This window comes from Neovison vison, chromosome 3 (assembly GCF_020171115.1).
Source record: "Neovison vison isolate M4711 chromosome 3, ASM_NN_V1, whole genome shotgun sequence".
Lineage (NCBI taxonomy): Eukaryota > Metazoa > Chordata > Mammalia > Carnivora > Mustelidae > Neogale > Neogale vison.
Window position 1 is genome coordinate 39853357 of NC_058093.1, and position 69048 is coordinate 39922404.

Below are 69048 nucleotides of genomic sequence, written 5' to 3' on the forward strand. Positions count from 1 at the left end.
CAGATTGGACACAACCACCCTCATTTCCTGTTCACACTTTAAAAAAAAAAATTACTCATTTATTTTAGAGAGAGCATGTGAGTGAGTGCAGCTGGGGGTGGGGGGCAGAGAGAGAGAATCCCAAGCAGACTCCACCCTCAGTGTGGAGCCCGATGTGGGGCTCGAACCCACGAACTAAGATCATGACCTGAGCTGAAACCAAAAGTTGGACGCTTAACCACTAGGCACCCCTGTTCACATGGATTTTTCAGGGGTACTTGTTTATCGCCAAAATGTGCAAAAATTCAGCTTTGTGAAGATAACTCACCAAAAAGAACGTAGTGTGGTGCAGTATAATGTTGAAACTAAACTATCTTGAGCTAATAGTGAGCACGGTACAACAGACATCCCCAATGGCTGCATTTCCTTTGAAAATTAAAATATCCTTTGGAACCCTTGTGAATTTGCTGCAGTGCCCTGGGGTGCCTTGGTGCACAGTTTGGGAACCAAATGTATCCACCAAATTTCTGCTTCTCTCTCCATTCAACTTCACCCCCCCGTCTATTCAAAACTATGGACAAAGCTGCTTAGTTTCGAACCAAATAAAAGTGCACCAAAAAACTGCTAAGCCAGGTTTGGTCTTCTTCACTTTGAGGACTATTTTAACAGTATTTTGAGAGCTGCAAAACAATTACCAGGTCACTAGCAGCAAGTTCTGAAAATAAACTGTTCAATACAGAGGGACTGGTGACCAGGTGCACATTTCGGCGCTCTTTTTGGCGGAGACCTGGAGGATAAATCAGAAGGGAAGAAGATGCCTTTGGCCCGACAGGCCCCAGGTAGTTCTAGGAACTGTGGCAGGAGGAGTCAGGGTGAAGATGTTTGTAAGGCTAGTCAACAGGCCTTGGTCTGGATTGTGGGGCAGCCCTGCTAACCTCCAGGAAGCAGTTGTCAACCCTGAAATTCTCTTTCTTCCCCTGAACCCAGTTTTTATCTGCCAGTTCCACCCCAGCCTGGGAGGGAGGGGGCGGGGAAGGAAAGCAGAGACATCTGCAGCTGACCTCTGTGGCCTTCTTCCTCATTTCTCCTCTCCATCCTATACCAGGGCGGGAAGTGGCAGGTTCACTCTTCCCACAAGGAGGAGCTCTTTGTAGTAAATGAGACAATCCTGTGTGTCCCCTCCCTTCTACCACCCAGTTCTTGCTTTGTTGATAGTTTAAGAGACTTAAAAATCTTTTTGAGTAAAGCCTGGCTTTCCATGGCTCTTGGTTTGCTGGGAACTTGTCCCTCCTGGGTTGGTAGTCAAAATCTGAACGCTGACTTCTTTCCATTGCTTCTCACATCAGACTGATGCTGGCACTGGATAGTCCTGTTTAATTCGAGCATTGATTGCTACCTAAAATTATTCGCTTCCTGTCTCCTCTCATTGGAATGGGATGGTAGGGACTTCACTGGTTGAACAAGTATGTCCATCACGTAATATAGCGTCTGGTACATAAACAGTGCTCAGTAAATGTGTGGACTGAATGCATAATGCTTAAAGACGTTGCACATAGAATGTTCTCGATATACAACAACTAGGAAAAGAAAGAAAGAAAACAGAAAAAAATCCAGAAATCCACTAACAAAGATTTTAGGGACAAGGTGGTTGGAAGCAAATGAACAGCCTGCAAGGAGCAGAACTCCCAGGAAAGGGGCTCCCAGAATCCACAAGAATTTCCAGGAGGTGTTAGAAGATCCAATGCAGCAGACAAAGCAGGAACGACCAGCAGGGGGCAGTGGGTCAGTGGAGTTCACAGACATACTGGCGGAAAGGAGGCCCGGTCAGGGCCAGCCCGACAGCGACTGTTGAGGAGTAAATGAGAGGTAGGGAGGTGGAAAGAGTGAGTGGAGACAATCCCAAGAATTTTGATCTGCAGAGAAAGAGGATGGAGCAGGAGCTGTAGGCGTCGCAGGACTGAAGGAAAGCCTTATTTTTAAAAATTTTTTAAAAAGTTACTTGAGAGTGAGAGAGAGTAAGTATGAGCCAGGGGAGGGGCAGAGTGGGGAGAGAGAGGGAGAGAAGCAGATTCCCCACTGAGTGCAGAGCTCAACACCGGGCCTCCATCCTGGGACCCTGAGATCATGACCTGAGCTGAAGTCCAACGCTTAACCAGCTGGTCCACACAGGCACCCCACAAGCCTTAGTTTTTTTAAATTTATATTTTTAGGGTCACTTGAACAGGTTTCATAGGCTAAGAGTTTTAGGATTCAGAGAAGAGAGGGCTTTCCGGATTTTGCTGAAGTATGTGTAATCTCTTCTCATTTATTTCATTTTCACTTTTTAAAAAATCTCTTCTTCCTTTCATTCACCTTGCACTTCCCTTATCGCAGGAGTTACCATCACCTGTCATCTCCCTCTACTAGAGACAAATCCCTGAGAGCCAGGCCTGTGCCTCCCACGTATGCATATGGGAAGAGCGTAAGTGTGGCCTTCGGTGGACTGGACTCCCTCCAACCCCTTCCCGCCCAACTGAGGCCAGACTCGGTGCTTCACCACACCCCCATCACAGAAGTCCGCAAGCCTGCATGCGACTTTAGCTTACTTTATAGCCGCCCGTGTACATCTATCTGTTTCTGACACTTACTGCCTCTACCAGCATTTCTCAAGGTCTGGTCCACAGACCGCTTGTGTCAGAACCACCTGGGCTGCTGCAGCAGGTAGATTTCTGGGCCCTGCACCTACTGAAGCCCAATCTCTGGAGTGTGGGGCAGGTACCCGTACACGTGCTGGGCCTGGGCTGCATGCCTCTCCTTTGTTTTTTTTTTTTTTAATTTTATTTTTTATTATTTTTTAAAGATTTTATTTATTTATTTGAGAGAGAGAGACAGTGAGAGAGAGCATGAGCGAGGAGAAGGTCAGAGAACGAAGCAGACTCCCCATGGAGCTGGGAGCCCGATGTGGGACTCGATCCCGGGACTCCAGGATCACGCCCTGAGCCGAAGGCAGTAGTCCAACCAACTGCGCCACCCAGGCATCCCCATGCCTCTCCTTTGTAACATTCTGTGGCCTTTGATGTATCCGCAAAACCCCCAGCTCTGCAGGCACTTAGACCTGCACCTATCCTACCGGAGCTGACTCTGACCCACAAGGGCCCGAGTCTCTATAGCTCTTGTGTCCTCTCCTTTCGCTTGTGCTCACCCCGGCCCGCACCCCTTCCCTCTTCCTCCTCCCATCATAGCTGCAGCCATCCTCCTGGCCAGCCCCAGTCCCTCCTGCACAGCTCAGAACCTGTCAATCGCACTGTCCCCGGAGCACACTTTTTGGGCCTTGTTTCATGATAAAATGATCAGCGCTGCCTGAACACACACACTGTTGCCTGGAGAGATGGTGAATGTCTAAGAATGACTAGGCTATAGTTCTTTTTTTTTTCTCAGAGCAGCTGACAAAGAAGTGTGTCCCTGACAGTTCTGGCTGGGTAAGTGAGTGGAAAGGGGCAGTGAAGGATGCTCTGAGCAAGGGGGGAAGCTTCCCTGGGATGACTTCTCTCCACTGGGAGGTGTCCAGTTCCCTAAGCACCTTCCCCGCTGGAATTCTGGGGAGCAGATGTAGTTCAGGAAAGGAGATGAGCTTACTCTGAGGGAAGAGATGGCATTTCCAGAAAGCAAAAGGAAATCTGGATTCATTTTAACTTTGTTTTCTCATCCAATCTTGGTATTTAAAAATAAGCTTTTGAAGACGAGCCCTCATGTGAGGAATGGAATTATCACTGAAAGATGGTGACAGTCCACTAAAAATGTCCTTCTCCTCCCCATCCACAGAGGCAAACAGACCCTTTGGTAAGAAAAAGAGGAGGGGGCGCCTGGGTGGCTCAGTGGGTTAAATCAGCCTCTGCCTTCGGCTCGGGTCATGATCCCAGGGTCCTGGGATCGAGCCCCACATCGGGCTCTCTGCTCAGCGGGGAGCCTGCTTCCTCCTCTCTCTCTCTGCCTGCCTCTCTGCCTCCTTGTAATTTCTGTCTGTCAAATACATAAATCTTTAAAAAAAAAAAAAAGAGGAGGAATATGTGAGCAGGGGCTATGCCAGAGGGTCCATCTCTGGCGATATTCTCCTTCCCTCTGGTCTCAGTCTTACTACTGTGCAAATTGGAAACCCATTAATTGCTGATATTGTATAAAGAACAGTGAAGGCTGCTGGTAGCTCAGAGGTAAGCTTCTAAAAAAGAACCCTTCTCTGTCACATCAGACTTGCAGGCACCCAGCTGCCATCACTCTCTCCCACGCTGGCTTCCTCTGCCTGGGTTTTAAGGCCTCCCAGCACACCACCCCATCCCAGATGTGTTCCCACCATTCTCCACATGACTTCAGGGAGATCTTTTCTCCATTCTGGAACTTCTGTCCTCTCACAGAAGAACAGAAGGGTTTCTACTCTGTCAGCTTGGACTTCTACCCTTTTCTGAAACCTCTTGAGTAAAGGTACATCATAAAGGTATGAGAAAAGTTAAAAGCAACACCAAACAAAGGGGACATCCATGTTGTGGAAAAGAACCACTGCATATCATGTCTCAAAGACAAATGTTAAGGTCATGGGTCTTGTTTGGGTACGTTGTACATTCTTGGAAAGCAGCAACTGAAGCATCGGGAATGCAAAATCTATTAGCTGATTTCTGGAGTAAAATACAGTTGTGGTCCTATGGTCTGATAAATGTCTTTCTTCACGTCATGGGGCTGGGTTCATGTTCCAGAAAAAGCAGAGATGAAAGCAGTGCCATGCTAAAGACTGTAGGAATATTTTAATTCATATGTTTTAATTCATTATGTAATAATAATATCACAGTCTATTTTACAAGTTAAATGTATGAGAATGTATGAAATAGAAATGGTAGGAAAAAAACTAAACATAGGTCAGGAATATGAATTTTTCCAAAACCAGGGGCCAAAGGAAGATGCATTGCCTGTAGGGCCCAAGGAGGAAGCAGAGGGGGTGGGAACAGCATTGGCTCTTGTGGTAAGCATCTGTCCCTGTGTCACCCTGGGAAGGAGTCAAGGCTCACCCTCTGCCCTGGTCTGGGGTTGGGAGTTGAGTCTGGTCAGTGGAAGATGGCGGCTTGGGAGGAAAGAGCCGTCTGGTTACCTACACAGAACTGGTCCCCTGGTGGCCGCAGGTGGGTTGCCGTACAGGGAATTAGGGGTGGAAATGTCAAAAATCAAATGCGTGGAGGAAAAAAGTCAACAGTTTCCTCCTTTCCCCCCCCAAAACCCAAATTCTTGAAATGCACACACATTCTTCTCTCAAACGTAGAAAAGTCTCACTCTGGATGTGCTTACAAGAAGATCGTCGTCAAAAAACTTTGTCTCTATGATAACATTCCCACTATAAGTAAGAAGAGAGGGCAAAAGAGTGAGTGTGTTAGGCAACAGATTTCATTTCCACAAAGTGGCTTCAGTTTGGGTCTGCTGGGCCTGGGGACACGCACCTACCTAGAACTTTGGCTTGGGGACACTTAAATCTACGTCCAAATGGGGTTAGAAGTCTAATGTGACATTTAACTTTGTGATTAGATTTTTTTCTCCTCAAGTTCAGAAAACAAGAAGAAAGAGCATGTTTTAATCCTTGATATATGTAAACCCCTTAGCAGAGTGCTCTGCAAACGGGGGTGCTTATACATAAGACTTTTTTTTAAAAATATGAATGACTTTTTGATATACATGGAAACCTGCAGGTCTCTGGTAGGCAGTTATGGGTTGGTCTTTCCTGCATCTATTTCCATCACTTTGGGTAATAGCACTCTGCCCTTCTTCTGGGGGCCCACCACATCTCTAGTCCATGGGTCAGTCCAGTAGCCTCTCCTTCACCTGGCAGAGGGCTGGGCACAGGATATAATATGGGCTAATCAGACTCTTCCCCTGCTCCCCTTTGGAGCAGGATCCTTCCTATGGCTGCTCCTGAAGGAGATCATTGATGGATTCCTGCCACCTGCATCTTTGAAGCTGCCCGGGTCTCAGTGCCATCTGCCACCCCCACCCCTCTTCAGGTCTGTCCAATCAGCTGGAGTCATTTCTATGGCTTGCAGCCAAAGAACCCCAAATGACACACCTGTATTGTACAGGGGAGAATTTCATTTTTCTTGGTGGGTATCTTAGTGCTTCCAAACCAAACCACTCTCGAACCAAGTTAAGGACAATAGAGGTACTGTTTTTGGGTTCCAGAAAGTAAAATATGAGTTAAAGAACCTAAATAAGTCATCACAGACTTATTGGACCTGGCCAAGAAGGAGTCAATGAAGGTTAATAAAATACAAAAAATGCCCTTCTATATACTACCCTGTACTTTCCCAGGGTAATTAATAGCCAGCAGATACATTTTTGTTGGCAATTAATTATAAAATAGGTACATAAGAAACTCAAGATTTAATTGGCTATTAGAATATAAAAATACCTACCATTGTAATTAAAAATCTATTAAACTTCTTATAAAGCAAAATCTTATAAAGCAAACAACCTCTATTTACATTCAGTGTGGCTTTCACCAAGGATCTGTTTAAGGGGACAATCCAATATTACACAAATATCTGTGGGAATAACTCATTACTAGACACTATTATTAAGACCTCTGAAAGTCTAATACCTTTTCCGAAGAGAAAATGTCAGCTGGGCCCTTACTGACAGTGTTTTTGGATAAAGGACAAACAAATTATTCTTTGAGCAGGAAGCATAACTATGAAAATGGTAAGCTAGTCTCTGAAAAACCATAACCAAACATTATCCTCTAAAACAAACTTAGAACTTTGCCAGATTCCATTAAAGGCCATTCAAGAAAAGTACAGAGTATCAGAAGTTTGGTTGTCAGGAAAGTGAGCAAATTAGCCTAGGTTTAACATAGAGTACAGGCTAGTTTCCTCCCATATCATCTTCTTTCATCCTCACTACACCTCTGAGAGATAGAATTATTAATTCTATGTGTAGAGAGGAGAAAAATAAGGCCAGGGAGGTAAACATTGTCCAAGATTGCACGGCAAGTCAGGGTTAATCAGGAATTTAGTCTAAAGGTCTAATCTAAAGTTTTTTTATTTTTTTTCCATTTGATCACACTGTCTTTTTCCTATGACCATGTCAGTAACCTGTAAACTCAAATACCCCTGAATACTCTCTCCCTTTATTTTCACCCAGGGCTGCCCGCTGAGCAGCACCGTCAGCCCCCCTGCTTGGAACCCACTCCCCAGCGCCTGTGGTCTGCTCACTCACGTTAGCACGCTGGCGGGCATCATCTGGGATTCGGGCGCGGCCTCTATCAGGGACTGCCAGGTGTTTGTGGAGTTTGGGATCACAAAGCCAAACTCGAAGAACCATTCTAAAGGAAGAACAAAAAGCTGGTGAGTGGGCACAACAAAAAGCTGGTGAGTGGGCACCCCAGAGTGTCTCGGGGCTCTGCACCCCCCCCCCCACTTAGAGTGAGCCTCTTCTTATCCCAAGAACCACAAATGAAGCCATCAGAAATCTCTGGGGCCAGAGGCATGTGAAAGAGGCATGACAACCCCTCAGGCTGTCCCCCGACCACACCAGAGGCTTACTCCCTCTGCTCTAGGGCCTAAAGGGTGAGGACTAGTGGGCAGATACAGTATAAGCAATGCTTTCTTAGCAATAGGCTATGTGTATATGATAAACAGAAGAACAGACTAGGCCTTTCACTTGCAATTCCAGCTGTAAGACACGGACATGCACTCTTACAGTTCATGGTAGAAACTCGGTGCAGGGTCGCCTTGGTGGCCAGATCTGTGGGAGACTGAGAGCTCTGTACCAGGCCCTTGTTGGCAGCTTCCTCGTGACCACATTATAATTCACCAGTGATAAAGCAGGCATCAACCCAGGCCCACTAGTGTCAGAAACCCTTTTGTTGGGCTCAAAGCCCCTTGTCATTGCCAGCTTTGTTTTTGCTGGGGCCCCCAGTCTCGCAAGGTGTAGAATCCCATCACAAACTGAGTTGCAAAATGAATGTTACCAAAGCAGTGTTTTAAGTTCACTGGGTCCTGCCTTTTTACTCTGTCATCCTAAGTGGGGCTTCCAGGCACTAGGCCACAGAATACCTTCTAGGCATTGCCCTTTGAAGTAAACTTTTTGTTCCAGGCGGAATTTTTCCATTTGCTCTGCTGAAGAGAAGTTCAACTCTCGAGACACTGCCTTGCACTTGAGGATTTTCTTGGGAACACGGGCTGGTAAATAAAAAGAAATATTGAAGCCATTCTCAATGAAAATCACATACTATAATTCCTTAAGTTTCTGGGAGCTTCTCAGAGCTGATTTAGAGAACACATTATCTATGTTAAATTTCAGAGAAAAGCCTTGGTAATACAATTAAAGACAGAGGTCCCCAATTGGTAAAGTGCATCTGACTGAAATACCTTTATTATTATTTTTTAAAGATTTTATTTATTTATTTGAGAGAGCGCGAAAGAGAGAGGGAGAGCACAGAGGGAGAGGGTGAAACAGATTCCCCACTGAGCAGAGAGCCTGATGCAGGGATGCAGGGCAAGATCCCACCACCCAAAGATCACGACCCAAGCGGAAGGCATTTGCTTAACCAACTGAGCCACCCAGGTATCCCCCTGAAAGATCTTTAAGAAACACCAGATATAGTGCATCTAAGGGCCTTCCCTAGCTGTTTTCATTAGGAAAAGGGCCGAATGCACACCTTCTTTACTCTGTTCTGTTGGTTTTAACTCCTTAGTTTTTCTTTTATTTCAGGGAGATAAAAATGGAAATTTTCTTTTAAAAAAAAGTTGAGGGCGCCTGGGTGGCTCAGTGGATTAAGCTGCTGCCTTCAGCTCAGGTCATGATCTCAGGGTCCTGGGATGAGTCCTGCATCGGGCTCTCTGCTCAGTGGGGAGCCTGCTTCCTCTTCTCTCTCTCTGCCTGCCTCTCTGCCTACTTGTGATCTCTCTCTGTCAAATAAATAAATAAAATCTTAAAAAAAAAAGTTAAGAGCTTAGTTTATATCTTTTGGCATGTTTTAATGTTAAAATTTCAGCACAGAATGAGTTTTGGGAAGTGAGAGGGAAAAAAGGTAGGAAAGGAACTGAGAATCTCAGTAACACATGCTGTGCCTGCAGCGGTTTACCCATCAGGATCTGCATTAATTTAGCTCCCTGATGCTTAGGCCCTGCTCCTGAAACATCAGAGCCCTGTGCAGGGCAAGGGGTTGGGGAGTACCTTCATGCTCCACTCCAGGGACTGACAGGTCTTCTGTTCCTTGCCACAGTATCTTCCCTGTCTCAGCATCCCGGAGGTTCATCCAATTTCTGATCAAATGTATTAAGGAAAACAATGCACTGAAAGCGACTCTAACTTTGCACTCAAGGTGTGTTCTAGCTCTCAGATTTGCTACCAACTCCTGTTTACTTTTTAGCAAGTCGGCCTATCTACCAAGTGCCGTGAAAGCAAATGAAGAGGTGTAGGAGGGTCCAAAGGACATCTAAAGGAAGATCGTAGCACAGACCCAACAGAGATTTTTTTTTAAAGATTTTATTTCTTTATTTGACAGAGAGAGAGCACAGCAGGGGAAGTGGCAGGCAGAGGGAGGAGAAGGGCTCCCCTGCTGGGCGGGGAGTCCAATGTGGGGCCAGATCCCAGCAGGCTGGGATCGATCAGAACGGACAGAGGGCAGATGCTTAATGACTGAGCCACCTAGGCGCCCCCCACAGTGGAGATATTTTTATGTACAACATGAGAACCAAAGACTACATATCTAGAAACTGCAAGGAGAGAGAAAATGAATAGTACAAAATTAAAAATTTTCCAACAGAATCAGACCAGCCAAGATAAAAGACTTAAAGAAACAGATAAGAGAGGTATCCCAAGAAGTGACTCATGCAGACCACCCCCACAGCCCATAAATTTTGCTCACAAGTCCATAGATCTCAAGTACCCATTTAACTGCCTGTTCTTAGATATAAAAAACTAGCCAAGGATCACCAGAAACCGAAATGAAAGACAAACCAAAACAAAGAGAAAAAAGCAACTTAAGAGGAAAAAAGAGACTACAGAGGAAGATAGAAAATTTTCTCTTAAAGATTTTGTTTATTTAGGGCGCCTGGGTGGCTCAGTGGGTTAAGCCGCTGCCTTCGGCTCAGGTCATGATCTCAGGGTCCTGGGATCGAGTCCCGCATCGGGCTCTCTGCTCAGCAGGGAGCCTGCTTCCTCCTCTCTCTCTGCCTGCCTCTCTGCCTACTTGTGATCTGTCTCTGTCAAATAAATAAATAAAATCTTAAAAAAAAAAAAGATTTTGTTTATTTATTTGAGAATGAGATGAGAGAGCACAAGCAGGGGGAGCAGCCTGATCCCAGGAGGCTGAGATCATGACCTAAGTGGGAGGTAGATGCTTAACCAACTGAGTCACCCAGGCATCCCAGAAGATACAAACTTTTGAAAAGAAGTATTAAGAACTAACAAAACTGGGTTACCTGGGTGGCTCAGTTGTTAAGCATCTGTCTTTGTCTTGGGCCCTGATTGCAGGGTCCTGGGATTAAGCCCCACAGGGAGCCTGCTTCTCCCTCTCCCATTCCCCTGCTGTGTTCCCTCTCTTGCTCTCTCTCTCTCTGTCAAATAAATAAACAAATAAATAAAATATATGAACAAACAAACAAAACAAAACAGCCAGAGATAATATAACCCTTATACACTAAAAATCATATACAATTAAGTTTTGCATATTTTAGGTGATCTTCTCTGGCTCAAGTTTACAAATTTTGAGGCTAGTCAATTGATAATCTCATTTAATCATAAAATGCCTTCTAACTTAAGCAGTTATATTTTCTAGTTTCTGTATTGTTCATCATACAATAAATGAATCACTAATAGCAATGAAAAAAGGAACATTCAGAGAACAAAAAAGAATGCTAGAAAAATACACATTTTGATAGCAGAACCAAACAACTCAGTGCAAGGGTTGGAAGACAAACCTGAGGAACTCTTTCAGAAAGAAAAATAAAAAAGGACAAGGACAGAAAACAGGAGAGTAAAGATAAAAGAACTGGGTATCAATCTAAGAGATCCAAAAATCTAACAGGAGTTCAAGAAAGACAGAACCGAAAAACCATGGAGAGAAGTGATCAATGAATTAATTCGAGAAAATGTCCCAGACTGAAGATCTAGCAAGTGACCAAGTCACATCATTGTGAACTTGCAAGACGTCAAGGTTAAAGCAAAGCTTCCAGAGGAAAAACTAGTCACATAAAGGTCAGAATCAGAATGGGAAAAAAAAAATCAGAATGAATCACACTTTTCAACAGGGACTCTGGAGGGTAGAAAAAAATGAAGCAGTGCCTTTATGAATCTCAGGGAAATTCCTAAAACTAAAAAAAGATTTACTTTCTCAAGAAACTAATGATAATATGCTATTTCAAAATGACAGGGAAGACTAAGGAAAAAGACGATACTGAATCCATGAGCAAGGGACTAAAATAAGATACAGGTGAAAAAGTCCTCTTTAGAGGACTGAAGGGTGACAGGCCGAGGTCCAGACAAGAGCAGGTCAGAAGGTTTAGAAAGAGATCTTAAGAAGATGAAATTCATAGAATATCTGATGGGTTTAAATGGGAAAGATTTATACAGTTAGGGGGTATTTGGGGGTTCATTAGTAAGAAGCACAGAAAGCCTAAGTAAATGAATAAAAAACTAAGATAATAATTAACATCAGGGAAAAATCAAAGGTTGGTATTGGGAGAAAAATCAGTTACACTATACTACATGGCATCATTGCAAATAGGGCTGACATAGTCATAATAATAAAACCACAGACTATGGATCCAATACCATTATCCTGAGAGGATGGGGGAAGGAGAAGAGCATGTATGTGTGGTCAGGCAGAAAGTGCTGGGAAAGAACAAAATTCATTTTCCACAGTGAGAAGTCAATAAACAATGCCTAAAATAGAGACATTAAGGCATAGCCACAGTGTACAATTCCAAAATATGAAGATAAATAGTAAATAAATCAGCTAGAAACTGAAAATGGTTTTCTCCAGGGAGTAGAAAATAGGAATGAAAGGATATAGAACGCAGCTCATCATTCAAAACCAGGTAGAACTAGAACTCTGAACAATATACACACACAACTTTGATAAATATGAACACGAAATTTAAAAAGACCGTCCTGAGTTTTTTTAAACAATGGACAAATAATTTTAAAAACATTCGTATTTCTATACATAGAGGTTAAGTCTGAGAAAGACAGCTAATATTCACAAAGAGATGGACCTTCAGATAAACAGTTGATAAAGTTTACAGGTCTTTTTTTTTTTTTTTTTTCCGTTTTTGCTGTCTAGCAACCAACCCCTCTTTCCAATAGCACCATGTTGCCCCTGTGGGAGGCAGCGACTGCAAGGCATTACTGTAACTAGAAGATCCAAATCCTTCCCTCCAGAGCCTGGTGCAGCTGGGGGCAAGCACATGACCCAGGCTTAGAAGCCTGGGTACTAGGAGTTGAGGAAAAATCAGCAGTTCTGCAAGATGGGGGCAGGAGCTGTGCTAACCCAAACTTCCCTGCTTTGTGACCACTGAAATCCCAGGGAGCCCTCAGCCTTTCTGACTGGGTAGCTTGCAGTGTTGAACCCAGAGCAACATGGCTGATTAGCATCACTATGCATGAAATGGTACAGTTAACCCTCTGGAGACATTCTTTCTAGGTTTTGCTGTTACTGAAGTCACAAAAGATAACCAAGGGTTACCCTGGCTTCTTGTGCTCTCAACCTGCTGGTGTATTGCATCCCCACCCCACTCCCCTATGAACCTACCATTGCTTTCAAGTTGGGTTGGTTGTGCTTCTCTCTTCTCCTTGTGTATAATCCTAACAGTCTCCTCATATGCTCATTATATCCCCAGATACTACTGCTCTTATATATACCTTTGCAATTTTCTTCTTCTCTGCTTCATATTTTGAAATTCCACTTTTTTAAAAACTAAATTCAAAAGCAAGTCAGTAGTATACACACTTGCTTAGATCACCTTTTTAAAATGTGTGTGTGTATATGTGTGTGTGTGTGTGTGTGTGTTTTGTTTGTTTGTTTTAAAGTAAGCTCTTTGTCCAGTGTGGGTCATGAACTCAGGAGCTCAAAATCAAGAGTTGCAAGTTCTATCAACAGAGCCAGCCATGCGCCCCCAGATCACGTATTAAAATTCCAATGACTATAAATACGCTTAGCTATTCTGGGGTCTCTGTATATGAAGACAAAGCTTCCCCAGCTGGAGAAATGAAACAGTAGCTACTTCTGCTCCAGCAAGTCCACTCAGAACTCAGATCTAACAGAATTGCCTTAGACATTTAAGCCCAAGGTTTTCAGAAGACACAGCACTCATTTAACCTGCTCCGTATATGCTTTTCATTCTTTCTCTTCGGATACTCTCTTAGGTACCAATGTAGCCACACTGGACACCAGATTTTCTTAAATAACAAAACTAAAATTACTCTTAAAATTTCAGGCTCACATACAAGTGGGGCATTCCAGCAAAACTACTGCGAGAAAAGCCTGGGAAAGGGGGCTCCCTTTGTAAAGCAACAGCTAGATCAGAACTAGCAGTTTCCAAAAAAAACCATTACTGTTGCTGGCCTGGGTCAGCAAAGAAAAGTCTGGCACCAGAATTTACTCTTCAATCTATTAGAGGATAGAAAGAAAGAAGTCTTAAATGAGAGTGTGCTCTCTGATGATTAGTGGATGGTGAATTGAAGATTCCTCCATTTTACAGCAAGGGAGAGAAGGTGCTAAAAATATATGGCTTATCTTCCTAACATAAACGCCTCCTGTCTTTATAAATTATCAGTTTAAGGACTTAATTATCTCTTTAGGAAATTTATTATTGTTTTTTTTTGAAATATACTTAAAAACATATTTTGGCCAGTTCAACTATTAGGCATTTCTTGCATGTACCTTAATCCAGAAACCTATCAGTCTGTATCATGGACTTCATTGTATAATCCTACCAAAACCTGTAAGATTTCACCCTCAATAAATACTACAAAATTAGAGAAATACACACTGAGCTCCATCCAATGATGTTGGGATGGAGGCTACTGAGAGTCCCTCCAAGTTCTCTAAGGTAGGGGTGAAAAGGAACACTCTTAATTCATGGCAAAGATGCTGCCATTTGGGAACAGCTTTTTAAATCGTAAAAATACAAATCCATGACAGCTCAATAGCAAAAAGAAATAAAAATTATTGAGGTAGGTATTTTTTGGTTAAGTTTTATTTTTTACTTGATGGAGAGAGTAAGAGTGCGAGCACATGCATAAGAAGGGGGAGGAGGAGAGGGAGAAGCAGTCTTCCCCTTGAGCAGGGGGCCTGATGCGGGGCTAAACCGCAGGACCCTGGGATCATGACTGGAGCCGAAGGCAGGTGCTTAACCGACTGAGCCACTCAGGTGTCCCTGAGGTAGGTATCTTAAAATAACCACAAGAAAAGATGGTCCTCAAAAGAGGAAGTGTATTTCACTAAAAATGTTGGAAATGAGGGTGCCTGGGTGGCTTAGTTGGTTAAGCAACTGCCTTCGGCTCAGGTCCTGACCCCAGGGTCCTGGAATAGAGACCCACATCAGGCTCCTTGCTCAGCGGGGAGTCTGCTTCTCCCTCTCCCTCTCCCTGCTACTCCACCTGCTTGTGCTCTCTCTCTCTGTGTCAAGTAAATAAAACTTATTAAAAAAAAATGTTGGAAATGAAAGGCAAGCTTTAATGGCTTCTTCATCATCTGGTTAGAAACATTTTTTTTGTTTTAGCAGCTTTTTGTTAACTAGATTTTTCAGAGAGAAAGAGCCTGAGGTTTAAGACTCAAAGGTCAAGTCACTTCCAATCTTGAGAGAGGAGAGGATTAGGTAGAAGCTTTAAAGGGGTGGGGGAGGTTAGAGGACTATTTATAAATACCACCTTCTGGGTCAGCCAGGTCTTTTCTCATTTAAAAGCTCCCAGGTGATTTATACCCAGGGTGAACACAAAGGAAAACTCCTTTACTATGGGAAACCTCTGCTGGGAGAGCTGTTCCTGGTACCTTCTTATTTGGAACCAGGCAGACAAAAGCGGCACACTCTCGTATGTAAAAGTAAGAGCATGTTAAAAATAGGCTTCAGCCTGGAAACAATAAGTTCCAGGAAAAAAAAAAATCAATAGTCTGTAGAATGTCAAGCCTTAGGAAAGGTAAAAAAGGAAGTAAACTAAGATGCAGGGAAGAATGAGAGTCACTTGGCGCCACACAGAAGGTTACATAAGTCTTGTGTTTTAAATAGCTGTGACCTGGTATGATTTTGGTCCAGTGTGGGGCTGGGGACAGACCTAAGGTAGAGAAGGCCATCAGGGAGTGGTGGTGGAGTGGGAAGTAAAGGCTTGGGGAGAAAAAAAGAAAGCAGTCTGATGAATGGCATATGAGGTAAATTTCCTTAAGATGTGAATGCAGGCACTGGGATAAAAGAATTTAAAATATTTAGTGACAATCATCTAGAAGCATTTTGACACAAGTACAACTATACCTTCATTTTTATATATTAAACAGAACGGATCCACTGTACATGGCAGGAACTCACCAGCCAATTGAGAAGAGACCAGAAGGAGATTAGGGGAGAGGAAGAAACTGGAGTAGAGAGGAGGAATGGGGAAGGAAAAGAGAGGGAAGAGGAAAGAAAAAAAAAAAAAAAGATACTGAGAAAGAGACAAATAAAAATGCCCACATGGGGCGCCTGGGTGGCTCAGTGGGTTAAGCCGCTGCCTTCGGCTCAGGTCATGATCTCAGGGTCCTGGGATCGAGTCCCACATTGGGCTCTCTGCTCAGCAGGGAGCCTGCTTCCTCCTCTCTCTCTGCCTGCCTCTCTGCCTACTTGTGATCTCTCTCTGTCAAATAAATGAATAAAATCTTTTTTTTTTAAATTTTTTTTAAAAGATTTTTATTTATTTGGCAGAGAGAGATCACAAGTAGACAGAGAGACAGGCAGAGAGAGAGAGAGAGAGAGAGAGGGAAGCAGGCTCCCTGCTGAGCAGAGAGCCCAATGCGGGACTTGATCCCAAGACCCTGAGATCATGACCTGAGCCGAAGGCAGCGGCTCAACCCAGTGAGCCACCCAGACGCCCCTGAACAAAATCTTAAAAAAAAAAAAAAATGCCCACATGTAACTGAGAACCAGGCCCAAACAGAAGGGAACAAGAAGGAAGGGGCTCAGGATGTTCAGAGATGAGATTCCAGTTTTTCCTGCTTGAATCTTATATTACAGAGTTGTCATGGTTAGTGGCTTTCATAGAATGGTTTGAAATTGATGGGTAGGAAGAATATCCCCCTGAAAATGTTAATTGGCTGATTCATAGTTTCCTGTAATTTATCACCCAAACTAGTACTTTTGAGAATGAAAGAGGGTGCTAACGGGACAGCACACTTAAATGAGTTGGCTCATGTAAGGTGCTAAGAATCTTAGAAGCAGAGTGGTGTTGTTATGAATCCATTATCATCTCCTGTCTAGGCTCCTGATGGCTGTCCTTGCCAAAATCAAGAGTCAGACGCTTAACCAACTGGGCTACCTAAAGTGCCCCTCCTCGCTTCCATTCTTGCTCCCTCTTTCAATCCATTCTCTTCACAGAAGGTAATTTTATAAAAACTGTGAATTAGATGTTAACCCCCGGTTTTCCTTTGCACTTAAAAACAAAACTCAAGTCCTTTGCATAGTTTACAAGGTGCCCAGTCACCATGTTCCACCCTTAATAGCTTCCTGTCTCTCTCTTCAGCACACTAGTGTCTCTTCTGCCCGTGATGCTGCCTGAGTGTTCTTGCCCTTACTCTTCACACCCCCAAATCCTGGCTTCAGGGGTACCTCCTCAGGGAGGCTCTTGGGACCACATCTCCAAGTCCAGATCTGCCTGACTCCGAAGTTTGGGCTCCTTTTGTGTACCCATGCCAACCCTGGCTATGTCCTGACCTCTCCTAAGCAGAAAGTTTGTGCCATCTCCATCACCTCTGAGGAGAGGCTAAATACCACTTCACTTTTGCTGATACTTTCCTGGTCAAAGACCTTCAAAGGGTCCTCCCAGACTGATCCAGGTCTCTCCATATACCTGATCTCAAATTATCATTCAGTAAGTGCTTATTGACAAACTACTATGTGCCAGGTATGGACATCAAAGCAGCATGTAAAAAATCTGGGCAAAATTGTTTCATAGAAAGTAACAGACAAGTGGAAAGGGATATTTCTAAATTTTATATTATTTTATAAATTTATGGTCTTAACTATGTTGGTAAAATACACATTTGTCTATTCTGCCCATACCCCCTCTCCTTTTTTAAAAAATATTTTTATTTGACAGAGAGAGGGAGAGAGAGAGTGAGTGAATCCAGGCAGGGGGAACAGGAAGGAGAGGGAGAAACAGGATCCTGGTGAGTAGGGAGCCTAATAGAGGGCTCAATCCCTGGCATCATGACCCGAGCCGAAGGCAGACGCCCAACTGACTGAGCCACCCAGGCGCCCCACACCCAAATCCCTTTTTAAAAATATATATATTTTTCATTGGAATGTTAAGAGATTGCCTTATATTCAGGGTCAACTTATATTTGGGCATTATTCTGATGATTCTGTGGATTTCCTCTACATAAAACCAAATAACTTATTTATTCATGTCCCTCAAAACAGTTCATACTGAAGCTGGATAATTCTCAGTGATACTGAGATAATTCTCTAATGATATTAACTCAGATCCTGATTACTAATCTAGGGATGGAAGAGCTATATTATTTCAATTCCTAACAATTTACCAAGAAGGGTATTGGTTTATTAATTGTTTTTCTGTTCTAGCCCTTTCTGAAAAGTAAGCTTTTTAAAATTTACAAAAAAACTTATTATAGTGTCTATATATTCTGTAGAAAATAGATTATAGACATCTTATATTTGTCACAACAAATGAACTAATGCTAACACATTATTAGTAACTAAAGTCTACAGTTTGTTCACACTTTATTAGTTTTAATTTAATGTCCTTTTTTTGTTCCAGGATCCCACATAACATTTAGTAATCATGTCTCCTAAAGCTCCTGTGGGTTGTGAGAGTTTCTTAGATTTTCCTTTTTTTTTTTTTTTAAAGATTTTGTTTATTTATTTGTCAGAGAGAGAGAGAGAGCGAGCAAGTGCACAGGCAGACAGAGTAGCAGAGGAAGAAGCAGGCTCCCGGCTGAGCAAGGAGCCCGATGTGGGACTCGATCCGAGGACGCTGGGATCATGACCCAACCAACTGAGCCACCCAGGCATCCTGACAAGTCAAGTATTTTCTGGGTGTCTGTCAATTGGGGTTTGTCTGATGTTTTTCTCATGATTTGGCTGGGGCTGTGAGTTTTAAGGCGGAAGACCATTGAGGTAAAGTGCCATTTTCATCCCACCATGTCAAGGCTATGTACTATCGGCATGATTTATCATTACTGATGCTGATCTTGATCACCTGGCTGAGGGAATGCCTGTCAGGTTTCTCCACTGCAAATATGTTGTTTCCCCCTTCTTTCTGTATTGTATTCTTGGAAGGAAGTCACTGTATACAGCCCAAACAGGTGGGGAGTTATGCTCCATCTTCTTGAGGGAAGAATGTGAATTATTTGGAATTTTGCAGTGGAGATTTGTTTCTTCTCCCAGTGATTTTTATTCAATTATTTATATGAGGCCAGTTGGTTTTTATCATCAAATGATTTTGCTCTGATACCCAAATTTTTATCTCCAACATGAAAATATTTCAACACTAAACAATCTGCTTAAAAATATCTAGTTAAGATGTTCACCTTTAAGTTTCAGGGTGACTGAGCCAGCTAGGTGCCTTAGGAATGCTCATTTCATTTTATTTTTTTAAAGATTTTATTTATTCATTTGACAGAGATCACAAGAAGGCAGAGAAGCAGGTAGAGAAAGGAGGAAGGAGACAGAGAGAGAGGAGGAAGCAGGCTCCCTGATGAGCTCCTGAGAGCCAGATGTGGGGCTTGATCCCAGGACCCTGGGATCATGACCTGAGCCAAAGGCAGAGGCTTAACCCACTGAACCACCCAGGTGCCCTGAGGAATGCTCATTTTATTTTATTTTTTTAAAGATTTTATTTATTTGACAGAGAGAGAGAGAGAGATTACAAGGCGGCAGAGAGGCAGGCAGAGAGAGAGGAGGAAGCAGGCTCCCTGCTGAGCAGAGAGCCCCATGTGGGGCTCGATGCCAGGACCCTGAGATCATGACCTGAGCCGAAGGCAGAGGCTTAACCCACTGAGCCACCCAGGCAGCCCAGAATGCTCATTTTAAAAAGCAATTCTTCAGGGCGCCTGGGTGGCTCAATGGGTTAAAGCCTTTGCCTTCGGCTCAGGTCATGATCCCAGGGTCCTGGGATGGAGCCCCACATCGGGCTCTCTGCTCAGCGGGGAGTCTGCTTCCTCCTCTCTCTCTCTGCCTGCCTCTCTGCTGACTTGTAATCTCTGTCAAATAAATAAATAAAATTCTTAAAAAAAAAAAGCAATTCTTCTGTGCAATAAAGTTGAGGTCCCACTCATGTAGCCTTTATAAGTTAATCCACAGTGACTTGAGCAACATTCTTAAAACACAAGCTGGGTCATATCATTACTTCCCCTTCAAAAACTTCAAAAAAAGAAAAAGATCTTTTCTTCTTTTTTAAGATTTATTTAGAGAGAAAGAGAGAAACCACACACATGAGTGGGAGGGGCAGAGGGAGAGGGTCAGAGATCTCAAGCAGACTCAGTGGTGAGCACAGAGCCCGACATGGGGCTCTATCTCACAGCCCTGAAATTCACAAGCCAAAAGCCAGAGTCGGATGCTTCACCAACTGTGCCATCCAGTTGCCCCATCAAAAGATTTTCACTGAGGAAAGTCCTAACTTCTTAGCTTAGCATTTTAAGTTCTTTACCTTGTGGCCCCAATATGTCTCTGGCCACCCCTTCTGCTATGCACTCCTCCCTACTCTCTATTCTCATCTAGACTCAGGTGAGATACTATACTCTCATACACCCCTGTGCTCTCTGCTCAGCTTGGGCATTGGACACTCATCTGAAGTCTCCCATAAAAGCATCCAGCAAAATAAAAAAAGAGCTGAATTGCTTTCTGGGGATCCAACCAAGTGTTATGATCGTCAAAGGCCACACCAGACAAACTGATAAAAGGAGGTGGGAAGAAACCTTTCTTCAGCTTAGAGGACCCTGAGGGAGGCAACCATGACAGAAGGAAATGGGAGTAACAAAGACAAAGAAATTATCACTGGCAAAAGTGGATTACAACTACCCCAGAGGTACTAACTGTATAGCAAAGCCATCCAAGCAAATTTCTCTAAAATATATCAAGTCTGACTAGTCTTCACTATTCATAATAATACCATAATTATTCAGGATTAGACAAAGCAAAAACAAAACAAAACCAAAACACCTTATAGAAGTAACTTATGAGCTACTTCACATTCTCTAATAAAAACATGTATTACCTTAAACTCTCTTATTCTTTTCAGTAAGGGAAAAGGCACCAAAAACTTAGTTGTGTTAGTTAATGTTTTGCTTTGGTTTTATTGACTCAAAATCTTTTTTTTTTTTTTTTTAAGATTTTATTTATTTGAGAGAGAGTGAGAGAGAGAAGAGCCCAGAGGGAGAGTGAGAGGGAGAAGCAGGCTCCTCACGGAGAAGGGAGCCCCACGTGGGGGTTGATCCCAGGGTCCTCAGGTCATGACCTGAGCCAAAAGCAAGAGTCAGAAGCCTAACCGACTGAGCCAGCAGGCGCCCTGATTATGGGCTTCTTGAGGGCAGAGGTGTTTCCTCTCCTTGAGTTGACAGCAAAAGCAGAGTAATCTTTGGCTATGACTTCCTAGAATTTAGCCACATCAATCAGGAAACTTCTACTGTATGAAAGTACTTAAAAAAGATTTTATTTTTCTTTTGGATAATATCACTAGGAAGGACAAATGATAGGAAACTGTTTATAGATAATTAGGTTTGGGACACTCAGTATAAGGATAGTCAGTGTTGGGACGTCTGGGTGGCTGAGTCGGTTGGGTGTCTGCCTTCAGCTCAGGTTGTGATCCCAGGGTCCTGGGACAGAGCCCCAAGTCGGGGGTCCCTTCTCAGTGGGGGGTATCTGCTTCTCCCTCTGCCCCTCCCCCTGCTCATGTGCTCTCTCTCAAATAAATAAAATCTTATAAATAAATAAATAATCAGATTCTAGAAATAATCTTTCTTGACAGTTTAGGACTATAAACTTCAGAAAATTAAATCTCTTAAAGATGTTACCAAAGTCAAAACAGGGGTACATTCCTAAAGCTATGACAGAAAAACAAAGATCATTATTAGTGCTATTAGTATGAAACTTGACCAAGCATAAATAATTTTGTCTTAGTTTTTTTTAATGAATACATCTCATTTGGAATGATTTTTCCAATTAAGTGCAAAAATCACAAGTACATAATTCTTATCTTATAAAAATATTCAATTCACTTACAATTTTTTAAAATTTATTTATCTGAGAAAGAGAGAGAGAGAGAAGGGAGGAGGGACAGAGAGAGAAGCAGACTCCCTGTTGAGAAGAGAGCCCAACACAGGGTTCAATCCCAGGATGGGGAGATCATGACCTGAGCGAAGGCAGACACTTAACTGACTCAGCCACCCAGGTGGCCCTTCAATTCACTTTCAAATATTAGGCATGCCCATTTGGAAGTCCTTGAATTTTGCTGACATATATATTCTATGGGATTTTAAGCTTAAAATTTTTTTTTGTATTCTTATTTATTTAAAATTTTTTATTATTGAAGGGCACTGGGGTGGCTCAGTTTGTTGAGCATCTGATTCTAGGTTTTGGCTCTGGTTGTGATCTTAGGGTTGTGAGACTGAGCCCCATGTTGGGCTCCGTGTGGAGTCTACTTGAGATTCTCTTTCTCTCTCCCTCTGCCCCTCTGAATGCTGGTGTGTATGTACACTTTCTCTCTAAATAAATAAATAAATAAATAAAGCCTTTAAAAAATTTATTACTGAAGTATAGCTGATATATGATGAAGGACTCTTTTATAAATGGGTATTATCCTAAATAAATAGCAAAGTCTCTTTATATTTTCATACAATTTTTGGAGATTTGTTAGCTTTTCAAAATAAATGAGTATATTTGCTTGTTGGTCATGTGAGTGTACACATTTAACTAGAGAAATGTATCACATCTAAGAGTCTGTGAAATGTTGGGGCACCTGGGTGGCTCAGATGGTTAACTGTCTGCCTTTGGCTCAGGTCATGATCGCAGGGTCATGTGTCAAGCCCCACACCAGGCTTTCTGCTCACTGGGGAGTCTGCTTCTCCCTCTGCCTGTTGCCCCCCTTGCTTGTACTGTCAAATAAATAAATAAAATCTTTAAAAAAAAGTCTGTGAGATGCCTTAATACAAGAACACAAAAATAATGCTTTTTAAAAATTTTTTTAAAAAGATTTTATTTATTTATTTGACAGAGATCACAAGTAGGCAGAGAGGCAGGCAGAGTGAGAGGGAGAAGCAGGCTTCCCTGCTGAGCAGAGAGCCAGATGCAGGACTTGATCCCAGAACTCTGGGATCATGACCTGAGGCGAAGGCAGATGCTTAACCCACTGAGCCACCCAGACACCTCAAAGAATGCTTTTTTATACAGGCGAATTTTAGCAATTTAAAACAGTTGGGGAAAAGAGAAATAAAAAAGCTGGGATCAAGCCCCGCATCCAGCTCCCTGCTCAGCGGGGAGCCTGCTTCCTCCTCTCTCTCTCTGCCTGCCTCTCCGCCTACTTGTGATTTCTGTCTGTCAAATAAATGAATAAAATCTTTAAAAAAAAAAAAAGAAAACAGTGAAAATGATTTGACAGAGAGAGAGATCTTAAGTAGGCAGAGAGGCAGGCAGAAGAGCGGGGAAGCAGGCTCCCTGCTGAGCAGAGAGCCCAGTGTGGGGCTTGATCCCAGGACCCCAAGATCATGACCTGAGCTGAAGGCTGAGGCTTAATCCATTGAGCCACCCAGGCGCCCTACATGACCTGAACTTAAAGCAAGAAATCAGTTCAACCCTGGGGCGCCTGGGTGGCTCAGTGGGTTAAAAGCCTCTGCCTCGGGGCGCCTGGGTGGCTCAGTGGATTAGGCCGCTGCCTTCAGCTCAGGTCATGATCTCAGTGTTCTGGGATAGAGCCCAGCATCGGGGGTCTCTGCTCAGCAGGGAGCCTGCTTCCCCCCTCTCTCTCTGACTGACTCTCTGCCTACTTGTTATCTCTCTCTCTGTCAAAAAAAAAAAAAGCCTCTGCCTCCAGCTCAGGTCATGATCCCGGGGTCCTGGGATTGAGCCCCACATCGGGCTCTCTGCTCGGTGGAGAGCCTGCTTCCTCCTCTCTCTCTCCCTGCCTCTCCGCCTACTTGTGATCTCTGTCAAATAAATAAATAAAATCTTAAAAAAAAAAAAAGAAAGAGAATCAGTTCAAGCCTGAGCCACGCAGGTACCCTGCCCCAATTTAAGACTTGTATGTAAGTGAATTTGTTTATGGTGATTTCTTAAGGCAGGGTATATCCTGAGAGAGAAGTCTTTGCTGTGATAAGGAAGAATTCCAGTCATTATGAGATGGTAACAACTTCTAAAGATTATACTCCACTTGGATGTAATCACACTTCAGATCCTGAGTCCCCTAAAAAGTCAGACCTTAGTTTGTCACACCACTGTAATACACCTTTCTCTGCCACAAACAACTGCTCAAAATAAAGAAATAGACAAAAATTTTATAAAAATCCCTTGATGTCATCAACTTATATTTGTTCCTTTTTTTTTCCTTTGCCAAAGAACCTGAAAACAGCACTGTTTTATATATCAATGACACTCTATGACAAGCATACACTTCCAATGGTGTCTCAAGCAAGCATTATGACCAAACTATGGGAAACAACTGCTAGGGCAGCAACAACTCTGTTTGACCAGAGAACTTGACATTCTGTGCTATATTAGTGCTGGCAGATGTGGCCACTGTCAATTTGTTCCTGTCACATCATTTTCCTTTGTCTCAGTCCAAAGTCACAGGGGAGGGCCACGGGGTTTGCTTTTGACTTGTAACAACAGCAGAGGCTATGGAGTCCCTCCCCTGCCTAACTTGACTCCTGGCTCCTCCCCTGGAAACGGTAAAACTGGAGACAACATACCAAACAGGAGAATAATCTGCTGTTCCATGAAACTTCTGGTTGGCTACTTGGGGAACACGGAAATGTCTATCAGAGGAGGAACAAAAGGACATTTTGCAGAACTGGCTTTGACAAGGAAGTCCACTGTCCTTTGTTTCTTTGCTCAACCTCTCATTTCTTTTAATATGTATCACTGAGCCCCCATATAAATAAGATAGCTGAAAAGCTGCTGGTTCCATGACTATTCCATGCATGGTTCCATGCATGGCCAAGTGAACTCTCAACGTAATTCTAGAATGTATGTTATCCATACAACATATTTTTATTTATTTATTTGAGAGACAAAGAATGAGAGAGAGACAGAGAAAGAGAGGGAGAGCATGAGAGGCAGGAGGGTCAGAGGGAGAAGCAGACTCCCTACGGGGGAGGGAGCCTGATGTGGGACTCCAGGATCATGACCTGTATAGAAGGCAGTCGCTGAACCAACTGAGCCACCCAGGTGCCCTGAATTTACTTTAGAGAGAAGGGGGAAAAGGGTGGTAAAGGAGGATGCTATTAGGAAGGCCTTTCAAGAACCTCAAAGATGAAAAAAAAAAGGTAATGAAGAACATGCAGGTGAAGTACACTGTATTCTAAGCTACAATTAGTTTGGTACTAGCATAAAAATAGGTAAATTGATATACCAAAAAACTTAGCTATGACCCCAGCATATACTGACTTTTATATATGCTAAATTCCAAACCAGTGAAGATAAATGGTTAACTACCTCACACTGCTTACTATAATATATAGGCTTCCCCCACTATCCAAAAGTATGGTGTTCCTAAGAAAACTTATAAGCTGAGGGATGCCTGGGGTGGCTCATTAGGCGTCTGCCTTCAGCTCAGGTCATGATCCTAGGGTCCTGGCATGGAGTCCCGCACCTGGCTCCTTGCTCAGTGGGGAGTTTTCTTCTCCCTCTGCCAGCCGCTTCGCCCTGCTTGTGTTTTCTCTCACTCTCTCTGACAAATAAATCTTTTTTTTTTTTAAAAGATTTTATTTATTTGACAGAAAGACACAGAGAGAGGGAGAATACAAGCAGGGGGAGTGGGAGAGGGAGAAGCAGGCTTCCTGTTGAGCAGGGAGCCAGATGTGGGCCTCGATCCCAGAACCCTGAGATCATGAACCTGAGCCGAAGGCAGATGCTTAACTACTGAGCCACCCAGGTGCCCAAATAAATAAAATCTTGAAAAAAAAGAAAAGAAAAAGAAAACTTGGTAAGCCCAAATGGTGCAAAGTCAAGAAGTAATTATCATTATCGGGGAAAAAGTTTTGAGTATTTCTACATGTATAAAATCATCTCTTAGGTTTTTCTGATAACTTAGCACACATCTTGCTAACAGATGCACAAAATAAATCAAGGTAAAGGACAAATGCTTTAATAATAAAAGCATTTGTATTTAATAATAAAATAATATGCTTTAATAATAAAAATTAAAATTAACAAGTGCTTTAGTAATAAAAGCATTTGTATTGTATTGATTTTTAATAAATGAAGGTAAAGCACAAATGCTCATAGACACAACTAAAAGCTATGGTGACTTGAAGCTGAGATGCTGGGGGTAGTTTCCAGGGTGGGAGCTGGGCAGGACCATGTTCCTTGCTGGATGGGGGGGGTGCGTGCTGCCTCCTAACTCACTGCAAGACAAATGTTCAACCCTATTGTTGACTTTCCCCCTTTTCTGTAGAAGTGAAAATCCTCTTGGATTTCTTTCAGTTAGTGAGAACAAGTACTAATGTAGGTCTTTTGTAAATGTAAAGTGGCCTAACATGAACTTTCGGAAGGCAGGGGATACCTGTACCCAACTGGTCTCAGGAATTAGACAAAGAAAATACAGGTGAATATTTATATTACCTAAGGATGAGGAAGGCCTCTCTCAGCAGAAAAGCAAAAGAAGAATTATAAAAAATACAAATACAAAAAAACTAAGTATATATTATTCCACAGAAACAGTTTAGAATCTGAGTGGTTTCAGGAGGAAGGAAAGAGGATGAGGATTGGGTAGAGATAAAAATGGACTAGTTTACTCAAATTATTTTAAGTTTTTACAAGGAAAATGTACTTGTGTATTCCCGGAGTTAATTAATTCTGAAAGTGTTTCTGAAAGAAAACCAGAACACCTTCCAAACATCAAAACCATCATAAGTAAAGTCAAATGAAAAACTAGAAAAATATTTATAATATGACAAGCAAAGGGACAGGGTCTTTACATACAAGGAGCATTTTTATAAGAAAAAGATAAAATGTTTCAAAAGAATACTAGGCAAAACATGGGGGAAATGAACATTTTTGCCTGTCAAACTGGCTCACTGAGACTGGCCCTTGGAGTGGGTGGGAGAACAGCTGTCCCCCTCAGTGCTCCTAAGGAAGATGCCTCCTCCGTGGGGAAGGGTCCGGTTTCAGGAGGCGGGCAAATGGGAGGGAGGACTCCATGAAAAGCTCCAGGAGGAGGGGATTGCTTAGAAGGGAAAAGGGCTCTCTGACAGGGTGCCCGCTGGGGAGAAATGGGGAGTATAAGCAAAGGGATGAGACAACCAGAAGGGCCTAAGGCCTGGAAGAGCCTATATATTGGGGAAGTACAGGAGGTTTGCAGGAATGGGAGTCAAGGAGTCATTTAAAGCCTATTCTCAAGCTTTCCAAATTTGACAAAGCTATTTTGGTGTTATGCCTCCATCAGAAAGGATGAATACCCAACTTTTGTAGCAATATGGACGGGACTGGAAGAGATTATGCTGAGTGAAATAAGTCAAGCAGAGAGAGTCAACTATCATATGGTTTCACTTATTTGTGGAGCATAACAAATAGCATGGAGGACAAGGGGTGTTAGAGAGGAGTAGGGAATTTGGGTAAATTGGAGGGGGAGGTGAACCATGAGAGACTATGGACTCTGAAAAACAATCTGAGGGGTTTGAAGTGGCAGGGGGGTGGGAGGTTGGGGTACCAGGTGGTGGGTATTATAGAGGGCACGGCTTGCATGGAGCACTGGGTGTGGTGAAAAAATAATGAATACTGTTTTTCTGAAAATAAATAAATAAATAATAATTTAAAAAAAAAAAAGTGCCGGAGGGCTCTCTCTGGGCGTTGACCTTCATGACACTTGCCCCACCCCCAACTTTTCCTTTCCAGTCAGTCACCAAGCCCTGCTCTTTCTTCCACTGAAATGCATTTGCATGTTTTTTCAACCCAATCTACACATTACTGCCAGATTTTTGTTTCTAAAATATCAGTTGGATCCTGTCCCCTCCCTGCTCCAAAATCTTTCAGTGCTTTCTACTGTCACTGGATCAAGTGCAGACACACCCTCATCCAACACCCTTAACTCTGAGATGTCTCCAGTTCACCTAAAAAACATATGCTCCAGCCAGCTGGTTGGACTCTGAACTAGCCCTATATGGGACACCATCTTCTGAAACCTTCCATACTTTCCTAAACCTGATAATCCACCTGAAATCCCCCTCCCCTTTTCTTTCCCTTTTACTTCTCTACGACAATCCCTCTCTTCCTTTCAGTGTACATGGGATTAAAGCATGGGTGTGGAGTCTCACAGCCTGGGTCAAAACCAAGGCTCTGCCATTCTTAAGGCTTAATTAGCCTCAACTCCAAAATGTAATAAGTACTTACATGGCTTTTTGTGAAGATTCAGTGAGAATTAATATAGGACAGTGCCCGGAACAAGTAAATACTCACTAGGTTAGTATTAATATTATTGTCAAAATACAGTCTTTTCTCTGAGTGTAAAGTCTGTTTCACTAGCTCGTAATAGTTTGTGTGCACTCTTATTTTATCTCCTACGTTTAAACTTTTTCTATTTAGGTCTTGTTTCCCTATGCTTTAGAGACTTCATCTCATTAACAGTTGGTGTGCCAAGCCCTGCATTATGGGCTTTACAGATATAAAACCCTACAGCTTAGGGACGCCTGGGTGGCTCAGTCTGTTAAGGGGTTGCCTTAGGCTCAGATCATGATCCCAGGGTCATGGGATGGAGTCCTGCATCTGGTTTCCTGCTATGCGGGGAGTCTGCTTCTCCCTCTGCCTGTAGCTCCCCCTGCCTGTGCTTGTTCTCTGTTTCTCTCTCCCCTTCTCTTTGACAAATGAATAAATAAAATGTTAAAAACAAAACACAAAACCCTACAGTTTAGGTATCATTACCTTTACTACTTCACCCCCCCCCCCGATTTTATGTATTTGACAAAGAGAGAGACAGAGAGAGAGGGAACACAAGCAGGGGAGTGGGAGGGGTGTCCTACTTCACTTTCTGGATGGGAAAATGAAATTTTGGAGATATTAAAAATCCTTACCTACTATTAAATGGCTAGCAAAAAGTGGGATAAAGATGCAAGTGATTTTTTTTGTTTGTTTTACTGACTTATTTTTTTTCAGACAAGACTTTTTATTTATTTACTTTAAATATTTTGTTTATTTATTTGACACAGAGAGAGAGATCACAAGTAGGCAGAGAGGCAGGCAGAGAGAGAAGGGGAAGCAGGCTCCCTGCTGAGCAGAGAGCCCCATGTAGGGCTCGATTCCAGGACCCTGGGATCATGACCTGAGCCAAAGGCAGAGACTCAACCCACTGAGCCACCCAGGCACCCTACTGACTTATTTTTAAGATTGAAATTTGCCTAGAATTTCTACGAATGATCACTAGGCAATCCTAATGAGCCAGTTCTGTCGTTCTTTCCTAACCTAGAGATTTCCCCAGGGAGAACTGAGTGCTGTCACTAGATCTGGCTTCAACATCACTCCCCAAACAGCCGGAGCCTGTGCTTTCCTCCAGGGACTGCTGTTACCCTTTGACTTTCAGAAAGAGCACATGTACTAGAAGCTCCATGTTTTGTTATAAGAAGAGAGGAAGATCATTTCCAGAGTCAGAAATCATGCCATCTGGGATCACGAACAAGAACCAGGTTTCCATCAGTAAAAGGGATCCTTTATCATCCTTTAGTTTTCTGAGGATAAAAAAGAGAGGCTCTTAACAGAAAGAGCCAAGCCTCCTGAGTACAGAAGAGGCCAACTTTTCCCAAAGGTAACATTTAAAAGACTGTGAGCCTTAAGAATCAGAAGACAAAATCACGAAGGGCACGGGAAGGACAGACCCACTGGTATATATTCTTTACTTCTTTACTTTGATCTATTACATATGGGAACAACTACATCCAAGTAGACTTTAGCGGGGGAAGAACTGAAGGAACATAAAAATGAACCATTTAATTAACCGATATTGTAATTACATTTACAAACTGATTTCCAGTGGAATCATCACACATTATGTCTCTTTAGGAGCCTACAGTTTCCAGACTCTGAAGAAGTGTGGCCTCTAAGCTAAACCTGCAAATTTTATCTTGCTCACTCTCAAACTGTTTTGGCTGATAAAGGTTAAGAACTCCTCCAAAACATACAAGCAGAAGAAACTAACAGCCATAAAACAAAATGGCAACAACAAAAAGCAATCTTCTCATGCCCAGGGAAGTTAGAGGCCTAAAGGATACAAAAACAACAGGTTCATCTACTTAGGAAACAAACATGCCTCCCCTGCTGTCTCTGACCACCTGGGATACTTTAGAGGTCAGAAGGAACAAAATCCATGTCCCTATCAGTAGGGGACAGCCCCCCTGTCAGCCTCTGGAAACCCTGGTTGTGGATTCTTCAAGGCTCAGTGTATGTAACTCCCTGAGCTGGGACACTGGGATTGAGGTTTCCTTCCCCTCCATTGTGGGATTCTTCCCAGAGGCTTTTTACTTGTAGAGGGAACTCAAGAACTTTTGTTGCAACACTTTTTGTTATTCTTTTCTTTCTTTTTTTTTTTTTAAAGATTTTATTTATTTATTTGACAGAGAGAAATCACAAGTAGATGGAGAGGCAGGCAGAGAGAGAGAGAGGGAAGCAGGTTCCCTGCTGAGCAGAGAGCCCGATGCGGGACTTGATCCCAGGACCCTGAGATCATGACCTGAGCCGAAGGCAGCGGCTTAACCCACTGAGCCACCCAGGCGCCCCTTGTTATTCTTTTCTATAGATCAAAATAGAATTCCATGGATGGTACAAATTAATACTGTTAAGATGGCAATACTGGGGAGCCTGGGTGGCTTAGTCAGTGAAACTTCTGATTCTTGATCTCAGCTCAGGTCTTGATCTCAGGGCCATGAGTTCAAGCCCTGTTTTGGGCTCCACACTGGGCGTGGAGCCTATTAAAAAAAAAAAAAAGAAAAAAAGAAAAAAAGATGGCAATAATTCCAAATTGATCTATAGATTCAACTTAATCCTTTTTGGAATCCCAGCTGGATTTTTTTGTGTGGAAATTGACAAACTGATCTTTAAATTCATACAGAAATCAAGGGTGTCAGAGTAGCCAAACAATCCTGAGAAAGAGAACAAAGTTGGGCAAGTCATACTTCCTGGGTCACAGATCCAGACGTAAAAGCTAAAATTATGAAACCATTAGAAAAAAACACAGCAGTAACTCCTTGTGACTTGGAGTTAGGCAGAGCTTTCCTAGGTATGATAACAAAAACACAAGTGACAACAATAACAAAAAATTGGACTTACTCAAAATTAAAAATGCTTATGCTTTGAAGAATACTATCAAGAAAATAGAGGGGTGCCAAGGTGGCTCAGTTGGTTAAGCAACTGCCTTTGACTCAGGTCATGATCCCAGGGGTTTTGTGATCCAGCCCCACGTCAGGCTCCCTGCTCAGCAGGGGTCCTGCTTCTCCCTCTTCCTCTGCTGCTCCCCCTGCCTATGCTCTCCTGCTCTCTCTCTGTCAAATAAATAAATAAAACCTTAAAAAAAGGGGCACCTGGGTGGCTCAGTGGGTTAAAGCCTCTGCCTTCGGCACAGATCATGATCCCAGGGTTCTGGATTCGAGCTCAGCGGGGAGCCTGCTTCTCCGTCTCTCTTTGCCTACTTGTGATCTCTGTCAAATAAATAAATAAAATCTTAAAAAAAAAAACTTAAAAAAAGAAAATAGACAACCTACAGAATGGGAGAAAATACTTGCAAATCGTAATCTGATAAGGGAAATGTATCCAGAATGCATAAAGAACTCCTACAACTCAATCTTAAGATAAATAATCCAATTAAAACATGGCAAGGGGTGCCTGGGTGGCTTAGTGGGGTAAGTGTCTGACTCTTGGTTTCAGCCCAGGTTATGAATCTCAGGTTCATGGGATCGAGTCATCAGGCTCTATGTTCAGCACAGAGTCTGCTGGAGTTATCTCCCTCTCCCTCTGCTCCCTCCCAAATAAATAAATAAATAAAATCTTTAAAAAAAAAAAGGGCCAAGAATCTGGACATTTTTCCAAAGATGGCCAATAAGCACATAAAAAGATGCTCAACATCATTAGTTATCAGGAAAATGTAAATCAGAACCACAATGAGATAGCACTTAATGCTCTCTAGGAAGTCTTCTAAAAAAGATATAGTAACAAGTGTTTATGAGAAGGTAGTGAAATTGGAACCCTCATATGCTATTGCTGGAAATGTAAAATGGTACACCCACTTTGGAAAAGAATCTGGCAGTTCCTCAAAAATTAAACATAGAATTACCCTATGGCCCAGCTATTCCACTCCTAGGTATTTGCCCAAGGGAGGTAAAAACACATGTTCACACAAATACCTGTATGAGAATGTTCACAATAGCATTATACATAATAGCCAAAAAAGTGGAAACAACCCAAATGTTCATTAGCAATTTAATATACACAATTATTTTTTAAAGGATTATAGAGATAACAAGAAAAGACTTTGAAAATTAATAAAAGGGTCATAAAATGTTTCAAAAGCAAAAATCCAATGAAGATTCAGAGAGACATGAGGAGCCTGGGTGCCTCAGTCAGGTAGTCTGCCTTTAGCTCAGGTCATGATCCCAGAATCCTGGGATCAAGCCCCAGGTCTGGCTCCCTGCTCAGAGGGGAGCCTGCTTCTCCCTCTGCTACTACCCCCTGCTTGTGCTCTCTCTCTCTCAATAAACAAATGAAATCTTTTTTTTTTTTAAGATTTTATTTATTTATTCAACAGAGAGATCACAAGTAGGCAGAGCAGCAGGTAGAGAGAGAGGAGGAAGCAGGCTCCCTGCTGAGTAGAGAGCCCAATGTGAGGCTCAATCCCAGGATCCTGATACCATGACCTGAACTGAAGGCAGAGGCTTAACCCACTGAGCCATCCAGGTGGCCCTAAACAAACAAACAAACAAACAAACAAAAAAGATTCAGAGAGACACTTGATAAGCATGTGAAAAAGGGATCTGTAGGAATGGGATGGATCTAGTACAAAGAGGAAATATATTCTTGGTCTGGATCTATTCTGAAAAAAAAAAAAAAAAAAAAGGCAAAAGGAAAACTGTATTCATGTCAATTATATTATGATAAAATTGGAACATATTAAAAGAAAAAGTACGGAGAGTCCAACATAGCCTGCCCCACCTTTCTTTGCAGTATTATTGCAAAAATTAAAAAAAAAAGTCTGGTCGGCACATAGACTCTGTAGATATATATAAAGCTTATTAGTAGTTATTTTTTATGCCTAAGTAAACCTTCTACCCTAATGTTTTCCAAACCATTGCTTTAATAGGCTTACTATGATTTATTATGCAATAATAAAAAGGTACAGAATTGGGCTATCAAACCAAAGGACATCAGTGAAATCCATCATTCATTTGTATAGCACCTTGAAAGTTTATAAATCACTTTTACACATATTAACTCAGCTGGCCCTCTTGAAGCAGGTATCATTCCCATTTCCCATTTTAGAGATTAAAAAATAACCTCAGAGACATTAACAGATTTAAAGCTCACAGCTAATCAGAGGTGGAAATACATTAGAACTCAGGTCTTATCTCTACTAATACCTCTACGAAAGTCACCTTCTAAGCTTATAAAGAAATTTCTCTTTTGCACAGAATATTCCTTCATTTTACCACAGTTATTTCTTGGTGAATTTTCTCTTACACTATTTAGAACTCATTTTAAATAGTAATTTGGTATATACTGAAATACAGTTTAACATACAGTGTTATACATATTCTACACTAATCTCAATCATAGATGTCATTTCTTAAAAAAAAAAACAAAACCAAAAAACTATTAGGAAGAACAAATTCCAAGGTGACTACTGCAGACACTAATGCTTACGGAGTCAAAATAATGGTTTCAGGCATAACTTTGCTATACATCCAAAAATCAAACATGTGTCTCATCCATTCAAATTACTTAATATATTAACATAAGTGACCAGGGAAATATTTTTTAAATTTGTGTTTTCATGTCTTATTTAAGAGTTAAAGCACCATGGGGCACCCGGGTGGCTCAGTCAGTTAAGTGTCCAACTCTTATTTTGGTTAAGGTCATGACCTCAGAGTTCTGAGACTGAGCCCCATGTCAGGTTCTGCACTGAGCCAGGTTCTGTGCTGAGAGTGGAGCCTGTTTGAAGTTCTCCCTCTCCTGCTGCCCCTCTTTCTCCCTTCCTCTCTTAAAAAAAAAAAAGTTAAAAGCGCCATGAGAGTACTGAAAGATATACTTGTCCTCCGTAATATGTTCATTCTGAACACATATGTGGTCTAAAATTTGAATCTTCCAATTTGTAAAAAGATTTTATTTATTTATTTATTTGAGAGAGAGACAGAGAGAGCCAGCATGAATACGGGAGAATGGCAGATGGGGAGAGGGAGGAGCAGACTCCCTGATGAGCAGGGAGTCGAATATGAGGCTTGATCACAGGACCCTGAGATCATGACCTGAGCCAAAGGTAGACATTGAACCAACTGAGCCACCCAGGTGCCCAAAGGTTTTTATTTTTAAGCAATCTCTATACCCAGTGTGGGGCTTAAACCCACAACCCGAGACAAGAATTGCATGCTCTACTAATTGAGCCAGCCAAGTGGCCCCCAAATCCCCAACATTGATAAAATTTTAGATAAAAGGGTTCATAATTATTTTCCCCCCAGAATGTCTGGAATAGTCATCTACTTTATAGTTGTTAATCATTTACTGGCAATAAGTAATGATCAAGTTATAACTGGTAAAAAAGAAAAAAAAGTTAACCCAGATTTGAATACAACCAAAGAATTTTGGATTATACCAAGGCTGAATTAGACACTTCATTTACTGAAGGTTTATGAGTATTAGGCTCCGGGCTAGGATATACTATGATTAATAAAACATAATCCCCATATATGTTCCCTGGAGCTCTCCTCCAGGTAGGGAAAACCACCAGGTAAAAGAATAATTGCAATGCAATGTGAGAAGGACTATCTCTAATGGAGACTTGTACAAAGTACCTTCTTCAGTTTACTTGTGATCAGGTCTTGTGAGATAAGATAAATATCAGTGTCTTAAAACATGCTTCCAAAGCAGAGTACCCACTCACTAACTTGTATCACCTTTCAGTACTGTGCTCTACCCAGGTGTCTTGTCTCTTCCTGATTTGCATATTCAGAGAAGATAGCCAAGGTTGATAGTGTGCCATCACCTCAGGTTAAGGGGAAAACTCACACCAAACACTAAGTACTTTAAAGAACACACATCGTGTGATGACCTTAGGCAACAATGCAGCTCCTGGTCTTTACATTGCGAAGTGCTTACAAACCTCTTCAGAAGAAATGCTAAGTTCAAAAGCTGTTAGCCAGAACTTCAATTCTGTGAATAAATTAAGCCCGTTTCTCTGAAACTAAAAACTGCACATTTCTGAACCTTTTATATACAGATTCTGGTAGAGAAGATGGCAAGAAGAGCTTCCTCCTGCAGAGCAAGCTACTGTGCATCTTTGAAAGTTTCCCTAATGCAGACTGTGTCTCCTTTCTGGCGAAGAGACCATTAGCAAGGTTATTCTCTTCTCATATAATGCAACTTGATTGGGTTAAAGACAGTTTCAGAGGCAGACTATGGTTCTGAAGTTGTAAAACTGAAAAACTGTAAAACTAAAACTTTTTATTCCCAAGGTTTGGGCAAGAGGATGTATTTGACTTTCCCTGATTATAACATAGCTTGGACAACTCCATACCACTGAGCTTTCAAGATGTTACGCTAGGAATTTTCCAGCTTTCCATATCACAGTGCATGTATTAATGAAGAGGAAACTCAAATTGTAGGAGATCTTGTCTTGAAGCACAATTCCAACTAAACTAAAAAAGATCTGAAGAGGAAGTTTAGAAATATAATCCCCACCAACAGGACAGATAAGTTACAATCCAAACATCATTAAGAATTCCCTGGCTGGGGGTACCTGGGTGGCTCAGTTGGTTAGGTGTCCTTGATCTTGACTCAGGTCATGATCTCAGGGTCATGAGATTGAGCCTCACATCGGGCTCCATCCCAGGCATGGTGCCTGCTTAAGATTCTCTCTCTCCCTCTACTCTTCCCCATTCATGAGCTCTCTCTTTCTCTAAAAAAAAAAAAAAAAAAATTCCCTAGGGTATAGCATATTCTGGCACAGTAAAGTCAGGTTCTATGTATTAGGTTTAAGAACTCAAGAAAATGCTGTACTCAACTGACAATAGTTGCAAAAGCTCCTGGGAAGGTCTGACCTGACTTAACTGCAGTTTTGACACTTCCATTTAAACACCTCTCCTGGGGTGCCTGGGTGGCTCAGCATTAGGTGTCTGCCTTCGGCTTGGGTCATGATCTCAGGGTCCTGGGATCGAGCCCCACATCTGGCTCCCTGCTCAGCAGGGAGCCTGCTTCTCCCTCTCCCATTCCCCTGCTTGTGTTCCCTCTCCTACTGTGTCTCTCTCCATCAAATAAACAAATAAAATCTTTAAACAAACAGGGGTGCCTGGGTGGCTCAGTGGGTTAAGCCTCTGTCTTTGGCTCAGGTCATGATCCGAGGGTCCGGGGATTGAGCCCCATGTCAGGCTCTCTGCTCAGGAGGGAGCCTGCTTCCTCTACCCTCTCTGTCCACTTGTGATCTCTGTCAAATAAATAAATAAAATCTTAAAAATAAACAAACACAAAGAACAAGCCTTCCCTTCTGTGGATAAGGAAAGCTTCCAAACACTGAGGGTTTTTAAGAGTTAAACAGTTAGTCTCTCAAAACAACAGTCAGTATGTAAACCTACATTTTTAAAAGATTTTATTTATGTGAGAGAGACAGAGTGAGAGAAAAGCATGAGCCAGTGGGTAGGGGGCAGAGGGAGAGGGAGAAGCAGACTCCCCACTGAGAAGGGCACCTGCTGCAGGGCTTGCCTAGGACCCTAAGATCATGACCTGAGCCAAAGGAGATGCTTAATTGACTGAGCCATCCAGGTGCCCCCATAAACATATATTTTAAGGCAAATATCCATTCACCTTGGGTCAGGATTCACTTTAAATAATATAAAAGCCTGGGGCTCCTGGGTGGCTCAGTGGGTTAAAGCCTCTGCCTTCGGTTCAGGTCATGATCTCAGGGTCCTGGGATCGAGCCCCTTGTCAGGCTCTCTGCTCAGCGGGGAGCCTGCTTCCCCCTCTCCCTCTGCCTGCCTCTCTGCCTACTTGTGATCTCTGTCTGTCAAATAAATAAATAGCCAGGGTTGAGAACTACGACATGACAGAGCTTTTCCCTCTGAACAAATCATGATTGATAGTAGTACTTTCTTAAACTTTCATGTGCATATATATTCCCTTGTTAAAATATACATTCCAGTTCAGTAGGTCTGGGGTAGGACCTGAGATTTTGCATTTCTAATCAGCTCCCCAGGTGATGCCAAGACTACTGGCCTAGGGACCAAACTTCAAGCTTTAGGGTTCAGGGAAAGAAAAGGCTTTTAAAGGATGGAAAGAACAACTTACAGCCACTGAAGTCCATACTCTATACCACAAGACAGAGAGTGGTGATCCACAGTGGATAAACAAAGAATCGACACTGGTTATTAAAAGATGTTTCTAGGAAATAAGATTTTAGAAAACTGAAAGAAAGTTAGGAATAACACATTTTTCAGAGGAAAAACGATCATCGAAGCTCATCTATTTTGTGTGCACAAAGGAGTGCAAGCAAACAGGAGGAAGAAGAGAGGTGAGCAATAAGAAAAAAGATCAAATGTCTATAATATTCTTCTGGAAAAAATCAAACCATTGGTTGGCAGTGCTGGAAAGGGATAGAGAAACACTATAAGGAGAACTACAGAGTTTATTTCTCTGCCAAAAACATGTTTGGGAAACATTACAGCTAATAAATTGAGGTTGGTGTAGATTAATAACCATCTTCCATCAACTCCCTCCTGGGGACCTAAGAAGAGACCCCAAGAGTATTAGGTCTCCCTTGGCAGTGCTTTGGGAACCAACAACAAACAGTGGACTATGTACCCAAATGTTTCTCTTTGTCTGTAGAAAGAACATTAAGAAGCTCAAACGTGGGGTCTCTTGCAGCATCTTGGGAATACCCTTCTTTAAATCTCTAAACTTCACTAGAGCTATTGAAAAAAAAAAAAGAAAGGAAAAGAAAGGGAAAAAATTTTTCCCCTGAGGATTTTCCCATGGAAATGGGAAATGTTTAGTATATTTTTTAGAATACAAATAATAAAATGTATATAATAATAAATATATTATAAGTTATAATTATATGAAATAAATATATATTATTATATAAATATAATAATATAATAAAATAAATAAAATAAAAAATAATATAAAAATATTCATAAGTTGCCACCATACTTATTCTTCCAAAATAATTTCTAAAAACAATGGAATATGAAAATTTTCACATAACATTATCTGGAACAATTAAATGAATCAGCTGGTATACTTTATGAGGCATTCCTTAACAAATGGGCCATTTTTTTGGTCAAAGATTGTATTTGTTTATTTAACAGAAAGAGAGCGAACAAGCAGGTGCACAAGCAGGGGGAGTGGCAGGCAGAGAGGGAGAAGCAGGCTCCCAGCTGTGTAGGGAGCCTGATGGGGGAGACTCAATCCTAGGACCCTGGGATCAGGACCTGAGCCAAAGTCAGACACTGAACTGATTGAGCCACCCAGGAGTCCCTCAAGTGGGCCATTTCTAAGTAAATTCCTTCTTCTTCTTCTTCTTCTTTTAAGATATTATTTCTTTATTTGACAGAGGGGGAACACAAGCAGGGAGAGTGGGTGAGGGAGAAGCAGGTTTCCTGCCAAGCAGGGAGCCTGATTCGGGCCTCGATCCCAGGACCCTGGGATCATGACCTGAGCCAAGCAGACACTTAACGACTGAGTCGCCCAGGCGTCCCCTCTAAGTAAATTTCTGTTTAAGTGAACAGAAGAAACTAGAGGCGAAGATTTTACCAAGAAATGGAAAGGATTCTGTTGTCAGATAATTCATGTTACACATCTCTTGAGTGTAAGGATCTTCGGCCGAAACATAGGCAATCACAACATCTTTACATTCAGCACTCACTGTATAACGAGGATGGCTAACACATACTGAATGCCAGATACTGGCCTAAGTGCTTGATCCATATCTAAATTAATTCTCACAATGCTATGAAATAGGTGCTGTTATTAGAGTTCTTTCATGAATGAGGAATCTAGTTTAGGGATGGCAAGTACCTTGCTCAAAGGTCTCGGAATCAGTAAGCAGTAAAGTTGGTTTTTGACTGCCTGATTTAATGTCCATGCTCTCAACGTTTATGTGACACAGTCAGCTATCCCGCATGCCTACTTTGTACCGGGGAGAGACTATACTCAAGACAGGGGGACAGAAGATGAAGAAGTCATGGTCCTTAAGCTCATGATACAGGACAAGCAGTCCTTCTAGGACAAGAGGCTAGAATGGCACTTCCAAACAGCAGAATAAGGTTGTCTTTAATGCCTTAGAATGCAAGCTCAAATTATGCTGTTAGCATGCTCCACAGGTCATACATAGTTCATTCACTTTTGGGATCCCTGATTCTTGATCTTTTATATATATCCTTGATGGGTAAAAGATATATTTACAAAAAGGACACATTGTATGACTAGAGACACTATTTTCTAGTTTACACAAACTCCCCAGAAATTACTGAACCACACCAAACTATATAAAATTGATGAAGCCACAATGTCCAGGTAACAGATCTAGGACCAACTGAGGGTCCATCTCTTCCACATTCCAAAGCTGAGGTGTGTGGCCAGACAATCCATTCTAGTCAAGACTGGGAAAACAGATCAGTCTAACTAAGACTGAGGTTCTAGTCTCTCTTCTGAGTTTCTGCAGTCTCCAGGGGCTAAGGGAAATCTCACTGAGTTAGTCTAACGATAGCTAAAAAGATCAATTTTTAAAAAAAGTTTTATTAATTTAAGTAATCTCTACACCCAACACAGGGCTCAAACTCACCACCGGCAGATCAAGAGTCACATGCTTTTCTGACTAAGCCTGCCAGGTGCCTCAAGGTCAATAATTCTTAATCAGTGGTTCATTACTAAAGCAGACAAAGCCCTAATCTTTTGCATTTCTCAGAATTAGCTTCCTAACAGTCTTGTTTAACTTAGTAATTGCTGATAGTGTAAGGCCAGGGAAAAGGTAAACAGCATATCCAGCCTTATCTGGCAGCTGGCAACATTCACTGCTTAAAGCTGGTCCTCAAAGAAAGAGAAGGCAGGTTAAAATAGCTGCTATTTTCAATAACCTACATTCAATATACATACCAAGTTATATACCAAATTAGAATCAGTTCATTTTAATTTTTCAATTTTATCTCCTTTAATACTGACACCCTCAGAAGTTAAATACTTTTCTCAGCAACTCAGTTAGTAAACAACATAGCTAGTGTTCAGACAGATGTCTGTCTACACTATATACTCTTAAGAGTGGCTTCAGGCAGCTGCAAGGTCTGGGGTATCCTTGTGAGTACAGGTCTCCAGAGCTAGAAAAGCTGAGGGAACGGATAAGAGGGTGAGAAAAAAGGGGTGCCAGATCCTCAAATATGCCATGAAGTGGTCTTTTTGGCCTTCTAACGATGTTCTCCTGGGGTATGGCTAGCAGGGAAAGAGGATGATCTACTGAATTATTGGTGCTATACTGATCCACAAGGAAAACAAAGTTTTATTTATGATAATAAAACTTCCCTATTATAAGTTACATACAAAAATTGAGTTTAAATATTTCAAAATAATGATATCCTTCGACTGTAGCTATGTATCTGAATATTAAAAAAAAGTGACCTGGGGCGCCTGGGTGGCTCAGCGGGTTAAGCCGCTGCCTTCAGCTCAGGTCATGATCTCGGGGTCCTGGGATCGAGTCCCGCATCGGGCTCTCTGCTCAGCGGGGAGACTGCTTCCCTCTCTCTCTGCCTGCCTCTCCATCTACTTGTGATTTCTCTCTGTCAAATAAATACATAAAATCTTAAAAAAAATTAAAAATAAAAAAATAAAAATAAAAAGTGACCTGCCATGTTCTCAGGGTCCTGGGATGCAGCCCCGCATCTGGCTCTCTGCTCAGCGGCGAGCCTGCTTCCTCCCCTCTCTCTGCCTGCCTCTCTGCCTACTTGTGATTTCTGTCTGTCAAATAAATAAATAAAATCTTAAAAAAAAAAAAAGTGACCTGCTTTTCTATCTTTTGGATGATATCATGAATCCCTCTTGAAGGGGATTCAAGACCTTACAATCTGCTTTGAAGAACTGAAAAACTGCAGTGTTGTAAGCAATCTAAAATTATGTTAATTGACACAGAAGGCTGATAGGTTTGTTAGAAAGTTTTTGATAAAAAGACTTCTTACCCTGGGGCACCTGGGTGGCTCAGTGGGTTAAGCCTCTGCCTTTAGCTCAGGTCATGATCTCAGGGTCCTGGGATGGAGACCTGCATCTGGCTTTCTGCTCACACTGCCCCCACCCCTCCCCAGCTGCTCTTCCTATTTGTGATCTCTGTCAAATAAATAAATAAAATCTTAAAAAAAAAAAAAAGACTTCTTACACTATTCAGAAGAAACCAAGGGAAACAAAATCTCAGGCAGGAAAGCATTTGGCAGTATGGCCTACATTATGAAATGCTTTGATTTGAAGAGCGGGATGGTTAGGATTTGAAATTAACCCTAGGCAAATTGTACATCTGCTCATGAAAGCTAGTTTAGAGACATGAGTTGACATCTTTCTGCAGACAGAGTAAGTTTTGCATAATCAGCAAACACAAAACTGTAATTTCTCAGTAATCTACACAAATGATTTATTAAAATCTATCTGGCTCACTACAGAGCCAAATGAGTGATGTTCAGAGAGAGTGATGATGAAAAGTCTGTTTTATTGGTGGGGGGGTCATGTTATTGTAGCACTCTTTCTCCCTTTATCATTTACTTCCAAGCCTCCAAAGAGAGTTGCTACTGTTATTTTTCCCTTTCTCTGGTATAATCATGCTAACCACCTCATTCACTGAAGTTCTACTGTGTACAAGTTATACTGAGGATTCTATAACTGTGCTGCCAAAAACGTGATCCATAGACCAGTGGGGCTGGTTTGTGAATCGTCTGTTACCAGTTTGTGACAAGATAAGTGTTTAAAAACTGTAATAGCAATTAAGCAGATTTATTTGTGGATTCTAATAAAGCCTTCTGGCTTTATTTTATATGTCATTTTAAAATTAACTCATATCTATGATTTTTATGAACTCATTTTATTTTATGAAAATGTTGGTCTGTGAAGGATTAAAAATAAAAACCTGGATCATTACCAGTGACAGTTCAAGAAACACTATTCTAGATTGAAAGATAAGATCTCTGGTCTTAATATGGTCTCAGTATAATCCTATGTGAATGTCCAATAAAAAAAGTCCTTCCATTTTCAGACACACATTTCTGAGGGACATATAAAGTTCAAGCTTTGAAGCAGTTTTGGGGAATGTTGATTTTTTAAAAAGGGGGGGTTATAATAGGTTAAAAGGTTGATGATGATAGGTTAAAAGAGTTGATAATAGGTTAAAAGAAGAACAGAGATGGGTGAGATAGGAAGGTAATGTCAAGCAAGCAGAAAGGACAATTTGATAAAGAACAGCAACTCAGAAGGAAACCAGAAGGGCAGCAGGTATAATAAAGTGCTCTAAGCCTGGGGTAAGGAAGTCAAGAGGGTAAATCCAGGTTTGTTGGAGGAAGAAAGACACAGAGTCTCTGCCATCCGTTCCATTCTTCAGAATTACCTTTTACTCCAGCCCCTACATGCACCTATCCTCCAGCGAGCCTTAGAGTTCCTGCGTCTCAGTATATTCTTGTGTTTCAGTGTTTAGCATATGCGGCTCTACTATGCCTAGAACATGCATCCCACTCTAGGATGCTCCTTAAAGTCACAGTGCTGTGTCAACCTCTCTGATCCCTCCTCAGTGTACCTATAGATTTGTTTACACCAGCATGGAAGTACTCATCAGAATGTCAGTCAAGGGGCGCCTGGGTGGCTCAGTGGGTTGGGCCGCTGCCTTCGGCTCGGGTCATGATCTTGGGGTCCTGGGATCGAGTCCCGCATCGGGCTCTCTGCTCAGCAGGGAGCCTGTTTCCTCCTCTCTCTCTCTGCCTACCTCTCTGCCTACTTGTGATCTCTCTCTGTCAAATAAATAAATAAAATCTTTGAAAAAAAAAAAAAAGTTACCAGGTGGTGGGTATTATAGAGGGCAGAGCTTGCATGGAGCACTGGGTGTGGTGAAAAAATAATGAATACTGTTTTTCTGAAAATAAATAAATTGGGAAAAAAAAAAAAAAGAATGTCAGTCAAATTTGCAAGTCAAGTTCCATGGCACAATACTATTTATCCCTTCTCAGTGCTCCGCACCTAACTGACACTCAGATGTGTGTTGAACCACAATGAGTAACAGAGAGCAAGTCAGAAGGGTTGCTAGAACTCTCCCTCTCAGGCTGAGCAACCAGAAAGCAAAGCTCACTGAAGAGTGTCCAGGAGCCAAACATGGAGAACTGCTCATTCAGGATTCAGAAGGCTGTGCCAAGGGCAACTTAAACCTGGAGCTCAGCAAAAACAAGCAGCAAAGGAAGCACCAAAAAAATCCCATTCTCCCTAAGGAGAACAGTTAGTCAGTCAGCCAAACTGCAGGTAAAAACACATTAGAATTTAAAAGCCCATCCTACATTAAGTTGAATTCACGACTTGGCAGAGTATCTGTAAATTATATATGGGCATGCGGTTCATTACCTATAGTTTGAGGAATTCCAAGGTAAGTAGAAGTTCCAGGCAAAGTGGCTGACTCAGCACATACTGATATATGCTAATGTCTACCACAGCAGCCCAGGGTAATACAAGCAAAAGCTTCAGCACCAAGGGCACAGGCATGAAGAAAAACCTCTGTCTTCTCATTCCTCTGGGCTGAAAGCAGCTGTACAGACTAGCAATAAACAAAGGGAGTCTCTATTTGGTGGTATCCTACACATTTTCATCATAGGAATGCCTTTCTTCCCCCCCCCCTTTTTTTTCTTTTTAAAGGAATTCCTTTCTTTGCTCTGCTTCCCTAGCTTTGGGTTGTGGCCTTTTTTCTTCTTCTTGCTCTCTTTTAACACTCTGCCTTCATGATCTCTCCCCTCTCAAACTTGCTCCTCCTTGCTCACTTTCTGAACTCATTTAACTCATTTCTGTTTCTTACTCCCACCTTCATTCTTCCTTTTTATAAATTTGTATTAATTTATTTTTAAAGTAATCTCCAACCCCAACATGGGACTTGAACTTACAACTCTGAGATCCAGAGTCGTGTGCTCTACTGACTGCGCCAGCCAGGTGTCCCAAAGTTTCATTAATTCTTAAATATCACTTCTTTCAAAGCCCTCCTTCTAGGCTTTTTCTGCACTAGCACTGGTTAGACAGAGCATCCTGTATGTATCCTCACATTTGTGAGAACCAATCCTAGTTGGTGATTCTCCCCATGGTAGTTTTCCTATTTATGGGGGATGAGGTGAGAAAAATATAAATGGATCCCTGAGAAACCAGGTTTCAGTATCCTTGAAACATAATATGCAGCACTGTAATCAGTGGTGATATCCCTGTGAAATAATACTCTGCCCCTGGCAAAGGCACTGTGCTTGGAAAGCATACAATCAAAATTCAAACTGGCCTAGGAAACAGTGGAGGCAAGTAATTTAGCAATGAGAAGATCACTATTTGAAACACCACACACTCTTCTCACTAGCAAAGTCAAATGAAACTAACCTTTTTTTCCCCTCATAGGTCCATTTCTCTACTAATGTGTGCAGTTATGTGCCTGAAACTGGTCAGAAACAAGCTAGAATAGACACAGTCATGGAGATAATACAAGGCCCTTCCCCAAGGGTGTGATCCCAAAAGGTTCAGCCACTATTTCCTATATGTTATTTGAAGGCATAAGGATATTGCTTGGAATCCTATCAAAAGTCACATTCAGAGACCTGTGAACTTTACCTAGTTTTAAAAACATGCTACAGTATTGAGAGGGAAACCAACTTCTTCAAGTTAGAAGCCTCCTAAAAAAAGAAAAGGCATAGATAATTTTGCTTTTCAAGTGGGACATGTGTCATGTAGAGGGCTTCCTCTGCTATCACTTCAACAGTCACTACTTCCAGAATTGTGAAAAAAGGCTTCAGATGTCTAAGCTGGGGTAAAAAAGAATCACTAAGACTCTGGCTTTATCAATACCCTGAAACATGAAACCTACAAGAGACAGTAACCCTGAACTTTAAAACAAAGATAAATAATTGAAACCATGCTATAGTAAGCACAATGCATTTGCAGAGCTATGGTGTTTGTTGTTGATGTTTAAAGATTTTATTTATTTATTTGAGAGACAAAGAGCGAGTGAGTGAGCGCAGAAGGGGGAGGGAGAGGGAGAGGTAGAAGCAGACTCCCTGCTGAGCAGGTAAGCCAATGTGGGGCTTGATCCTAGAGCCCCGGTATCATGACCAGAGCCGAGGGCAGACGCCCAACCCAATGAGCCACCCAGGTGCCTCTGTAGAGCTATGGTTTTTAAAGAGAGTTGGCATAAAATATTTCACTCAAATTTCAGAACATCTCTGTTAAGCAGACAAAGCAAGCATTCTCCTTGTTTTACAGATGTTAAGCAACTTGCACAAAGTTAGGTAACTTAAATAAGTGATTTCCATTCTTTTTTTTTAAATTAAGTAATCTCTATACCCAACATGGGGCTCAAACTCATGATCCCAAGATTAAGCATCGCATACTCCACCGACTGAGCCAGCCAGACACCCCAGTGATTTTCATTCTTTAATAAGACCTACCTCCTCAAGCTACTTCTTTGATCTCTGCATTCCTAGGTCACCAGATTTCTAGAAAAAGTAAAGTATTCTTTAAATTCTTAAAAAGTAAAGTGATTGGGGTGCCTGGGTGGCTCAGTGGGTTAAGCCTCTGCCTTTGGCTCGGATCATGATCTCAGGGGCCTGGGATCGAGCCCCGCATCGGGCTCTCTGCTCAGTGGGGAACCAGCTTCCCCCTCTCTCTCTGCCTGCCTGTGATCTCTATCAAATAAACAAATAAAATCTTAAAAAAAAAAAAGTAAAGTGACTTAATTTCCTCATCTATTATCCATTTTCTAATCCCGGCAGATTATACTTAATTTGTTTCCTCAAGTATCGGCTACTCTCAAAAAGATCACCAATGACCTATAAGGTATCATGGGATTCTTAGTAGTCTCAAACATTCAGTGAACGAATTCAATTTCCAGCAATTCCAAGGACTTGTTTTTGACTTCCATTCCTCCTCATTCTTTTTTTTTTTTTGTTTTGTTTTTTATTTTTATTTTTTTTTCCAATTTATTTATTTTCAGAAAAACAGTATTCATTATTTTTTCACCACACCCAGTGCTCCATGCAAGCTCTTCCCTCTATAATACCCACCACCTGGTACCCCAACCTCCCACCCCCCTGCCACTTCAAACCCCTCAGATTGTTTTTCAGAGTCCATAGTCTCTCATGGTTCATCTCCCCTTCCAATTTACATTCCTCCTCATTCTTGATCCCAAATCGCCTCCAAAGCACTCTCTTCCTGCATGTTTCATGTCACCTTCCCTCCTCTGTTACTCTCCAGGATCTTGAAAATTAAGCTGCTCAACACCTACTCATCTCTCTTTTAAGATCCTATCCCAAGGACAATTCTAAAGCCTTCAACATCTCCAGGAGTAGTCAACCTTCCTCTGAGATACTACAGCACTTTATGCTACTTAGGCACTTATTTTGTGACGCTTGAAATATAGCCATAAAAAGAAAGGGGGTGGCCTAATTGTATGACATTTCTGTAGTCAGAACCTCCAGGTTCTGCCTTAATCTCAGGGATAATGTCATCAATCCTTAATTTCCCATTTTTTTATAAAGTGAGTAATTATATAGAGTTGTTGCAATAATGTAATAGTATATTAAAGTAGTTTGAAAAACTGAAAAAGACTATAGGAATGTCAAATATTATTAGGTCATCCCCTTTCTTCTTATGGCTATATTTAAAGTGTTATTTATATTAGAGTTATTTGTTTAGTTCTCTAGATTTTCTCTAAATTCAGAGACAGTAATTACTTTCCAGGACTCTGAATCAGTGGGTCCACAATACACTAAATAGAATACTTCATCAATACTGAGCATCTAAGAAAAGAGTTGTCTGAAAAACAAAATGGAAATGAAGTCTTGTTTTAATTATGTCAAATTACAAACAATGTTTTGCCTATTTTAGGTGTAGCTCCTATCTAAATAGAAATACCTGCTGCAAAGCATCCTCGTTAATGAAGAATGATTGTCACCAAATCAAAGAATTGTGGTGTTGGAAAATGATTTGAGTCCTTCCGGAGATCATCTCTCTAACACTTTATCTTGATGCACACAAAATTTCCCTCTGCAATCCTCCTGATGGACAGGAACATCCATTTGCTGCTTAAAATACTTTCTGGAAAACGTTCCCCACCCCCTTTCAGGTAATTGGGCTAAAAAAACTTTGTCCTCTATAACATCTACCCTTCACTGAGAGCCAAATAGAATACATTTAATTCTTTCTCTCTAGAACAGCTTTTTAAACTTTAGAACACTCACATCCCTTGCTTAATTCTTCATCTTCAGGTCAAACCTTCCCATTCTCCACATGATTCCAGTGCCTCTCCTCTGGACCAGGTGGACTTAGCCATGACCTCTCATTATAGACCAAACAAGTTCCTCACATGTGGGACTTCTTTGCCAATCACGAGATTTTTATGGATATTAGACTGTAAGAAAATATACTTGTTTTTCTTCTCAGCTTCAAAATTATCATCAGGTCAAAAGCAAAAAAAGAACCTACTCATCTTAACTTCTTGAAAATCTGAGTTTTAAGTATTCAGGCACTGGTTGGAAACTTCTTGACAATCTGAGTTTTAAGTATTCAGGCACTGGTTGGAAACTTTAGGTTACTAGTCACGATAGACTTTTTTTTTTTTTTTAAAGATTTTACTTATTTATTTGACAGAGAGAGAGATCACAGGTAGGCAGCAGCAGGCAGAGAGAGAGGGGGAAGCAGGTTCCCTGCTGAGCAGAGAACACAATGCGGGGCTCGATCCCAGGACCTTGAGATCATGACCTGAGCTAAAGGGAGAGGTTTAACCCACTGAGCCACCCAGGTGCCCCGTCACAATGGCCTTTAAACTATCTTCCTATGATGCTAAAGCTCAGGAATAGGGATTGGTCTGTACGTTCAGAAGTTAAGTTTTCCTTTACCATGCAGATTTGAGGCTGCGGACTGCTTACAAGGGAGGCCTCTGAGCCAAAAGTGAGGTCAAGCTTAATAGGAACCCAGAGCTGCCAAACCTCAGCACCACTGCTAGCCCTTTATCAAATACAGTGACAATATAGCCAGAATTTTTCATGGGAGTCTCACCATATTCTGTTGCATTTCTCCAGAAGTTACTATAATGTTTCACTATAAACCATATATAGAATCCTCAAGGAAATTTAGAAGATCTGAAGACTATCTAATTATATTTCAAAATTCCTCCCCAAAATGTGAAAGCAGGAATTCCCATTTAAAAATCCTAAATAACATGATCGATAGGGCATAACTTCACTTAATCCATTCAGGGTAATAATAACAACTTCTCATCCTGGAAAACACACTACCAATCATAATCTACATGAAGTTTATGACTGGACAATCTGTGATCAACACTGTTCATTGGCTTTATGAGTACTGTGTTTTGGTTGCTTCCCCAGAGCTTGAGTTGATAAACAAAAACTGTATTTTAGAAAATCATAAACTCAAAAATCAAACTCAATTTTAACACCTGGCCAAGGCATATATTAGGGAATATTGACTTTCTTTTTTTTTCTTTTTTTAAAGATTTTATTTATTCATTTGAGAGAGAGAGACAGTGAGAGACAGCATGAGTGAGGAGAAGGTCAGAGAGAGAAGCACACTTCCCGTGGAGCTGGGAGCCTGATGCAGGATTCAATCTCAGGACTCTGGGATCATGACCTAAGCCGAAGGCAGTGGTCCAACCAACCGAGCCACCCAGGCGTCCCAGGGAATACCGACTTTCAAGAAAAGTTCAACAGTCTACTATTTTTAATAAGGAAATCTAAATGAATAGAAGATTTAAAGCCAAATATTTTTGACTAGAAGTAAAGTCAAAGATCAAAATGCTATGAGAGGGGCGCCTGGGTGGGTGGCTCAGTGGGTTAAAGCCTCTGCCTTCGGCTCAGGTCATGGCCTCGGGGTCCTGGGATCAAGTCTGGCCTCCGGCCCTCTGCTTAGCAGGGAGCCTGGCTTCCCTTCCTCTCTCTCTGCTTGCCTCTCTGCCTACTTGTGACCTCTGTCACATAAATAAATAAAATCTTAAAAATAAAAAAAAGATGCTATGAGAAAGAGGATGTGGGGGATCCAGGACCAAACTATGGAGAGGGAATGAAAAAAAACACGTGTAAGTTACTTTCAGAAACCTTCTGAGCCAAACTAGTTCCTTTTCTGCTAAGCTGTCATAAATTGAAATGTAACTACTTCCCAGAAAACAAGGTAAACACTAGGCATACATCAATGTTTACTAATTAAATCATTTCTTCAAACAGGCAAAACAGAAATATTCTATTTTCTTTGTAAGAGAATAACAGCATGAAGGCACTGGTTTACCTCAGGAAAAAAAAACTGGCTTTGCAGCAATATTATTACCACTGTTATTGTTATAATGTTAATAATTATTAATAAAACAAATAATAACATAGTTAACATTTATTACTTACTATGTGCCAGGCCCTATATTAATTATTTTATATGCAGTCTCATGTAATTTTAACAACATTGTGAGGAAATTATACGGATACTGAGGTTTACAGTTTGAATGCTCTATCTAGGGTAACAATGCTGAAGGCAGTAAGTCTGAACCTCGAGTCCACGCTCTTAACCACTGAACTCTTTAACTACTGTTCTGCTCTGCTGCAGTTATTCATAAACTTTCTCCATAAAAGCTACACACACACACACACACACACACAGAGCAAGTGAAGTGTCCGTTTTCCCCCAAATAGTTGTCAATACTGAATATTATTGATTTTGATTTATTTATTTATAGTAGGCTCCATGGCCCTTGTGGGGCTGGAACCCAAAACCCAAAGATCAAGAATTGCATGCTCAGGCACCTGGGTAGCTCAGTCATTAAGTATCTGCCTTCAGCTCAGATCCTGATCCCAGGATCCTGGCATCAAGGTTGGTATCCAGCTACCTGTTCAGCCGGAAGTCTGCTCCTCCTTCTCCCTTTGCCCCTCCCCCAGATTGTGCACTCTCTCAAATAAATGAATAAAATCTTTAAAAAAAAAAAAAAAAAAAAGGAGGGGTGCCTGGGTGGCTCAGTGGGTTAAAGCCTCTGCCTTTGGCTCAGGTCATGGTCTCAGGGTCCGAGGATCGAGACCCGTATCAGGTTCTCTCTGCTCAGTGGGGAGCCTGCTTCCCCCATCTCTCTGTCTGTTGCTTTGTCTACTTGTGATCTCTCCCTGTCAAAAAAAAAAAATCTTTAAAAAAATAAAAATAATAAAAATAAAAGAGACGTATGCTCTACTGACTGAGCCAGCCAGGAGCCCCTATTGTCAACTTTTTAAATTTTTGTTAATTAATTGGGAAAAAAGAGACAGTCTGTTGATTTATTAAAGTTGAACATCTCTTAATATATTCATTGGCTACTTGTAGTTTTCTTCTGTGAACTCTTTGTTCATATTCTTTGTCCATTTTGAGTTAAACATTTATTTTATTTTTTAAAAAGATTTATTTGAGATAGAGAGCGAGAGAGAGCACAAACAGGGGGATGGGGCAGAGGGAGATGCAAGCTCTTCAGTGAGCAGGGAGCCAGGCGTGGGTCTCAATCACAGGACCCTGAAATCATGACCTGAGCTGAAGGCAGACGCTTAACTGACTGAGCCACCCAGCTCACCCATTTATTTTACTGATTCGTAGGCAGTTGTTTATTTTTTTAATTTTTAAAATATTTTATTTATTTGCTTATTTTTGAGAGGGGGAGAGAGAGAGAAAGGGAGAGAGAGAAAGAAGGAGAGGGAGAATCTTTTTTTTTTTTTTAAGATTTTATTTATTTATTTGACAGAGATTACAAGTAGGCAGAGAGGCAGGCACAGAGAGGGGGAAGCAGGCTCCCCGCTGAGCAGAGAGCCTGATGTGGGGCTCAATCCCAGGACCTGAGATCATGACCTGAGCCAAAGGCAGAGGCCCAACCCACTGAGCCACCCAGGTGCCCTGGAGAGGGAGAATCTTAAGCAGGCTCCATGCCCAGTGCAGAGCCTGATGTGGGGCTTCATCGCATGACCCTGAGCTCAAGACCTGCGCCAAAATCAAGAGTCAGATGCTTAACTGACTGAGCCACTCAGATTATTATTAATTAAAGATTTTATTTTTAAGTGATCTCTGTGGGTCTCAAACTCACGACCTCAAGATCAAGAGCCACATGTTCCATCAACCGAACCAGTCAGGTGCCCCTGGTGGCAATCATTTATATTCTAGATATTATATTAACTTCTGGAGTACAAGTAAATGGGGCAATTAGCTAATCTTCAAAGGAAAAGTTAAATCACTACTTCATATCCTAGACCAAAGCAAATTCCAAATGGTATAAGAATAATAAAATTATATGGGCGCCTGAGCCACCCAGGTGCCTCCCCTATTTTTTTTTAAAATAGATTTTATTTATTTCTTTGACAGAGAGAGACACAGCGAGAGAGGGAACACAAGCAGGGGGAGTGGGAGAGGAAGAAGCAGGCTTCCTGAGGAGCAGGGAGCCTGATGTGGGGCCTGATGTGGGGTTCGATCCCAGGACCCTGAGATCATGACCTGAGTTGAAGGCAGATGCCTAATGACTGAGCCACCCAGGTGCCTCAAAGTAAGTGAGAGGAAAAAATGTTCTTAAGAAATCATAAGGCAGGGGCGCCTGGGTGGCTCAGTGGGTTAAGCTGCTGCCTTCGGCTCAGGTCATGATCTCAGAGTCCTGGGATCGAGCCCCGCATCGGGCTCTCTGCTCAGTGGGGAGCCTGCTTCCTCCCCTCTCTCTGCCTGCCTCTCTGCCTGCTTGTAATCTCTGTCTGTCACATAAATAAATAAAATCTTTAAAAAAAAAAAAGAAATCATAAGGCAGAGAAAACACATTTACAATACTGTATACCATAGCTATTTAAAAAATTCTTGTGTAAGTGGACCTGCACAGTTTAAATCAGTGTTGTTCAAGGGCCAACTGTATTTATGTTGAGGAAAAGCAGTTTGAAGAGGAAGAACAGTGCATTATACAGGGTACACTGGAAAACTTGTATAAAAGGACTATAACAAATTTATGTCATGGAAAGCAATTAAAGGGACGCGTGGGTGGCTCAGTCAGTTAAGCATCTGCCTTCAGCTCAGGTCATGATCTCTGGGTCCTGGAATCAAGCCCTGAATTGAGCTCCCTGCTTAGCAGGGTGCCTACTTCTCCTTCCCCCTCTCCTACTCCTCCTGGCTTATAGTCTCTCTCTCTGACAAATAAGTGAATAAAATCTTAAGGAAAAAAAAAGATGGCAATTAAAAGTAAAAATCTTTGCAAGTTATGAACATGGTAAATTAATTATTAGGAGAAAAAATAAGTTACAAAATAATGCTTATGATTCAATTCTTATAAAAGCAAATATACTACATTAGCCATATTGGAAGGTTATATTAAAATATCAATAAAGGTCATTTCTGGGGGCTGAGGTTGGTAATGGAAAAATTAAGTACCACTTTAAAACAGCACAAGAAGTTAGATTTCTCCCACATATAATTTGTGTAAAAAATTCCAGGTGGATTAAAGAGCTAAACATTAAAAAGAGATGGGAACATAGAATATTTAATCTTGAGATAAGAAAAGTTTTGTTTTGTTTCTTTAGTCATAACAATTAATTTAATCTGTATTGCAAACTTATAAAGTAGATACTATGATTTTTATCTGTTTGAATATTAAAAAAATGGATGGGAAGAGACAGTGGAGTGACTTGCCCAAGGTCAGGAAGGTCTTCTTATGACACGAAATGCAAGGGTGCCTGAGTGGCTCAGACGGTTAAGAATCGAACTCTTTTTTTTTTTTTTTAAGATTTTATTTTATTTATTTGAGAGAGAGAGACAGTGAGAGAGAGCATGAGCGAGGAGAAGGTCAGAGGGAGAAGCAGACTCCCCATGGAGCTGGGAGCCCGATGTGGGACTCGATCCCGGGACTCCAGGATCACGCCCTGAGCCGGAGGCAGTCGTTTAACCAACTGCGCCACCCAGGCGTCCCAAGAATCGAACTCTTGATTTCAGTTCAGGTCATGATCTCAGAATGGAGAGATCAAGCCCTGAGATGGCTCCACATCAGGGGGAGTCTGCTTGAGATTCTCTCCTTCTTCCTCCCCCACTTTTCTTGATTGTGCCTGTGCGAGGGGGTGTGATGCATGGCCCACATGCGCGTGCTCTCTCTCTCTCACTCCAGTAAATAAATCTTTAAGACACAAAATGCAGGGGTGCCTGGATGGCTCAGTTAGTTAAGCGTCTGCCTTTGGCTCAGGTCCTGATCCCAGGGTCTGGGGATTGAGTCCCGCATCAGGCTCCCTACTCAGTGAGGAGCCTGCTTCTCCCTCTCCCCTCCAGCTTGGGCTCTCTGTCACTATTTCTGTCTCTCTCTCTCTCTCAAATAAATTAAAAAAAAAAAAAGACACAAAATGCAGATATCACATGTAAAATATTGATGAATTTAAAATGATAATTTAAAACTTGTTCAACAGGAGCACACGGGTGGCTCAGTCAGACAAGCATCTGCCGCCTTCAGGGTCCTGGGAGCAAGCCCCCAGTTGGGCTGCCTGCTCAGTGGAGAGTCCACTTCTCCTTCTCCCTCTGGCCTCCCCCCACACCATGCTCTCTCAAATAAACTCTTTGAAAATAAATAAATAAATAAATAAATAAATAAATAAATAAAATTTGTTCAATAAAAAAGGAGATGAGCAATACATTGATGAAAAATATTTGCAACATACAGAACAGGCAAATAATATTAAAATAAAGAACACCTACAAACCAGTAATAAGAAATTCAATAATAAAATGGGCAAAACCAAAATCAATAGGCAATTCATGGAAAAGAAACTGCCAAACAGAATATTTTGCAACTTCTCTAATAATAAGAAGAACTACTATAGGAATGCCTGAGTGGACTCAGTCAGTTAAGGGTCTGTCCTTGGCTCAGGTCATGATCCCAGGGTCCTGGGATCGAGTGCCACATCTGTCACATCAGGCTCTTTGCTCAGCAGGGAGCCTGCTTCTCCCTCTGCCTGCCTCTCCCCCTGCTCAAGCACTCTCCCTCTCTCTGACAAATAAGTAAAATCTTAAAGAAAAAAAAAAAAGAGCTACTATATAATGTTTACTAGGCATCAGGTGCTTTTCTAAATGCTTCAGCTATCAACTCATTCGATCTTCGCAACAGATGAGGAAATGGAGGCATAGGTTAAAGAAGCTGCTCACAGACACACAACCAAGAGTACAAGGCTGGGATTCCAACACAGACAGTACAGCTCTACAGTCCAGAATTGCTGTATTTAACCACTATGCTCCATTACCTATTCAGGAATCTAGGTATCCAGGGAAATACAAACTAAAACAAGGTATTACTTGTCTAAATTGTCAAAAATATAAAAGACAGACATAGTCAATGTGGAAATGAGCACTGTCATTGTTGGTAGGAGAATATAATGGAGCTTTTTTTTTTTGGTAGAAAATACTTAACAGAAACAGATGCAGTGGAAGTTCAGAAAAACAATTTACCCAATAATAAAGAGGGACAATAGGTAGTTTGTTTTACGAAAACATTGTTTTTGTCCTGAAGGTAATGGGCAAATTCTAGAACTCCTTTCCCTTTCTCTCTCAATCCTCAGATGTCAATAAAGGCTACCAGAGGATGAGTATCTTCTTGCTACCATGTTAACTTTTTTATGTGGCTTCTTCTGTTAAGATTTAATCAGCTCAGGTCAAACCTTCTCTGAAAGTCTGTTTCTTAACACACTAAAGTCATCATTGAACTGGTTAATTCACCTGCCCTTTATGGGGCTGATGAAGGTTCTGCTTTCTACTCTTTTCCACATTTGTCCCTTGGCCTCTTTTTCAACAGTTTCACCAGACTGAGCCCAGACTGAGGTAAGAAGTTAAATTTTCCCCTTCTGCTTTGTCTGAAAGCCATGGATTTTTATTTTTATTGTTCTCAGCAATGTGTTTTCTCCAATCGCACAAAAATGGTGCTTCTGAAATCGCTCAATTCTCCAGTCTCCGGTTTTACTGTCTACAGCACACACGTTAAGTAACAATATAAATTACTTAAGTGAAAAATAAAATTTGTGTCATAGCTTTTCTAACACATCAGCCATCCCTATTTACTTATAGGTGCTATTATGAAGAGAAACACCAAAAGGTACATGGAGCTATAAAAGAGGCTGTTACTAAAATTCACTACGTTAAAGTACTGAAAAAGTTTATCAGGAATGGCATTAGGCCCAGGTGATAACGCCAATCGGTTTTTTTTTCCGGAAGAAGCATAGCAGGTCGGCTTCCATTTGAAACTTCTTATTTGCAAATCCAAAGCATCCTGTAACTTTTTTGCATTTTGTGTTCTAAAATTTACTACCGAATTGGTCTCTGACGGTGACAAAGCAATTAAAATTTGCAGGGTGAAATGGGCATTGTGAAAACACAGGCAGCTCAGAGAAAAGTGCCTCACTCAATCTCCTTTTAGGGGAACAGATCTAAAGTGAGGACTACAATTTCACCGAGAGAAGAATTTGAGAATGTCCCATATTGTACGCACACCATGTAAAAAGAGAAAAAGGTCAGCAGGAAAATCTGAAATTGGAATGTCCAGGATTGCATTTTTTTTTCATACGCATTCTATGGTTACAGATCGACCCTCCATTACAACACGAGGTTTCCTCATTACTTTAAGGAGCGAAGGTTGCACAAGCGGCACAACAGGCCCAAGGCAATGATTTCTCTATCCTGCTAAATCCTACGGTCTCCCCAACGTAATCAAGTAATTGCTGGACAGCTCCACCTTGTCTACGCGTTAACCACACAAACGCGAAGGAGCAGATACCTTTGCCAGGAGTCCCAGTGCAACACCACAACACTTCAAGGCACCTCACGCAAGAGTTTAGGGTCCTCACTTCGCTGGACAGAAAAGCGAAAAGCTGAGAAAGAAGCAGCCACCATCCAATGCCTCAAAAGGCCAAGACAGAGGTAAGATAAGGTCGATCCCGGGCTTCTCTTTGCCCACCTTCCTCGGCTCCAGCCCTGGAAGGAGCCACAAGTGAGGCAGAGAAGTTGTGGAAACAAGGCGGGGGTCGAGTGGGACAGGGGAACCCGGGAGAGTTTAGCGCAAGTATTTGCATTTGTCCCACACAAGGTCACTCGCTCCGAGTCACTTTTTCCTGCTCCCCCGGGGGCTTCCCGCCAAACGGGCTGCGGGGCTCCGAGTCCAGCTCACCGCGCCCCCTCAGTCCTTCCCTACGGGCCGCAGCCCCTTCCCGGCCTCTGGGTGCGGCCCGAGGCTCGGACCCTAGCCGGCCTCCCCGAATCCCGTTTCCGACGCCAGGCGCTTCTCCCAACCCAGTTGCGTCCGGGGTCCTCCGCCTCCAGTCCCCGGGGCTCCAGACAACGTCCCCTTCCTCCCTCAGGACGCCCCCTGCCTCGCCTCCAGTGCCCGGTCCCACAGGGGGCCCCGGACGCCGTTCCCTCTGTCCCTCCAGCCGCGCTCCCGTCCGGTGCCCACCTCGCGCGGCCCCCGCCCCCGGCCCGTCTCCTCAGCTAGAGGCCACCTCCCAAGTCCTCCCGGCCCCGCCCCGCTCCCGGGCGGATACAGTTTGAAGCCCCTCAGGATCTCCCTGGCCCGCTCGTCCTTGGCTGACATGTTGCGGCGGCCGCCGCCCGCGGCTCTCTCACGCTGGCCCGGCGGAGCCTCGCAGACGGTGCCCACGAACGGAGGACTGAGCCGCAGCCCGGCCTGGAGACCTCGGGCGAGCAGAGGCAGCGGCCAGACCCGGACCGGCCTCTCCCTCCCCTTAGCTCCCGCTCCTGATCCCTTCTCGTTCCCCCTAGCCTGGGAGCGCCCGCCCCAAAGCCAATGGAAAGCTCACCTCGCCGATTGGCACCCTAAGCAGCCAATAGAAACACTCAGCGGCTTCGCAGGGGGTGGGCCTTGCTCCTGGTCGCCCAGTCCCGCCCCGCCCCCAACCGCCATTTCGTGCTCGAGCGCGCGGGGCCTCCGCATGATGGACGCCCGGAAGCCGGGACAACAAAGGCCCCAGCGCAGGGGCTGCTCGTCCTGCTGATCTTTCCGCTGCTCGCGAGGCGAAGATGGCGCCCAGACGCTGAAACTATGTCAGAGTATTGGGAGAAATGGGCTCTTTCACCTCATCCAAGCATCCGAGTGGGTGCGCGAGCTGGCCCCCGGCGAGGGGGGCGGGGCGGCATGCATGGCCTCGTATGCGCACAACCCTGGGGTGTGCATCTTGACACGTGTGCACAATCTCGGGCTAGTGCGCACGCCCCAGTATGCCAAATTTGTTTGTGCACCATCTGACGTGCACTAACCGGTGGATTTCCACGTGTCTTCTGTGTGCTGCATCTCGAGGATGCTTCCACCCGAGTATGCACACAATTGTTTTTGCTCCGACTGGCTGCCTACACAGGTCCGTGTATGTACGGACTCGGGTTTACATGAACCCAAGATGTGCACAGGTGCGTGGATTCGTGAATCTGGTGTATACAGCAAACTGCCTTGGGCTGTGTGCAGACCCATGAGTGCAAGCTCAGCCACCTGCATTTTGTAGCAGCCGTGAAAATGATCATGTTTCTGGCCTGTTTTGGATTCTTTTAACTTTGCTGAGTTTACATGCAAAGCATAACCACCTGCCTACTACTCTATGCTATTCTTAACCTTTCCTCTATTCTTTCCTCCCGGCTCATTGGGTTCGTGCCATGGCCCCCAATTTGCAATGGGGTCACAGTGACAATGATGGACAGTCGGTGAGAGAAACAAAGAAGTGGGCAGTAAAGGGCAACACGATGAAGCTGGGAAGGAGGCCCCTACCTGGCAAGATTTAAAAAGCTTCCTGGAGGAAGCCATGAACCAAGTTCAGGGCCTGGCTACAGAGGGAATTAGGGGTCAAGCCCCAGTTTCTAATCAGGCCTGAGAACTTTGTTCTAGGGGGGCATTTAAACAGGAGATGCCACCAAATTCATATTTGAGAGGATGGGGTTGAAGTAGAAAAGGCAGGTGATAGGAGGGTGTGTGGGAAAGAGGCCATTTGTGGGGTACAGACCAGAGAGTGGGGAACAGGCTCAGCAGGGAAGTGGCCTCTCCAGGGAGGGAATGGGGTCTCCCCAGTTGTTTATACTTCCTGCTGTTTCCAGCTCTTCTGTGTTGAGCATACCCCTTTCCGAAGGGGAGAGACAAAGCCTCAGGCCCCTGCTCTGACCTGGCTGGGTGCCTGGACAAGTAAGTACTGTCAGTGGAGATGGAGGGGGATCCTGCCTGGGGAGTATTGCAGGCACAGAGTAAGTATTCAGGAAACATGGCTGTTAGCATTTATGCTGACTGACTACAAGTTCCCTAGTCCGGCCCTCGTCCTGTTACCAAAGAACCACCTCTTGGTTGCCTTTCATATAGTTAGGAATATTTTCTTCTTATGCTCCCTATTCCTAGTTATATTTTAAAGGCATAAAATACATAATCTCTGGGGCACCTGCGTGGCTCAGTTGGTTAAGCATGTCTGCCTTCTGCTCAGCTCATGATCTCAGAGTCTTGGGATCAAGCCCCACATGAGGCTGCCTGGGAGCTTGCTCCTCTCTCTCCCTCTGCCCCATCCCACTCATGCTCTCTCTCTCTCTCAAATAAATAATATCTTAAAAATTAAATATATCACCTATAACATATCTCTACATCCCATTGAGAACCCCTCTACGACTACCCCATTGTCATTGTACCCCATCTGAATGTGTCTCATGATGGAGAATGGGGGACTTCATAAGACAGCCTTTTAGATGAAACACGTATAATATACCTTTATAAGGACCAGATCTTTGTGATCTGAAATTAAGTTTTTTTTATTCTGCCACCCAAAAGATACTTTCTGAGCATATGCTGTGTTAAGCTTATGTTAAGGCTAGGGGAGCAAAATATACTACCCCAAAATATGCCTCTTTAGCATACTGTTTATTTTAGGCAGGTTATTTTTCAGAAACAGCAGACAAAGGTGAAGTTACCCTTTTGTGAGAGACATTTACATTTAAAAGGGAAATCTCCATTTGTAAGGGTGTCTCACTCACTGTTCCAGGAAGAGGGCGATGGCTCTAATCTCTGGAGACTCTTATCAATGGAGAGGACAACATTTAAATCTACACAGTAAGTTTACACCTGTTTACTGGGCTTTGCGGTAGCGTCCTGTAATTGGCTCCCTACCCCCAGCATCTTTTGTCTTTAACTGAAAGTGGTTTTTAAGGGCATGGCTTTGGTCATTTTGGATACTGAGTTACTCTTGTTTATTTTTGTCTGTTTTTCTCGTTAATCTGTCTTGTATAAGTTTAATTATTAGACCAGCCAAAGAACCTAGAAGGGAAGAAGGGAAAACTTCACCACCACTGCAGCAGCCAGATAGTTTCTGCACCTTGGAGCTTATAGACCCAAATTGCTGGATGCCAGGGTCCAAGAGCAAATAGCTTCTTCACACTTGATACATGCTGAAAGTCTATGCAGTATGGATTACAGCCTGCTGGGCTGTCCCTGTACATCCTGAATTAAAAGGCTAGGGAGGGGATGCCTGGATGGCTCTGTTGGTAGAGCGGGAGATTCTTGATCTCTGCATTGTGGGTTCGAGTCCTGTGTTGGGTGTATAGATTACTTAAAAATAAGGGAGCTGTGTAAGTGAGGACTGGATGGGTGCACAACCATGGGCCCCCACAGTCAGTGACCTTGTCAAACGCAGTCTCACTCTCCCACATTTGTTCTACAGTTGTTCTGGTCCTGGACATGGTCCACAGCCCTTACTACTAGGGGTGGAGAGAGCTGAGCCCATGATGGGGGAACCAGGCTTCATTTGGAAAGAACCACTAGGGACCTTCCTCAGAAGGGGGGCTGTGGGCAGGGAGAAGGTCCCACTTGCTCTTAGGGATGGGGGCGATCCTGTGGAGCCCTCTTGGCTGCCACTTCTGGGCAGCCCTGCCTGCCTGGGAGGTGGGGCCTTGGGGATAAATGGCCGTTGTACCAGTGTCACTAAGGCAAGGTTGACACACCACTGCTTTAATCCACCAGCAGGGCTGCAGGCTGGAACCTCCTAGGAAACCAAGCCTGAGATCTGATCTGTCAAATCTGTGTAACCTAGAAGTAGGTGAGGTGGTCCCACCTCCTCTCCAGCTGAACGGGCAGGTTGTTCTGGATTACTGTTCTGCATGTCACACTTTTCCCAAAGCCAAGGATCTGGGTGATACCATTCTCCCTCAATAACCCTTTCTTGGAGAATGCTCCGGACTCCAGCTCCCCAGCCTCCGAACCTCTGAACAGAGGGCCAGCTGCCCCTTCTGAATGCCTGCTGGGCGTGGAGTCCGTCCCCAGGAAACACCTGGTGGGGAATTTCTTTAGCTCCCAAGAGTAAACCACAGAGACCTAGAAGGCACCACCCTTGGCCTCTTCTTACCTCCAAGGGCAACATTAAAGAGAGGAGAGGGACCCTGGGGAAATGAGACCGTTTGCAGAATAAATGCAGCCTTGTACCAGCCAGCCTCCTACAGAGGTCTGTGGGCTTGTTGGGGACTGGGTCTGTGTAAATAACTTAATGGAAAACTCCAGAAGGGACGCAGTCCTTGTGAGCCTGACCTCGCCGGCCAGCAAGCCAGCTATAAAATATTTCTTCTCTAAGGAGTGACTCGGAGTCAGGATGCCACAGTCACCATGCAGAGGACTAAGACATTGCTCTGGACTCCGGGAGAGGGACAACTGGCCCGAGTGTGCCAGCTTCGAAAGGGCGGGAGGGACCATCCCTACAAACCGCCCCCCCCCTCCCGCCCCCGCGGCCCAGGTCACAGACTCCAGGGTCTGAGATGCAAAGCCAGGGTCCCCGTGGCCCCAGACGTGTCCGGCTAGTCCTCCGTGCTTCCCCGCCACCCCGCCACCGCCTCCCTCCGCTAGGCAGCGGGTCCCTGTCGTTGACCGGGCGCTGGGGTGGGAGAAGGCTTCCGGCCGGTTCCACCCAGCCTGGCAGGGCGACCCCTCAGGCCACCCCCCGCATTCCCCCACCCCGACTTCCCCCCACTCCCGCTCCGCCTCCCCTGCCCGCGGGCGGCTCCTCCCGGCGGCGCCCGCCCCTGCCTGGCCCGTCCGGGCGGCGGGCGGGGAGGCAGGGAGGGAGGCGGGAGCGAGCGCCCAGGCGCAAACATTTCCTTATGTGGTGGCTCCGCGGGGCCGGGGCGGCGCCCGGGGGGCTGCTGGGGACGGCCGACAGGCTCGGGACCTCGTGGCCACGCTGGTACGGCGCAGCGGCGGGGACCTGGGCCTCATCTGCCGGACGGGACCAAGAGGGAAGGCCCCCTGCCCTGTTTGTTCCCCAGAGCGTGTTCCTCCTTCCCGAGAAGGAAGTGATCCCACTGCCTGTGGGTCAGACCCTCTGTCTCCCCGACTTCCCTGCGTTTGTGGGAAAGCGGCCCTGAGATCTGACCTTCAGGCCGAGACCACTCAGGTCTGAAGGGGCCCCGGGTGGGCTGCCTAGTCCCCTGGTCCGGGCCACCCCGTCCCCCGGGCCCCTCCCTGACCCATCTGCACAATGCAGCACCCTCATTTGCCTTGGGAGCTATATTTGGCCATGGAGGGATAACAGGGTGACTCATGGGAGGGATGGCCCCGGGGTGGGAAGTGGATGAGCTCAAGAAATGTCGCTGCTTTCCTTTCCATTCTGAGGGGGTTTCAGGCTCCAGCCCTCCAAGAGAGAGCCTGGCATCCAAACTGGGGGGCCACAGGCTGCCTCCCTGCTGCAAGGGCAGGTCTCCAGAGCCTGATAAGTGCGCCCTGGGCTCTGACACACCCCCACTCCGGCTTGGAAAGTGTCTGCTCCGACCCTGGAACTGACCTGCATTCTCAGGCCAGCATCCCTGCCCCTTAGAGCCTTGGAGCAAACTTTAATACTGGATAGGGCGGGTTTCCTATGGGATATTTTTTTAAGAATTGGGCTAATTTCAGAGAGTATAATTTGAGACTGCATCTGAGAGAGAGAATCCTGGTCTGGGAGGCCTGGTCTGGAAAGTCACCAGCTTCCCTGTGACTCCCATCCCTCTTCCTGCAGTCCCTAGATTCCTGGCTCCCTGGGGTCTGTCCCTGAGTCATGGGGCACTCATGCCCAAGCTGCCTTCCCAAAGCCCTGCTCTTACTACCCAACACCAGAAAATGATTTCCAGCCTCAAAGTCCCCCACAGCTCCAGCCCACTCACCCATCCTTGTTCGGAAGGATTCAAGACCCCAGTCAGAAAAACACTCTCCTATACAATATAAGGCTCCAGAACCTGAAGTAAAGAATCCTGTCAGGGCTGCCTGGCTGGCTTGGTTGGTAGAGCGTGAAACTCCTGATCTCAGAGTTGTAAGTTTGAGCCCCACGTTGGGTGTAGAGATTAGCAAAAAATAAATCTTAAGGAAAAAAATAGTGAATCCTGTAAGAGGACAATGGTCGTTCTTGCCCCATGTGCTGAAACAGTACCTTAGCGGATAGACTGTTCAGTTTTGAGATTCTCTTTTCACACTGGGTAGAGGCCCCAAAGCATCTGGAGAAGGGAGGTGGGGACACAGACACTGAAAAGCAGGAGACGCTCTATAATCCATACACTGATAACATGGCCAAATCATCCAGTAAGAGGGGATCTTAGTGTTCATCTCTGTCACTGCAATTACCTAAAATTCCCTATTTATTTGTCAGAGAGACAGAGCACAAGCAGGGGGAGTGCTGAGCAGGGAGAGCCCCGATGCAGGACTCTATCCCGGGACCCTGAGATCATGACCTGGGCCCAGGGCAGACACTTACTGACTGAGCCACCTACCCAAGAGTCCCAGTGTGTTCTGTCTTATATAGAATTGAAATTTGTCTCTTTCATGTCCGTCTCCATGGTCCTTGTCTGTCTGTCCATGTGTTCTTTGAGGCATGGTCCCAGGCTCCCAGGACTGTAGCCGGTATTCTCGGAATGAATGATAAAATAACACTGAATGCTCAGCAAAGTGTTATCCACTCTGGGATAAGCCACACCAGTTTCTCCCATCATTGCATATATGACATTGTTTCTAGAACATTCTTCATCCTTCCCAGCCAGCTGCGCACCCAGGTTGCAATGTTTCTTCTCCTTCTTCTTCTTCTTTTTTTTTTTTTTAAGATTTTATTTATTTATTTGCTAGATCACAAGTAGGCAGAGAGGCAGGTGGAGAGAGACAGGGAGGCAGGCTCCCTGCTGAGCAAGAGCCCAATGTGGGGCTCAATCCCAGGATCCTGGGATCATGACCTGAGCCGAAGGCAGAGGCTTTAACCCACTGAGCCACCCAGGTGCCCCTGCAGTGTTTCTTCTAAGCAGTGGTGTGCTCTGTGCTACCTGACCCCAGGAGGCCTTATTGTTCATGCCCCCTACAGTTGCCTTGCTCTCAAAGGCTGGTACTTTGTGCGGCACAGATGGAACTTTATTTTTTATTTTTTTCCTCAGATTTATTTTATTTTAGAAAGCGAGAGAGCTTGTGCTCGTGAGCGTGAGCGTGAAGGGCAGAGGAGAAGGAAAGAGAATCTCAAGCAGACTCCATGCTGAGTGCAGAGCCCGGTGCAGAGCTCGATCCCACGACCCTAAGATCACGACCCGAGCTGAAACCAAGTCTGGTGCTTAACCGACTGCGCCACCCAGGTGCCCACATGGCTGGCACTTTAACTATCACAATTTTAGCAAAGGGGAGGGCTCCTTACTGCATGTGACAACAGTGTCATGCCCTGAGATGGGCCCTTGATGCCAGCTGGCGTCTCAGGAGGCCGGGCTGAGCAATGACCAGCCTGAGTGCTCCTTGGTGGTACCTGCTTATGGGGCCAAGACCCTGACTGTGGGCAAAGAAGATGCCGGAATATGGCCTTTGCTCATCAAGCAAAATCTGACTTTGGTGATCTCGCCAAGACCCCCAAGCTGAGACCAATCATTGGCAGGTCCCTGGCCGTGGCTGTCAGAGCCCCAGAAGGCCCCAGAGTTCCCAGATTCTGTGGTTCAGCTTTGCCCTCCCACAAAGCTGCCTGGGTGCAGGGTAGCTATGAACACATGGCTGTGGGTTAATCTGTGGGTTTGCTGGCTGACCCCTGGATGGCCTGGAGGCAGGGAGCCATCATAGGCAGTGTCCATGCTTTGGACACTGGTGCCTCCCCATCCCCAGTGTGGGGCCAGGGCAGACTCCCATCTTTTGCCATCAGTTTGTAGATCTGATGAGGGGTGGTGGGAGGAGGCTCTGGCCCTGAGGCTGCCTCCGGGGGACTGGGAATTGACCTGGGATCAGCCCTGGTCTCAGTCGCTGACGCAAGGCGGGTGGAAGGTAAAGCCCATCAAGTTCCCCCAGGAAGGACCTGAGGCCTCTGCCCAGGGAGATCTTCCTCCCCTGGAGAGACTCTATGCAACACAGAGTGACCAGCAGGCATCACTCCAGGGGGTCATGTGCCAGGTGGTGCTGTGGTGGGAGCTCTGGCAGGGCCAGGCTGGTGGGGGGAGGGGCAAGAGTTGGGGAGGATCCTTGCTCCTTCTGTATCCCACGGCAGGATTCTTAGGACAGAGAGGAAACCCCAGAAACCAATAGGGTCAGTATGGGGCCCCTGAAAGGAAGATAGAATTCCCCAGAGACTGAGAAGGAAAGAAAGTAGGGGTACCTGGGTGGCTCAGTGGGTTAAGCTTCTGCCTTCGGATCAGGTCATGATCTCAGGGAGAGATCTCAGACAGTCCTGGGATCGAGTCCCATATCTGGCTCTCTGCTCAGTGGGGAGCCTGCTTTCCCCCTCTCTCTCCCACCTACTGCCTCTCTGCTTACTTGTGATCTCTGTCTGTCAAATAAATAAAGTCTAAACAAAAACAAAACAAAAATAAAAAAAAAAAGAAAAAAAGAAAAAGAAAGTGCAGGAGAGCCCTGTGGGGTGGTGACTCTCCTGGACCTTGAGTGCGACAGGCTCTCCGCTCTGTCCTGGTGGGGGGCAGTAGGGCACTGGCTAGGCCTAGCTCTGGGGGGACACCAGCTTGGCCTTTCCTAATTTGCAGGGCACTGGGATGGCCAGGTGTGTCAAGGAAAGCAGGACCCACACCCAGACCTTACCCTCACAGTCCCTGCCTTCCACCAGCTCCAGCACACACCTTCACCACTGTGTAGGCTCCGAGTGGGGGCAAGTGCTTCCCTCCCTGCTCCCTGCCTCAGGCCTGAGACAACCTGAGCCTCCTGAATCCCCCACAGTCTGTCTAAGGGTCTGTGGCAGGTTGGACGGGTAGGAAAAGAGCCCTGGGTGGGTTCTCAGGGGCAGGGGTAAGGTCCTGCTCTGACCCCAGCTGGCTGCTTGACCTCCATCCAGTTACTGTGCTCATTGGCCCTTGGCCCTCAGACCCCAGACATGCGGGCCAACATGTAATTGTTCTGGTTCTCAGAGAGTAAACCCTATGAGCAGGTAGGAAGGTGGGAGAAGCAGCGAGGAGAAGGTCAAGGCCAGAGTCTGGTGTGAAATGCAAAAGAGAACTCAATCTGTAAATCAGTTAACATTTGTTCCTTCTTTTCAGGCAAGGCCCAGTGAGACTCTGGGATGCTCCCCAGCGTGCCTGTGGCCAAACCTCTGGGTGTTGTCACAGAGGGGAGCAGGCTGGGCACATGTGGGGGCACAGTGAGTGGCATTCACGTGCTGGGAACCAGCCTTCCTTGGGCTGAGCCCAGGGCCCCAGTCCCCTGTCCAATGAAAGGCACAGGATTCTGCTCCTCTGTGGTCACTTGTCCCACAGACTATTGGTGGCATGGACCCTTCTCCAGGCCCATGGGGGAATGTCTTTCAGTCTGGGGCTGAGTTGGTCCTGTGGGTCTGGTGGCAGATGCGGCAAAGACCTCTGAGGAGCTGACTGGCCACCTACTGTAATTGGGACAGCTGTGGCGTTGGCCAGGCATCTCTGGAGGTCAGGACCCTGAGGCTCTTTCTTGCATGAAATACCTTGCAATCAAAGGGTGCTGAGTTTGGGATCCTGCCTCAAAGGATGGCAGGTATTCAAATGATGCTGAGCAGGGGGACACCAGTGCTGGGGGGAGGGGTGGCTGTTTTCCTGGGGTTGCTGGCCAGCCCGCAGCTGGGTCACTGGGGCCCTGGGGAGACCCAGATGTTGTCTCTTTTCAGCAAGCTGCTTTCCAAAGTAGGAGGGGGGGGTATGGGGGAGGCCACAAGGAGGAGCCGAGGGGCCCCCAGGGTTTCCTAAGGAATAGTCAGGGAGGGGGGCCATCTGTTCCCCAGGTTGCAGGCTTCCACCAGGAGGGGCTTCCCAGCACCAGCTGACAGGGCCTCCCTCCAGGGCTCACTCCCCAGAAGCAGGCTCCAGGGGGTCCTGGTGGGGGAGCTGAGTAGATATAGGGAAAGATGGGACTTTGGTGGGGAGGGGGACAAGAGGCCAGGAAAAGAAGGTCAGTCCCCAAGGGAAGATGGGAGAGTCTACCCCCTCTCCCCAGGTCCCTCTCTCCGCCTGCCTGCCAGACGGCACCAAAAAGGCCTCAGACCTAGACCACCTGGCAATGTCAAAGCCCTTTCAGGCCCTGGACAAGGACAGAGGGTCCCCATTTTACTGCAACTCTTGTTTTTCACCAAAATCAGTGAGTCTCCATTTTTTAGTGTCCTTGGAGTCCCCCTGAAGAGCCGGATAAGAGCCTCAGGAAGGAGGCATAGGAGAGGGGTTCTGGACCTGGGAGACTGTCTCTGAGCATGTCCCCCTAGGACTCTCACCACCCCAGCCCTGAGCTAGCTGGAAAGCCCCACTCCTCCCTTTCCCCCTCCCTCCTCTTGGCTCTCTCTTCCTACTATCCCAGTCCCAAAGCCTGGAGAGCCCCTCCTGCAGGGCATCCCACTTCCTTCCTCTGTCACCTGCAAACAGCTCACATTCCCCTCCCCAGAGAGGAAGCAGAGGTGACTGGGAGTTGATCTGCTGCCTCCTGCCCTCCCCCAGCCCTGGTTCTGGGCACCCCACTCCACATTCATTCTATTCGCAGCAGCATTGGCTCCTTCACCAACGCGGAAGCTCCCAGGTCCCTCCAAGTTACCCCCAAAGGCCCTGAACCCACCGCCTCCTTGGCTCCCTTTCCTCCCAGATACCCTCTTGTAAGAAATGTCCACATCCGGCTCCACTTCTGCCTCCCTTCCTCATTTCTCAGCCCATAGCCACCCTGAAACCACAAGGGGTGTCTCCGCAGTGCCATGTCTGGCTCTCCGTCCTCCTTCCTCTGCTCTCACCAGTGCTCACCTGCCTCCCCTTCCAGTCCTGCTGGCAGGTGCCTCCTCCGGCCTGGGTCTCAGTGCTGGAATTCTCCTTCCAGAAGAGACAGAGGGAGGGGAGGGCAGGCTGCGGAGGAGGGCACTGGCACCAGATGCCCTGGGTTCAAAGAGGCCTTACTGCTCAAGGCCAAGGCCAAGGCCTCTCACTCTCTGTGCCTCAGCTTCCTCAGCTGGCAAGTGGGGAGGACAAAGTGGAAGTGACCTCCCAGGTCCTGTGAGGATCTGGAAGCACATGCCCTCCCTTAGTGCAGGCTGTCCAGGGTGGGAAAACCAGGAATAAGGTTCACAGAGGGCTTCTAAGGGCTTCAGGCAGTTTGGCTGATTTGAGAGACAGGCAGGCGCGCGCGCGCGCACACACACACACACACACACACACACAGGCATTTCTCTTCCTGAGCATAGGGTGGGAAAGTTTCGAGGGGCTCAGTCATTCACCCAGAATTCCCTGTTTTGGCTACTGCTGCACCCGCTCCCAGCACACCCAGCTCTGGGCATCTCTATTTAGAACCCAGAAACCCCTGGGGCAGAAGGGCTGGAGCCTGGCAGTAGATGGGTTAACTCCTGGCCTAGCTCCTGGAAGAGATGCTGCTCAGGGCATGGGACAGCCCCCCCTCCACTCTCCCAGGCTGTCCCCATCCCCCAAGCTGCCGGCACCCCTCCCCTTTCCACACATCCCCCTCCACTCCCTCTTTTCCCAGAGTGACAGAGGGCTCCCCCAGGTGGCCATACGTGCCAAGGCTAGAAGCTGGGGCGTCTGCAAGGGCTCACTTCAGACATTGTGCCCCTTTAGCCCCACAAATACAACCTCATGGTCAGACCAGGTATTCCAATTTGAGGGTGGGAAAACGAGGTCACCTGCCTGTGTGTTCCTGTCCACACGGAACAAGCAGTGTATGGGTCTCGGTATTCTTAGCCAGCTTGTGGCAGCAGCTTGCTGTCATTCTGAACATTCTTGGAGGACTGTCTGCAGGGCCCAGCCCAGCCCTCTTCCTTGTGCCGCTGGTCTCAGGACTGGGAGACATGGGGACAGGAAGCAGAGCACAGAGGCCTTGCTAGAACCCCAGAACATAGCAGCACCAGAAATCACCCCCATTTATCACCTGCCTTCTGTGTGCCTGTCCCCATGCCCTGGCTTGCCATTCTTCTCATTGACTTCTCACAACAACCTAGTAAATACGTACCATTATTACCACTGAGCAGATGAGGAGTCTGGGGCCCAAGACAAGGTAAATCCCTTGTCTAAAATGACCCAGCCAGGTCCTAGCTGACTCTGAGCTCAGACATGTCTGACTCCAATTCCTCGCTCTTATGCAAGCCTGCCTATGCACAGGAATACAATCTGGCAAAATAACTAGGAGAGACACAGGCATACTGTGAGATGCTCATGAGTGCGGATGTGCATGTGGGGAGCACACACAGCCCGAGCTCTTGGCAGAAGCAAGTGGAATTGTGACAGTCCGGTCTCACAAGCGCGGTGAATGCAGATGTGTGAGACAGAGGGAGAAACAAACCCACTCCCCTCCAAGGTGCACACACAGGCCCAGAGTGGCCCAGTACCTGGGGATGTGTGCAAGAAGACTCAGACTCTGGGGACTGATCTTTCGAGAACAGGAGACCTGGACACCACGGAGTTCATTAAGATCTAGAAAGTTCCATTGACAGGCTACAGCCCGCCTCAGTTCCCTGGAAGGCTGAGGCTCTGTGTTCTCAGCCCAGACAGGGTCCAGAGCTAGCCACACACAAAAGCAAGGGACATATATTTGACGGTGGGCTTGGCCACTCCCCCCAATCCCCCCACATACACACATATCTTCTGGAAACTGCTGCTGCCCTGTGTAGACACAGTTGAACTCTTGGTCTTTGGGGTGCATAGTCCAGCTCACACTGACAAATACACAGAATTCTCGGAGAGAAGAGGAAGAAAGGTCGAGCTGGCGAAGGGGCTGAAAACCCCTGGGGCCTGAGCCCTGGAATTAATGTGGGTTACAGAGTCTGTCCTCAGGTGGCCTGCCCCCACCTTCCCAGGCCTTGAAACTGTCTTCCGCC

At 44.4% G+C, this 69048-nt stretch overlaps 1 protein-coding gene across 1 annotated transcript; it reads right to left on the bottom strand.

Moving 5' to 3' along the window:
- Nucleotides 1-4732: 4732 nt before the first annotated feature.
- On the bottom strand, nucleotides 4733-56549 carry LOC122902414 (retinal rod rhodopsin-sensitive cGMP 3',5'-cyclic phosphodiesterase subunit delta). The gene is made up of 5 exons (XM_044241848.1): nucleotides 56320-56549; nucleotides 9166-9254; nucleotides 8043-8168; nucleotides 7204-7309; nucleotides 4733-5332 (listed from the first exon to the last, which is right to left on the bottom strand). The coding sequence occupies exons 1-5, from the start codon at nucleotides 56367-56369 to the stop codon at nucleotides 5251-5253; spliced, it is 453 nt and encodes a 150-aa protein (XP_044097783.1). The 5' UTR covers nucleotides 56370-56549; the 3' UTR covers nucleotides 4733-5250.
- Nucleotides 56550-69048: the final 12499 nt, after the last annotated feature.

What these genes read in the sequence shown, in the direction of transcription:
- LOC122902414 (XM_044241848.1), bottom strand. Translation starts at nt 56,369, where the DNA reads ATGTCAGCCAAGGACGAGCGGGCCAGGGAGATCCTGAGGGGCTTCAAA. An exon ending in ATCCTGAGGGGCTTCAAACT is followed by an intron (nt 9,255 to 56,319) that starts GTATCCGCCCGG and finishes ACATTTGATCAG; the next exon opens with AAATTGGATGAACCTCCGGG. An exon ending in ATGCCCGCCAGCGTGCTAAC is followed by an intron (nt 5,333 to 7,203) that starts GTGAGTGAGCAG and finishes TCTTACTTATAG; the next exon opens with TGGGAATGTTATCATAGAGA.